The 72089-nt window shown below is 35.7% G+C and overlaps 3 protein-coding genes across 3 annotated transcripts; 2 read left to right on the plus strand and 1 right to left on the minus strand.

The window, feature by feature from the left end:
- Window positions 1–26943: 26943 nt before the first annotated feature.
- Window positions 26944–27567, minus strand: LOC133303000 (21 kDa protein-like). Its single transcript, XM_061502824.1, has one exon. The coding sequence runs from the start codon at window positions 27565–27567 to the stop codon at window positions 26944–26946; it is 624 nt and encodes a 207-aa protein (XP_061358808.1).
- Window positions 27568–44614: 17047 nt separating this feature from the next.
- Window positions 44615–50378, plus strand: LOC133303007 (uncharacterized). The gene is made up of 8 exons (XM_061502833.1): window positions 44615–45088; window positions 45347–45519; window positions 47166–47259; window positions 47544–47654; window positions 47756–47845; window positions 49190–49275; window positions 49442–49506; window positions 49915–50378. The coding sequence occupies exons 1-8, from the start codon at window positions 44615–44617 to the stop codon at window positions 50019–50021; spliced, it is 1200 nt and encodes a 399-aa protein (XP_061358817.1). The 3' UTR covers window positions 50022–50378.
- A 2427-nt stretch (window positions 50379–52805) lies between these two features.
- Window positions 52806–55460, plus strand: LOC133303002 (uncharacterized). Its single transcript, XM_061502826.1, has 3 exons — window positions 52806–53085; window positions 53193–53657; window positions 55117–55460. Exons 1-3 carry the CDS (start codon window positions 52806–52808, stop codon window positions 55458–55460), a joined length of 1089 nt encoding a protein of 362 aa, XP_061358810.1.
- The last annotated feature ends 16629 nt before the right edge of the window (window positions 55461–72089 follow it).

Here is a 72089-nt window from a genome sequence, read left to right on the forward strand (position 1 = left end):
TACCCACACTAGTGCAAGACGCTACTTGCATCCACCCCGGATCACCGTCTTGTATGACGCTACATACTCAGGCTTACCGTCAAGATGGAACAACACATGCATATTAAAAGCCATTACACATAAAGCTCAACAACATTTCAAATATTCAAAGCATGTAACACAACATGCATACAACCATACCCCCATGGGACATGGTGGAACCACAACTTGGCTAAACCGAGGACACGAACGCTTACCTTGTAAACTAGCTATCCAATACCAAGAGTCCGCACAAGCTCAAGACCCACAAACAACACAATCACAATCTGTTTATATGAGAAATATCATCAATAACCATACTTTAAAGGTTCATTTCATTATGACAACATTTCTTTATTCGATTACATCTTTTCTAGATCATAATTATCAAGCATTAAGTCCCACAATTAAAGGTATCATTGTTTCCCAACAGTAACACAAACCTCTTTGCCATCATGCCCAAATGGGGACTTTCCCACGCATTAAAACTGGTTTCTGGTCATTTTTCACAGGTGGTAATCGATTACCCAGACATGGTAATCGATTACTGAACTAGGTAACCGATTACCAAAACATAGGTAATCGATTACTGCACATGGTAATCCATTACCAACCAAAAGTAATCGATTACCACGCGGGCAGAACAGTTTTCTGCATAAACTGAACCTCCATGGCTTCCCCAAGGTCCAAGGTTCATTTTAGCCCAAAACAGATGTTCAATACTACTTATTAAACATAAATTAACAACCTTTAACATGATTAATCAAAGTTATCTCTTTTAATGACCAAAACAAGTCATTTTCATGAAAAATCAAAGGAAAGGTTCAAGGTATACCTATGGGGTCCTTAAACTCAGAAAAAGAAGAGCCTTAGATGCTCAATGAAGTGCCCCAAGCCTCTGCCTTAGTGATGCACGAAAATCACCACACCAAGGTAAGTTCTTTAAGCCAAAAGATCACTCATTGACACCAAAAGACAAGAACAAGGCCTCTATCAAGGTATCTCCCAACTCAGTCCCAAACAAAGCAACTCAGAAGCTTACACTCAGAAACTAAGAACTTTCCTCCCACCCAAGGTTCACCCACACACAACCATGGTGTTTTGATGAAGTAAAAATGGAGAAATGTGGTTACTTTGAGGATTTTCTATGAAGAAATGGAGGTGGAAGAGGATGGCAAGGTGGCTGGCTCCTCTCTTCAGAAAACTCTCACGTAGCAAGGCAAGAAAATGACCTAGGATCATGTGCCAAGCCTATTTATAGCCACTTAACCAATTCACACACAGTATTAACTTAATTGCTACGCTTAGCATTTTAATCCCAAACTTTGGAATCTGAAACTACACATATTTCCAAGAATTATCATATTTTTCTTATAATTTTCTGAGCACCTTTCCGGTACGCGCTTTTCAAAGCCAGTACCGGTTTCTAGCACCAGTTCTCATTATCTGGACTTGAAACTCGTTTTACAAGTCCTACATATTATTCTAGTAATTATCATGCACTTATTATAATTTTCCGGGATACTTTTTTGGTACGCATTTATACCGACTAGCAGAACCGGTATCTGCACTTTTCTTCCGAAAAACGACTTTCAGCATTATTAATCACTTACTATAAATATTAAAGCCTCATAATAATTATTAGGGTCAATTATGGAATCATTTCCTATTTTCTCATAATTTATTAATTAAGTTCCTTAATTAACGGTGCGGGTTCTTAGACTATGGGCGTCAACCTCTCTGCCTCTTGGGGCATTTTGACGCTATGAGCGTGAGACTCACGCTATGAGCATGGGGGTCCTGGGGATTTCAGCATCCATTTTCTTAGAAATTTCATAACTTGGGCTACGGTGCTCCGATTTGAGCGCGGTTTGAACCCACGCGTAGCTAATGACGAATTCTATAACATATTGAAAGATGGAGACCATAAAAGTAGAATAGGAATTTCTTAAATAAATAAAGAGTGGAGATGTTTGGTGTTTAATAACAATAAAAATGAGTTTATAAGCCTTGTTGGTCTAAGGGGACTACTTGGTACACTAGGGTAGCAACGTATGGTTTAAATAGAATTACGTTAGGTGTTCCACACATAGTTTAAGTTATGATTACAACTATTGGAATTGTTTTAATTACGGATTTGAATTTAAATATAAACGTTCACTGATGGAAAAAGGAAAACGTTTATTCGTACTTTAATTCAATTGTTGTGATTGTAACTGCGCCTAATGCCATACGTGATGTTAACAAACCTGTTCTAGAACGGGGTGTTACATTATATTTACAATCTCTTTTTTCTTACAACCTCCTACAATCACTCACTTTTATGGGATTGTTGGATCAAAATCGAATTAATGACTCTCATATTGATTTTTTAATTGTTAGATCAATATCTACAATATCTTCATTCCAAACCATTTAAGAAATTGAAGACCACGGAGTTGACCCGGATCCGCAGTAGAAAGGGTGGGACGCTAACCAATATAGTCCAATACAACAGTACCTTGTATAAGTTACATAATTAACAAAATCTAAGTTACTAGAATAGGGTTGATAAAGATGGGTTTAAATATGGGGATTATTTCTCTCATATAATTGGAAAAAAGTTCTTTTATGTTAAGAAACAAAAAAAGTGGAACCCATCAATTAAAAAAAAGGCACATTTTTCAATGTGAGAGTAACATGAGAGAGCACTTTTATGAAACATGAAAATATCATTTCCCTTTAGATAATTCACAATTCCATTGTAACCATTCTTTAGAAAAGAAAAAAAGAAAAATCATTTATTAGTTTCAGCACTTACTAAACCTTAAAATGATAATAGTTCAGTTGGCATGTGGGAGTTGAGCAGGTGAGGGTGAGAGCATGTGTTTGATCCTCTCCAGTATCATCTTTGGAAGAGGTTTAAAGCTATAATCATTGACTCGCTCCGAATAGAATTACTTCCCATGATGAATAGCTGTGGTTTATTCTAAAAAAAATTAAAATTAAAAGGTTTCACCAGAAACGACGTTGTTTTGAGAATGAAAGAAAAAAAACTATAATTTTAAAGACTAATATAATCTCGGAATAAATTAGAATTATAAAAATACATTTTTCTTAATCTTTAAATGATGTCATTTTGAGCTCTTAAGAGATAAGTTATCTTCGATGACATGAGAAACATTAAACCCTTTAAGTAAGTAAAATACAATAAAAATAACAAAGTAATGGAAAGAACTAAAATTACGAACAAAGTGATATACAGGTGAAAAAATTAAGAGTAAAGAATAAAATTTGAAATAACATGTAAAACATGTAATAAAAAATTTATATTTATTAAGGACAGAAATGACGCCAATGTTCTGACCTAGGGACAGAGATGTCTAGTTAAGCGACTAATGGATTAGTCTTGGATCTAGATGCTCTGTTATATATCTATGGGTGAGATACCTTTGAGTGTAGCAGATTGTAACACCTCGTCTGTAGCCGATGTATTAACATCATAATGGTATTAAGCACAACTTGTTTAATTAAATAAACGCGGAAGCTAATTATTAGATTCACAATTAACCATATAATCATAATGTGAATTAACCTTTTTAATTTTTCCTTATGTATTGCAAAACGCAGAATTAATATCACCTATACTCATTATCATATTTATCGTTAACTATTCTCTTTATGCATCACTTATGTCTGGATTAAATGTCTCACTTGTCCTAATTATCCACAAGATATTTTTGAATTAATAACATCATAACGAATCATGTAATCCGACATGCTTAAAACATAATGCCTAACAATCCATTGCGTAGACCTTTACATACTCATCATGGTGTCAAGTACATACTCATCATGGTGTCAAGTAGTAAACAACATAGTATTCATATCCTTACAACACATACTCAAAAGAAATATCAAATGCTTAACAATATAAACTTATACATATTTTCAAACAGCAGTAAAAAAAACTTATTACGTAATGACATAGACAACCCCTATGCTCTCAACATCATAATATCATGTCTCATACAAGTAGATATATCAAAATGATAGCAATAAAATATATCATGTCATGCCCAAAATCTCTATCCAGGCCTCTTGCCTTAAGATGCACCAAACTCATTGATCTCAGTTCTTGAAATATGGTCCCTACACTGGTGAGATAATAATCTTAGTAAACTAAAGGTAATTAGAATATGTGCTAGTCCACTACATTGATGTTTCAAACTCTTTCCAAAGCCATTAGTGTACTTATTCAATTTATGTTTCAAACTCATTTCATAAGGGTGCATACTAGTTTCTTAAGGTTCCATATCCTTAAATTATTGCTTACTAGCACAGTAGAGTCCACATGTGATTTCCTTGAAGAACAATTAGAAGAAACTGATTTTATTGGAGTAATTGGCATTAAATCATGTCTACCATTTTTAAAATTGGTATTGCAAATCTTTACAATAAATCCTAAGATTTTACTATGTTAAACTAGATATCCCAAGGTTTCTAAAGATATATTATATCTCTCAATTGGATTTATATAACTTAGGTATGTCTTTCGCAAATCGACTATTGCAAACCAGACTTTCAACAATAGGGCAGCGACTTTAAACTCAAACTGGGATTGATCTACTTATGTAAAAATTCTAGAACTTTCCAGAACTAAATATCTTTGAGTTAGATTTACATATATTCAAGCCTCACTCAATTTGGATCTCTCTAGCTCACATTATGACCATTTTACTACAACATATTCCTGCCTAGTGAATATGACAACACAACTATCTTAACTTCATGACCAAATTAATTTGCACAAACATTAAAATCGAATTTTGACTTCTACATAAAAGTTTTATCTTAGAGTCTTATCTTTCCAAAACACTTAAGAATGGGCCAAAATGATGCCTATAACTCCAGATATGGCCGAATTTTTGAAGCAAGTTCGAAATTTGTAATAGCTCTGCCCCAAGGACTTTAGGCACGATTTACAGCCCATTAACCACCAAATCAGATCTCAACCCCTACATTAAATTTGTAGGATACTTCTAAGCTTTTCAAAACACTAAAGTATGTTCAAATCTGAGGTCTACAACTCAAGATGTGAACGAAATACAGACAATGTTCAATCAGAAAAATCATTGTTACAATTATGTTTTCCCTTCTTTTAACACAAACGAAGAACTCCATTTTTCTTTGGAAAAAGGGTTATACAATCATCTCCCAAGATCATTTCAACACTTAACCCATGTTATCTCATATCATAAACATATAAACCATCTCTAGACACAACCTTTAACCTACATCATGCCATTTATCATGAAAATCTAAAGAAAGTTCATGTCTTTCTTACCAAGAAGCTTCAGTCAAGCAAGACAAGTGTCCAAACTTTTAACAATGGAGGAGTGTCACTCTCAACACCAAAACCAGCAATCAAAACACCACAAGATGGGGTTCTTCTCCCTAAAACTCTAGACTTTAGGTTATTTTCATGGTGGGTTGATGAAAGATTAATATTGGTGAGTGTTTTTTTGCTAGTTTCATGGAGAAGAATATAAAACCCTAAGAGAAGAGGCAAGGGGCTGCTGTCGTATTAGGATTAGTATATTGTATTAATACTTTCCTTTAGTTATATCAGTTTCCTCTTTCTATTGCCCATTATTAGGCTTTATATAGTATGAGCCTCTTATATGGGTCCAAAACAATTGTTATGTAAAAAAAAAAATTCCATTATCATTTTGTTTTTTATATAAGTATCAATTTTTTTACCCAGTGAACAGTTAAATGAAGATCAATAATAATGTGAAGAAAGAAAATTAAAAGGAGAGAATAAAGGTATGTTGAGATTGGTAATTTATAGTTAATTTAGTGTGAAAATGTGGTTGCAGGGTGAGGGTTAAATAGAGCAAAAAAGAGCATTGTTGTTAAAAACTAGTATAAAAATAAAAAAAACTTACGTTTTTACTGAAGCGGTCCTTGTTAAAAAGCAAGTAAAACCGTTTCTTAGTAAAAAATGGATAAAAATGCCGCGTAAAAACGTAAAAATGATAAAAATATAAGTTTTTACGTTTTTACTTAAACTAAAAAACTGAACCGGGTCAACTTTTAACCCATGACCCACTTTTATTTAAAAAAAATAATCCTATTTCCCATTTTCCCCAAATCAAAATGCACAACATCTTCTTCTAGCTAGATAAAAAAAAGGCTGAACTATAATAAGTAAGTATTTTATTTTTTAAACTCTTTTGTGTTTTTGAACTTATGTCTTATATAATCATGTCATATGTGACTTATATCTTTTAAATATGAAGTTGTCCATTTAATTTTAAGTAGTGACTTATATGATATTTACCTTTTAACCATCCCTTTCCGTGTTACTGCCATATAGATTTTTTTTTTCAAAAAAGAAAAATACGCTTTTGAAATTTGTTCTGACCGGCCCAATCAACCAGCCTAGTAAGACCCGTTTGGATGGGCTTTAAAAAAAATACTTTTTATGCCTTGCTTATTTTAGAAGTATTTTTTTACAAAAGTTAAAGCTCTTAAGATTTTTAGAAAAAATATTTTGCTTTTGAATTCTGTTTTTTGAGAAGCTAAATTTTTTAGCTTTAAAAAAAAGTAGGTTTTTGACTCTTTTTTTTTATGACTTTTGCTCTTTTTTTAAAAGCATACATCCAAACAAATTTTTTCCGAGAATTGCTTTTCTTTCCCAAAAAAAGATCTTTTGGAGAGAAAAAATGCACATCCAAAAGAGCTCTATGGGCCCAAGCCACCTCAGCCCTAGACAGCCGGTTGTGCTAGCATCATTGTTATTCCTAGCATAGTAGACCGACATCCAAACGTAAGACACCACAGTGTCTTATGTTGGAAGACTCCCTCCTCCCGTATTTCCTCCACAGACGCACAATAAATCATATTGGGATAATTCCTATCACCTTTCCCTTGTATGGCAGCTGCTGCGAAGCGCCCTGCCTCAGCAAGGCTAGACTGCTTTGACTTTTCTCCACATAGTTGACTTGACACACTCTCCCACTAGATTGGGGCCTATAAATACCCCACATTTTCACCACACAAAGGCATCTTCATCTTATGAGTCGTTACCCTATTCACTTGGAGAGTTGTTGTAGCCATTAAACCTCTCCCCCCTTTTTTATACATTGCAACTGGGGTGTCCTCTCATAGTCTTGGTTCTCATCATTGCTGTGCTAGGTACCCCAATAATAATCATCACACTCACCTGGGGTTACATAACGATTCATTGGCGCCGTTTCTGGGAATCCATAAATTTAGATTCCTGTTCTCTTACCGAAAGTTCTGAAAAGAACAAAAACTTCTCTTCTCCTTAGCTTAGCCATTGCATAATGGCCCGCACCAGAAGAGCAAACCAACCTCAAGCAAAAGCCCCTAAAGTCCACGTCCAGACCGTACACTGAGACTCTGCTTCTTTTGTTGATTTAGCGCCAGTGCCTCGGGCGCACTAGCCGCAAACAGACCAACTGCAATCGCTTTTGCTGTAGTAGGTAGGCAACCTGACCGATTCGCGCCGTAACTGGGAATGGACCATAGTACCGACGTTTCAGCTTGGAGTATGTCTGGTTTCTCACCGATTTCTGCCTGTACGGTTGGAGCTTGACCAAGACTTGTCACCGACAGCAAAGTGAACATCCCGGCAGTGCTTATCAGCCTGGTTTTTCATGCGCTGACGGGTACGATGCAAATTATCTCTGAGGTTCCGGATAATTGCATCCCTTTGTATCAGAAGGTTGTCCACAGCTTCAATAGAAGATGTTCCCCCATCGTATGGCTGCAGAGCAGGGGGTAATCGTCCATACAAGACCTGAAATGGTGTTGTTCCAATTGAGGAGTGAAATGAAGAATTATATGAGAACTCAGCCCAAGGTAAGTACTTCGCCCAACTCTTCGGACTCTCCATAGTATAACACCTCAAATATTGTTCCAATCCCCGGTTTGTCACTTCTGTTTGTCCATCGCTCTCAGGATGGTTGGCAGTGCTGAAATGGAGACGGGTTCCACTCAACCGGGAAAGCTCTTGCCAAAATTTGCTGAGGAATACACGGTCTCGGTCAGATACAATGGACCGGGGAACACCATGGTGTCGACAGATGTCAGAGACAAACACTGAGGCTACCTTGGAAGCTGTAAATTCTCCAACCAACGCGGAAAAATGGGCGTATTTTGAAAGACGATCGACAACAACCATAATGGCTGTTTTACCTTCGGATGGGGGAAGGCCCACGATGAAGTCCATGGATAAGTCATCCCAGACCGCGTGTGGAATTGCCAACGGCTGTAGGAGTCCAGCAGGGGATATGGGCTGATATTTAGTGACCTGGCAAATGGGGCAGGTGCGCACAAACTCTTGTACATCGTGCTTCAGGTTTGGCCAATAATAATGGGTGGATAAGCGATGCAGCGTTTTGCGTATGCCACCATGTCCTCCAACTACTGTTGAATGGAAGGTGTGCAACAAGGTGACCTTCATGTCTGAGTTGCTGGCAAGGACTATTCTGCCTTTGTAAAAGATCAATCCTTCTTTCAGATGGTAGTGTTCAAAGCCGTCCATGTGCTCTGCAATGGCTGTGGTTATGCGTGTTAATTCAGGATTACTCTTGACTTCAGCTTTGAGAGACTCCAGCAGGGGATTGATTAGAGTTGACATGGCCAGAAGTAATGGTTGTTCAAGAGTCTTATCCTTCTCCCCTTCATGTACACGGGACAAGGCGTCTGCCACCTTATTGATAGCACCAGGGTAGTATTCTATTGTGTAATCATATCCCAATAGTTTCACCAAAAAACGCTGCTGCTCCGGAGTCTGAATGACCTGGGCCATCAGTTCTCTTATACTGTGCTGGTCAGTTCTGATTGGGAATTTGCTCCCCAACAGGTATTGGCGAAATTTGGCCACCCCTTCAGTTATGGCAAACAGCTCCCGCACGTAGGTGGATGATTGCTGCATCTTGGGAGAGAGCTTGCGGCTGAAGTAGGCAATTGGCCTATTTTCTTGACTGAGAACAGCTCCAACTCCGATCCCAGAAGCATCCGTAGTGAGGACAAAAGGCTTGCTGAAGTCTGGTAAAGCCAGCACCGGTGGGTTTGACAACACCTCCTTCAATTGTTGCATAGCCTGAGCTGCATCTGGGTTCCACCTGAAAGCATCTTTCTGAAGCAAAGTAGTAAGAGGTGCTGCAATATGGGAAAAGCCTTTGACGAATTTCCTGTAATATCCCGCAAGCCCCAAGAATCCTCGCAGCTGTTTCACGGTGGTGGGTGCCTGCCATTCCATGATGGCTCTTATCTTGTTTGCATCTGGCCTCACTCCTGTAGCTCCCACCACATGCCCCAAGTATTCCACTTCCGGTTGGGCAAAGGAACACTTTTCACGTTTTGCAAAGAGTTGGTTTTCTTCCAGGCAGGCTAGGACTTGTTGCAGATGTCTCAGATGGTCCACTAAAGTCCTGCTGTAAACCAAAATATCATCAAAAAAAACAATCACAAATTTTCGGAGGAAGGGTTTTAATACTGATTTCATGATCCCTTGGAAGGTGGCAGGTGCGTTGGTAAGCCCAAATGGCATCACCACAAACTCATAGTGGCCTTCGTGCGTGCAAAATGCAGTTTTATGAATGTCTTGGTCCACCATTCTGATTTGATGGTAGCCTGATCTGAGGTCCATTTTGGAGAATATGGTGGCACCTGCAAGTTCATCCAACATCTCATCAACGGTTGGGATAGGAAACCGGTTAGCAATGGTCACCTAGTTGAGAGCTCTATAGTCCACACAGAACCTCCAAGTCCCGTCTTTCTTCTTAACCAGCAACACAGGTGAGGAAAATGGACTGAGACTCTGTCTTATCACTCCAGATTCAAGCATGTCTTTAACAATCTTTTCAATTTCTGTTTTCTGGAAATGTGGATATCGATAAGGTCTCACATTTATTGCTTTTGTTCCAGGTTCCAGGTAGATGCGATGATCCTCTTTACGCACGGGAGGCAAACTGGTTGGCTTCTCAAATACCTGCAGAAATTCATTCAACACTTCCTGCACATGCCAATCCACCTCACTGGTCATAGTGTCCTGATTGTCAAGACTATGCTCAACAGCTTGTAATTGGTACAAACATGCAACTGAATCGGATGTGGTGAGCTTGCGAAGCTGATTCAATTGGATGGCTTCCATAGTAAGATTGGACCTCCCCTGGATTTCCACTGATTGTCCTTCCCTGTCAAATTTCATGCTCAAGCTCTTGTATTTAATGGTGACATCCCCCCACTCCGAGAGCCATTGCACACCGAGCACAATTTCAGCTCCTTGAATTGGCAGCACATACAAGTCAGGGCTGAATTGATGACCTTGTATCTCCAATCCAACCTTTGCACACATGCTCGAACACTGCATCACCTCCCCATTACCTACCAGTACTTGAAATTTTGGAGTAGTGGTTGTTTCCAAGCCTAGAAATTTCACCAGTCGGTCCTGGATGAAGTTGTGAGTTGATCCACCATCCACCAAGATTTGAACAGTGGTGTGGCCAATGCTTCCTGGCATTCTTAAGGTGCTTGTAGAATGCTGGCCAGCCATGGCATGAAGGCTGATTTCGGGCATGATGACCCCCTCACCCCCTGTTGTCTCATTGCTGACTTCATTCTCCATCTCCAGGGCATCTCTATCCAAGTTATCATCGGATTCCTCAGGTACCAATAACATAAACATTCTATGTTTGCACACATGACTTCTATTGAATTTTTCGTCACAGTAGTAACACAGCCCTTTTTCACGCCTGTCCATCATCTCAGCAGCTGTTAATTTCTTGACAGGAATATTGCTTTTATTGTTTCCTGCATTGAAGCGGTTCGGCCTCTGTGTGGTGGGTGTTGGCAGGAGCCCAGCTGAGTTGTTGTTGGATGAATTCACATTGCTTCTGTTGTAAAAATTCCTCCCAGTACTTTTGTCATTAATCTTATCTTCTACAATCTTGGCTAAGTCAATGGCTTGCTCTAAGGTAGCTGGTAAGTGCATACGTACCTCTTTTCGAATCTCTGACTTCAAGCCAGATTCAAAATAGCTCTGCAGACTTATATCATCTATTCCAATCACTTGATTTGCCAGCTGCTCGAATTGAGCTTGATATTCAGTTACAGTGGTCACTTGGGTTAGGCGTCCAAGCTCACCTCTCAGATCTCTATAACGCGAGGGTCCAAATCGAGCACGCAAAGCTGCCACGAAATGATCCCAAGTTATCAACCGCCCATTACGGTCCATCCAATGATACCATTCCTCTGCGGATCCGTCCATGTGGAAGGACGTGAGGGTGAATTTCTTGACGTCAGTGAGGGAATAAAACCCATAGAACTGCTGAATTTTGTGGATCCAAGGCTCAGGATTGCCTCCTGCAAAACGAGGTATGGTGATTTTCACTGATTTAAAAGCATTGTTGCCAAAAAATACTCCCAATCCTTCACTAGGTAGGCAACCTGACCGATTCGCGCCGTAACTGGGAATGGACCATAGTACCGACGTTTCAGCTTGGAGTATGTCTGGTTTCTCACCGATTTCTGCCTGTACGGTTGGAGCTTGACCAAGACTTGGTCACCGACAGCAAAGTGAACATCCCGGCAGTGCTTATCAGCCTGGTTTTTCATGCGCTGACGGGTACGATGCAAATTATCTCTGAGGTTCCGGATAATTGCATCCCTTTGTATCAGAAGGTTGTCCACAGCTTCAATAGAAGATGTTCCCCCATCGTATGACTGCAGAGCAGGGGGTAATCGTCCATACAAGACCTGAAATGGTGTTGTTCCAATTGAGGAGTGAAATGAAGAATTATATGAGAACTCAGCCCAAGGTAAGTACTTCGCCCAACTCTTCGGACTCTCCATAGTATAACACCTCAAATATTGTTCCAATCCCCGGTTTGTCACTTCTGTTTGTCCATCGCTCTCAGGATGGTTGGCAGTGCTGAAATGGAGACGGGTTCCACTCAACCGGGAAAGCTCTTGCCAAAATTTGCTGAGGAATACACGGTCTCGGTCAGATACAATGGATCGGGGAACACCATGGTGTCGACAGATGTCAGAGACAAACACTGAGGCTACCTTGGAAGCTGTAAATTCTCCAACCAACGCGGAAAAATGGGCGTATTTTGAAAGACGATCGACAACAACCATAATGGCTGTTTTACCTTCGGATGGGGGAAGGCCCACGATGAAGTCCATGGATAAGTCATCCCAGACCGCGTGTGGAATTGCCAACGGCTGTAGGAGTCCAGCAGGGGATAGGGGCTGATATTTAGTGACCTGGCAAATGGGGCAGGTGCGCACAAACTCTTATACATCGTGCTTCAGGTTTGGCCAATAATAATGGGTGGATAAGCGATGCAGCGTTTTGCGTATGCCACCATGTCCTCCAACTACTGTTGAATTGAAGGTGTGCAACAAGGTGACCTTCATGTCTGAGTTGCTGGCAAGGACTATTCTGCCTTTGTAAAAGATCAATCCTTCTTTCAGATGGTAGTGTTCAAAGCCGTCCATGTGCTCTGCAATGGCTGTGGTTATGCGTGTTAATTCAGGATTACTCTTGACTTCAGCTTTGAGAGACTCCAGCAGGGGATTGATTAGAGTTGACATGGCCAGAAGTAATGGTTGTTCAAGAGTCTTATCCTTCTCCCCTTCATGTACACGGGACAAGGCGTCTGCCACCTTATTGATAACACCAGGGTAGTATTCTATTGTGTAATCATATCCCAATAGTTTCACCAAAAAATGCTGCTGCTCCGTAGTCTGAATGACCTGGGCCATCAGTTCTCTTATACTGTGCTGGTCAGTTCTGATTGTGAATTTGCTCCCCAACAGGTATTGGCGAAATTTGGCCACCCCTTCAGTTATGGCAAACAGCTCCCGCACGTAGGTGGATGATTGCTGCATCTTGGGAGAGAGCTTGCGGCTGAAGTAGGCAATTGGCCTATTTTCTTGACTGAGAACAGCTCCAACTCCGATCCCAGAAGCATCCGTAGTGAGGACAAAAGGCTTGCTGAAGTCTGGTAAAGCCAGCACCGGTGGGTTTGACAACACCTCCTTCAATTGTTGCATAGCCTGAGCTGCATCTGGGTTCCACCTGAAAGCATCTTTCTGAAGCAAAGTAGTAAGAGGTGCTGCAATATGGGAAAAGCCTTTGACGAATTTCCTGTAATATCCCGCAAGCCCCAAGAATCCTCGCAGCTGCTTCACGGTGGTGGGTGCCTGCCATTCCATGATGGCTCTTATCTTGTTTGCATCTGGCCTCACTCCTGTAGCTCCCACCACATGCCCCAAGTATTCCACTTCCGGTTGGGCAAAGGAACACTTTTCACGTTTTGCAAAGAGTTGGTTTTCTTCCAGGCAGGCTAGGACTTGTTGCAGATGTCTCAGATGGTCCACTAAAGTCCTGCTGTAAACCAAAATATCATCAAAAAAAACAATCACAAATTTTCGGAGGAAGGGTTTTAATACTGATTTCATGATCCCTTGGAAGGTGGCAGGTGCGTTGGTAAGCCCAAATGGCATCACCACAAACTCATAGTGGCCTTTGTGCGTGCGAAAGGCAGTTTTATGAATGTCTTGGTCCACCATTCTGATTTGATGGTAGCCTGATCTGAGGTCCATTTTGGAGAATATGGTGGCTCCTGCAAGTTCATCCAACATCTCATCAACGGTTGGGATAGGAAACCGGTTAGCAATGGTCACCTGGTTGAGAGCTCTATAGTCCACACAGAACCTCCAAGTCCCGTCTTTCTTCTTAACCAGCAACACGGGTGAGGAAAATGGACTGAGACTCTGTCTTATCACTTCAGATTCAAGCATGTCTTTAACCATCTTTTCAATTTCTGTTTTCTGGAAATGTGGATATCGATAAGGTCTCACATTTATTGCTTTTGTTCCAGGTTCCAGGTAGATGCGGTGATCCTCTTTACGCACGGGAGGCAAACTGGTTGGCTTCTCAAATACCTGCAGAAATTCATTCAACACTTCATGCACACGCCAATCCACCTCACTGGTCATAGTGTCCTGATTGTCAAGACTATGCTCAACAGCTTGTAATTGGTACAAACATGCAACTGAATCGGATGTGGTGAGCTTGCGAAGCTGATTCAATTGGATGGATTCCATAGTAAGATCGGACCTCCCCTGGAATTCCACTGATTGTCCTTCCCTGTCAAATTTCATGCTCAAGCTCTTGTATTTAATGGTGACATCCCCCCACTCCGAGAGCCATTGCACACCGAGCACAATTTCAGCTCCTTGAATTGGCAGCACATACAAGTCAGGGCTGAATTGATGACCTTGTATCTCCAATCCAACCTTTGCACACATGCTCGAACACTGCATCACCTCCCCATTACCTACAAGTACTTGAAATTTTGGAGTAGTGGTTGTTTCCAGGCCTAGAAATTTCACCAGTCGGTCCTGGATGAAGTTGTGAGTTGATCCACCATCCACCAAGATTTGAACAGTGGTGTGGCCAATGCTTCCTGGAATTCTTAAGGTGCTTGTAGAATGCTGGCCAGCCATGGCATGAAGGCTGATTTTGGGCATGATGACCCCCTCACCCCCTGTTGTCTCATTGCTGACTTCATTCTCCATCTCCAGGGCATCTCTATCCAAGTTATCATCGGATTCCTCAGGTACCAATAACATAAACATTCTATGTTTGCACACATGACTTCTATTGAATTTTTCGTCACAGTAGTAACACAGCCCTTTTTCACGCCTGTCCATCATCTCAGCAGCTGTTAATTTCTTGACAGGAATATTGCTTTTATTGTTTCCTGCATTGAAGTGGTTCGGCCTCTGTGTGGTGGGTGTTGGCAGGAGCCCAGCTGAGTTGTTGTTGGATGAATTCACATTGCTTCTGTTGTAAAAATTCCTCCCAGTACTTTTGTCATTAATCTTATCTTCTACAATCTTGGCTAAGTCAATGGCTTGCTCTAAGGTAGCTGGTAAGTGCATACGTACCTCTTTTCGAATCTCTGACTTCAAGCCAGATTCAAAATAGCTCTGCAGACTTATATCATCTATTCCAATCACTTGATTTGCCAGCTGCTCGAATTGAGCTTGATATTCAGTTACGGTGGTCACTTGGGTTAGGTCCAAGCTCACCTCTCAGATCTCTATAACGCGAGGGTCCAAATCGAGCACGCAAAGCTGCCACGAAATGATCCCAAGTTATCAACCGCCCATTACGGTCCATCCAATGATACCCTTCCTCTGCGGATACGTCCATGTGGAAGGACGTGAGGGTGAATTTCTCGACGTCAGTGAGGGAATAAAACCCATAGAACTGCTGAACTTTGTGGATCCAAGGCTCAGGATTGCCTCCTGCAAAACGAGGTATGGTGATTTTCACTGATTTAAAAGCATTGTTGCCAAAAATTACTCCCAATCCTTCACTAGATGTGGTTTCTGTTTTGGTTTTGTGTTTCTGATTTTGGTCCAATTTGGCTTCCATTAAAGCGAGTTTCATGTTCATCTCTTTCAATAGATCACCCAGCGAGTTAAATTGCTCTTCATGACGTGTCAGTCGGTTTATACATTCTTCCATTGCTGTTTGCTTCACATTACTACGAGTTCCTTCTGCCATGGTTTCGTCAGAAGTTGCCTCTTAATGAAAGCACCAAAATGATAAGCACCAAATACAATTTAGAAAAATACTGAAAGAAATTGTATTAAGCAAGAAACAACGGCAATTCGAGGTTGCCGGCAACTCCCGAAATTACGAAGGAAAGAAGAGAATTCGGTTATCAGTCATTGAACACCTACACCATATTCCTCTCCAGCTATTTAAAGCAATTACAAATTGATAGTTGGTGATTGGGCTGATAAAGGATCAAGGCCCATTACCATATTAGAACTACTACTAACATAATTTGGTATGGCTGTAGCCCAAGGACCCTGGCCGTAGCCCAAAGACCCTAATGACACTAAGGTGAGTCATTCTCTCTCCATTTGCCACTTCCCTACCCACGTGTCTCCATGACAAAGTCTCTTGTCCAACTAGCTTTCCTTACCCTCTTTCCCCTTATTATGACTTGGTCTCCTTCTTCTCTCCCAACGGTGCCATCGTCCCCTACCACGTCTCCTTGTTCTTCTCCGAGATTCCCTCCACCGCCTGCATGATTGAGGGTCATATCACCTTGCCACTCAACACATGATCGATGAAATGAGTAGAGAAATCATTTACCTCCGTCAAGCCACTCGCCAGAACCCTCAGCCCATACTACAGGAGCTACAAGCAGAAAACTTAGAACCACAATAGCCGGCAGCACCCTACCCCCACTACGGAAAGCCCCAGCAAATCAACAGTGCCCTAGGGGAGATACTAGTCGTCCATATTCCACCAACAGAAGTCCCACCAAGTCGCCATGTTGTCATTCAAGAACCCCACACACCACTCATGGCCACCATCTACCTGCCACGCACTCTTGCACCGCAGATAGCCTGTCCCACACCACAACTTCATATCCGATTTGCGCTCTCACCGCCTCCTGAGAACTCTTACATAGTTCCAGTCGGTTAGAGACAGCTGAACAATCATGCTGCCATACCAGCAAACTCCTACTCGGTACACAATGACACAGGTCAATAATCGCAAGTCCTGCAACAGGACGGTCACCAGCGATAAATCGCTAGACAGCTAGCTATTCAGAACATATCTTCTAACCCCTTCGGGCGTAACAAACCCCTTATCGACGTGCTACAGCTCACACCTATATCGCTCGACTTCAGAGGACCCTCCAACATTCCACTAATATAAAGGTTTTGACATATTCTACGAAAGGATAGAAAGAAGAAGACAAACTTTCTTATGAAATTTTTATTTCTAAATTAAGCATCATTTATATCAATTGGCAGTAACATTCTAATATTCCAAAAAAATAATAGTAATTTATAATAATAATAAATTATAAATTAGTAGTAATAATATTCGGGCACTGAATGTTGCTGCCTTTGCAGTTTCTGGATATGCATCATCTGAAGGTCGTCATTGTAAACCCTTTAATCCTTTGTTAGGGGAAACTTACGAAGCTGATTATCCTGACAAAGGAATTCGCTTCTTTTCTGAGAAGGTTTGTACCGTATGATTCAATGTTGCAGAGTTTTGGCTGGGATATAGGCTGTTTTGCAGCAGTGTATTTAACTTGGGCTAAGAAGTGCTACCATGAATAGCTTGTGTTCAGTTTTGGTTTGGATATCTATTAGGACTAGTGATAAATTATGATTAATTGAAATATTAATTGATTGGTCATTTATTCATTAATGTTTGGTTGGTAATTTGATTAGATATGATGAGTCAATAATAAGTCAGTCATAAGTCGGCGATATTCTGAGCCACGAGAAAACTAAGAAGAAAAGGAAATAATTGTACGAAGCTCATATTTGAGCCCAGAACTTCAACTATAAATAGAAGTCTAGCCTAACCAAACCAAATCACTTTTAATCCTCAACAATTCTCTTCTTCTCCTCTGCTACTCTCTTCTTACCTCAATTTTTTTTTATTTGGTTACAACCGCTTCTCTTCTCTAATTGTTTTTCCTCCCATAAGTTATCAAACACAGAGACCAGGTAATCCTAATTCCTAAAGAGTCATATGGTAGCTTGACATGAGTTTGATGTAATCCTAATCCTTAGGAAATCGTAAGTTGTCTTTTAAATAAAATTTATTGCGTGTAGTTCTTATCTTTAGGTAGTTATATATTTGGTATATGTAACCCTAATCCCTAGGTATTTGTAGGTTATCTTTTGTATGAATTTTTGTTTGTAATCCTAATACTTAGAGCATTATAGTTTTGTTTTATATAAAATTTTATCATAATCCCTAATCTTTAATTATTTGTAAATTTTTATATTATTTGGGAACTTTATTGGGTTTTGACCCCTATTAAATAATAGGGTTATTTATAAATTTATTATATTATTTTGAAACTTATTGGGTTTTATTTTTAGGTTAATTATATTATTAGGAACTTTATTGGTTCTAAACAATAGAAAATAATGGGATTAGTTATATAATTATTTTTGGGGATTAATTCAAATTTTTGAAAATTATGATTATGGTATCTTTTGGAAGATTAATTATGTGTCATATATGTTTGATATGGATCCTATTGAATAATTGTGGAAATTATGATTTTGATACCTTGGAAAATTATGATAATTGATATGATGAGTGGATTTGGGCTTTCTGTGATAGATGTTGGATATTTGAGTTATGATATTTTTGAATAAATTAGAAAAACTATGATGAAGTATAATTGATATGATAGATGTTGGAAAATTATGATGATGGATAATTAATATGATTTAGACCTTAGTTTTGATAGATGTTGGAAAATTATAGATAATTGAACAACTATGATGCCCTTGAGCAATTGATATAGAAAATATAATATTCAAAGAAGAAGTTTCAAATATGATAATTGTGACATGATTGAATTTTGATGATTGTGTGTGATTGTAATTAATTAATTAGTGGGAGGATAGTTTTGGGGTGGTACCTCCTAAAGTGATGAACACAATTTTTGGGCTTTATGCCTTTGATATTACATGATGTGACAATGATGTTTTCGTTATTCTCAAAGTGGTAACTGCCAACAAGGTTTTTCGGGGTACTAGTAGTAATTTTGGGAAGAGATGTGCACACAAGGATTTGACATTTTGATGATGGCAAATTTTGATTATGCATGGCTGGCAACAGGTTTTCCGGGTTTACCATTATTCTCTTCCCACTAAATACACTAAATGAACTTAATAAAGATTAAGAATAATATTTTATTTGATACGAATATATATTGAAGTTGATAATTTGATGCGATTATGATGGGAATATATTATATATATGATGAAGTTGATATTTGATTCGATTATTATGTAATTATGTATTTAATTTGATTACTATATTTTAGTTCTATAAATTGTGTTTTGATTAGGATTACTAGTTTTGCTGACTGTTTATCTTTGTGTTTGTTTAGCTGCAATGATCCTTCAGGTGAACAAATTTTCAGTGATACAGGTTGCAAAAGATGGGGCTAATAGTGGGCAGTGAGGATAACTACTCAGAGATTTTTAGCTAATCCTAAATTTTATATAGGGAAAACTTCAAAAAAACCTCTGTAAATTTCCTCAAAATCACTTAACCCCCTCCCCGAAATTTTTAATCATTTACCCCCTTACTTAAAATTTCTTTATCACTTACTCCCTAATTTGATTTTTCATCCAAAATTTTGTTAGCAGAGTTAAATTTTTTAAAATGGTACCAAAATTACCCTTAATAAAAAAAAAAACATTATTTCTTCACCAATGCAGTTTTAGACACACTCACGTAAGCAAGACATGAATGTAAATCAACGATTGAATTCTCCCTCTACTCTCAACGACACAGAAAACAACGAAATAGCACCTTCTGCATGTTTGCTTGGTAATATCATATGATTAAGGGGAAAACAAGGCATATATGAAACACAGAACGTAAAGCTTTTCAGTTGCTGAGCAAGCAAAATAAAGTGCGGCTCTGAATAAATTTATAAAGTCAGATTTGTTGATCATATAATAGCAGAAAAGCTTATAACAGAAAAGAAAAGATCTAAACCTGCTGAGATGATGCCTCTTTAATCATTTTATTTGAACAACGACACCAACAATTGTGAGTTCGGTGTTTAATAACAATGGGATTTGCAGGAAACAATTTTAATAATTACTAATTCTAACAAGGCTACCTTAAAAGAAAACATTCCGTGAGTTCGTCTAAAACTGCGTTTGTGAAGAAATCATGTTTTTCTTTTTACTATTAAGGGTAATTTTGGTACTTTTTTTAAAAAATTAACTCTGTTAACAAAATTTTGGATGGAAAATCAAATTATGGGGGTAAGTGATAAAGAATTTTAAGTAAGAAGGTAAATGATTAAAAATTTCAGGGAGGGGATTAAGTGATTTTGAGAAAACTTGTATGGGATTTTTTGAAGTTTTCCCTTTTATGTATAAGACATAGTCTCTGATTTTATTGTAATATTTGTGAATGTAAAAAGAGCCTTGCACTTATCCCTGTTACAGGTGCAGCAGTAACATTTCTCCAAATTAATTTTAGATTAGCTTTCGCAACATATATTAGATTCAAATAAAATATTAAAATGTGAATTTTGGAAAATTCTTTATTTTAAAAATTGTTAGAAATTTGCGGGTGTTACAAACATAGTAACATACTAACCAACATCTTTCATTCTACCCTCTTTCCCTTTTTTTTTAATCTTTACAAGTTGCTAATGATACTCTTCAAGTTCTTTCTCCAACTTTTGAATGAATTGATGACTTGTATGCTCAAGGGACTTCTCATAGCTATATTTCTCCAAGGCCTGGAAATTTTAGGTTTTCAGGGTAAGTTAGAAACCATAAGATCCCACTGTTTTCTCAACAAAATATATTCCAGTTTAAAATTATGAATCAACACTTTGTGGTTTTTAAATCATCCACTCCCTCAAAGCACGGATCCTTTCATTTCTCAATGAAAAAGAAAAGAAAAGAAAGGAGGGCTAACTACTACATCTTTATATAAAAGAGAATTAGTCCCTAAATAGAAAACATAAATTATAGCTTTAATTAGTAGCATGAATGAGGACAACCAGAGGGTAGTCCTCTAACATGCAACATGTCAAGGCATAAACCCAGAGCAGTTTGTATACTATCATAGCTAACCATATTAATCAAATATGGTGAATATTTAACAAAACAAGCATTATGTATATAATGATGTAAATCATTCCTATCAACGTAGTTGAAGCTCATCAAGAAAAAGGATTTTTTTAACATGCACCCAGTGCATGTTTTATTGGATGCTCCTTCACCAAAGAAAGAAAATTTCTCTTCCATTTATGCCCTTATCTTTTGTTTAAATTCCTTCCCAGTCCTTTTTTGTTTCCATTTTTGGGCAAGTCCCACCAAGGTCGGGACCGCCAAAAATGAGCTCCAAGAAAAGATGATTGCTGTTATAACTTAAAAATCTATATATTCTCAATGTGTTATTAGGAAGTCAAAGTTAGGTAGTTAGGTAAAAAATAATTGTGAGTGCCTTAATTTTAAATTTAACATATTAAGAAAAAAAATGGGTAAATGCATCCTCCCCAAATACCCGGCTGCAAATTCAAAGCACAACATCTTCCAAAAGCTGATCGTTCAAACATACACCTGGCCAAGACGGGTAAATGCTATGAAATTCGCGACTCTAAAAATATTATTAGTCAGTAGTGAATTACATGTTGCTCTTTTTCTGCGCAAAAATATAACAGGAGAAACAAGTGAGTAGTAGAAGTAAAACATTATCATTGTTTATTTTAGCGAATTGTCACAGAGATATTGTACTAAACACAAATAGAGCAAAATCATTCAGTTCTGGACATACTTCGAACAGATTGTATTCGTCCAAGTAACCCAATTAGTAAAATACCCAAACACAAATGTCGTTTTACACGAACTCATGGAAGCAGGATATGAATGTAAATCAACGATTGAATCCTCCCTAACTCTACTCTCAGCGACACAGGAAGACAACAAAATATCACCTTCTGCATGTTTGCTCGGCAATACAACCTTGTCCCTTGGCATCCACAGTTCCTAATGAACCGAATCCTTGAAGTTGTCCAAGTATATGTCAACCCAAGCCATGTTGAGTTGACTAAATTCATTCAAGTTAGTGAATTAAATAAGTTGGTCCATCTAAATTTAAAAGTTAAGAAAAAAAAGAGATATATTGTCACATTTTTAATGATTTGATATTTTATCCAATTATTATCAATGTAGTCAATTTTATTATATATAGTGTCCTGTTCATACAAGATTGAATGATAATAATAATATAATAAAAAAATACATTAACATTGTAGCAAAATTAAATGTTAAAAATGTTGGCCTTGCCAGTTTTGTCCTCAAGGCCCATGCTAGCCTTGCCAGTTTGAGTTTGGGAAAATCAGTTCATGGGTTTGTGTTCAAGTTTGGATTAGAGGATGATCTCCATGTTCAGAACACCATGATTCACATATATTGTTGTTGCGAGAAAGGGGTTGAGTTTGCTAGCTACGAAGGTGTTTAATGAAAATCCCAAGAAGATTCGGTGACATGGAGTGCCATGATTGGAGGGTATGCAGCTTTAGGATGTTCTGCATTCGCCATTGGATTGTTTAGGGAAATGCAGGTTATGAGAATTTTCCCTGATGAGATAACCATGGTTTCTGTTGTTGGGAAAACGGTTCCCTCAAGCTCGGCTCAGGGGCCTTTGTGCGGAAGTCAATCAACAAGATCCTGATCTCGGATCTCGGTAATACCTCGACCTGAACTTCACCAGGTCAGGCAGCGCAGCGGAAAAATCAAAACGAAAAATCACAAAACGGGAGAGAGAGAAGAAGAACACAACCAGATTTAACGTGGGAAAACCTTCTTCAATGAAGAAGTAAAAACCCACGGGACCTAGTCCAGATCAAAAATCCACTATGAAAATAATGGTTACAAAATAATCAGAATATACCAATGTGGTGGTTAACTCAACCTCTCCAACAATGGTGATAATCAAATTACCCTAGAGATGTTTCACTCAAACTCTCTCTAGAGATCTCTCAAATGCAAAGCATAAAGCTTTGCTCAAACAATTTTCACTCAAATATCTGTCAAATAAAATTCTCTCATATGACCTAGCCCCCACCCACAACTAATGAGTATATATAGAGGAGGTGGAAATTAGGGTTAGGGTTTTTAGGAAACCCCTCAAATGGGCATGGGCTTAGCATTGAAGAAGGAAGCCCAACAAATCTCCCCCTCTGACTTCAATGCGTCGGCTTCAGCATCAACCCGGCTCCTTCACAGCAGTTTTCAAATTTTCTTGCTGAAACCGGCTTCGTCATCATGTCGGACCAATTTTGGTCAGTGTGCACCTTGACGAGTTCGAGCTCTCCACCTTCCACCACATCTCGGGTCTAGTGATACCTCACATCAATATGCTTAGTGCGGGAGTGATAGGTCGAATTCTTCGCAAGATGGATTGCGCTTTGATTGTCATAACCCAGCTCGTACTTGTCTTGATCATGGCCGAATTCCATGAGGAATTTCTTCTTCCACAACATCTATTTGCTTGCCTCAGTAGCGGCAATGTACCTAGCCTCAGTTGTCGATAGTGCAACATATTTCTGAAGTCTTGATTGCCAAGAGACAGCTCCTCCGGCAAATCTCATCAAATATCCTGTAGTTGACTTCCTCGAGACGGCGTCTCCCTCTAAATCAGAATCCGAGTAGCCTTGCAACTCGGCTTTGCCTTCTCCAGATCGGAGACATAAGTCGGTCGTACCTCGGAGGTACTTAAAGATTCACTTCACTGTTTCCCAGTGCTCTTTGTTGGGGTTTGACAAATACCGGCTTACCATTCCAACAACATATGCCAAGTCGGGTCTAGTGCAGACCATTGCATACATCAAGCTTCCGACGGCGGATTGGTACGGGACCTTCATCATCTCATCTTTGTCTTCATCAGATCTCGGACATTGCTTCTGGTTTAGCTTTATGTGTCCGGCAAGGGGGGTGCTCACTGTTTTGGCTTTGTCCATGCTGAATCTCTTCAAAATCTTCTCAATATATTTCTCTTGACTCAGCCACAGTAGCTTCTTCTGTCTATCTCGGATGATCTTGATCCCGAGAATCTGCTTTGCAGGGCCGAGGTCCTTCATTGCGAAGGACGAGCTCAACGCCTTTTTCAGGGCGGCTATCCTTGATTTGTCTTTCCCTACAATAAGCATGTCGTCAACATATAACAACAAGATCAAAAAATCTCTGACCTCATACCTCTTCACAAATACGCAGTGGTCAGCTTCTGTCTTCTCAAACTTATGATCAGTCATGAATGATTCAAACTTCTTGTACCACTGCCGAGGTGCTTGCTTCAAGCCATAGACACTCTTCTTCAACCGACATACCAAGTCTTCTTGGTCTGGAGCTTGGAATCCTTCAGGTTGCTCCAAATATATTTCTTCTTCTAAATCACCGTGAAGAAATGTCGTCTTCACATCCATTTGTTCTACCTCGAGGTTCATTGAAGCCGCCATGGCTAAAAAGGTTCGGACCGAGGTCATTTTCACCACAGGAGAAAAAATCTCCTCAAAGTCTACTCATTTCTTCTGATTGCAGCCTTTCACTACAATCCGGGATTTGTATCTCGGCTTTTGCCCGTTCTCTTCTTCTGACTTCTTCGCTCAGGAGGCTGTCTGTCATGACATCCATCTTCAACATTCCTTCTGGAGCTGAATTACTCAAAGTCACCACCAGAGAATCCCAGCTTTCTGGCAGCGAGCTCAACAGCAGCAAAGCCTGCATTTCATCATCAATTTTCATCTCAGCTTTTGACAGCTGATTCACAATACCTTTATAGGTGTTGAGGTGTTTAATCATGCTCATGCTGTCCTTGTATTCAAGCTTCACAAGTCGGCGAACCAGGTATGCTTTATTCCCGAGAGTCTTCTTCTGAATCATGGACTCCAGCTTCGTCCACAACTCATACGCGTTCGTGAACTCGGACACGTGCTCAAAGAGGCTTTTATCAATATATTTCCTGATCGTGGCTACCGCCTTCTGACTCAGGATCTCCCACTCTTTATCAGTTTTGCCTGCCGGTCTCTCATCAAGGATAATGGGCTAATGTAATCTTTGCAGTAGAGATGATCTTCCATCATCGGTCTCCAATGGGTGAAATTATCTACGGTCATCTTGAACATGTCTCCATCATTGGTTATGCCACTGGTCTCCATCTCGTCTCCTTCAGAACCCGTTGAACTCGAGCTCTGATACCACTGTTGGGAAAACGGTTCCCTCAAGCTCGGCTCAGGGGCCTTTGTGCGAAAGTCAATCAACAAGATCCTGATCTCGGCAATACCTCAGCCTGAACTTCACCAGGTCAGGCAGCGCAGCGGAAAAATCAAAACGAAAAATCACAAAACAGGAGAGAGAGAAGAAGAACACAACCAGATTTAACGTGGGAAAACCTTCTTCAATGAAGAAGTAAAAACCCACGGGACCTAGTCCAGATCAAAAATCCACTATGAAAATAATGGTTACAAAATAATCAGAATATACCAATATGGTGGTTAACTCAACCTCTCCAACAATGGTGATAATCAAACTACCCTAGAGATGTTTCACTCAAACTCTCTCTAGAGATCTCTCAAATGCAAAGCATAAAGCTTTGCTCAAACAATTTTCTCTCAAATATCTGTCAAATAAAATTCTCTCATATGACCTAGCCTTCACCCACAACTAATGAGTATATAAAGAGGAGGTGGAAATTAGGGTTAGGGTTTTTAGGAAACCCCTCAAATGGGCTTGGGCTTAGCATTGAAGGAGGAAGCCCAACATCTGTTTCATCTACTTATGCTGATTTGGGGGCACTTGACCAAGGTAAGTAGTTGGAATCTTATGTTGAGAGGAAAAACATACTAAATTCTGTGGTTCTATGAAATGTGCTAATAGACACATTCCCCTACAGACTGTGTAACTAATGTACGAAACCAGATATACGAAACGATAGTAGTTTAGTTAGCGCATCAGAGCTGAGCAGATGGGGTGAGAGCATGTGTTTGATCCTCTCCAGTACCACCTTTGAGAGGGGTTAAAGCCTTAATCCTGAGTTTGCCTCGATTCGGACTAGTCGCGAAATGATGAACCGATTACAATATTTCAAAAAAAAAAAGAAATCAAACCAGATAAGGAGGAAGTAGAACAAGTAATATTTATTAAGTCCCAACAATACATGTATAATGACATAACATCTATAAAAAGCCCCATTAAAAAAAACGAAAAGCAAATGTTGTTCTTCATGTGTTTTTCTTTTTTCCTTAGATAATAAGATATTCTGGTAAAAAAAAAAAAATCAAAATTCTAAAAAAAAGCATATCAAGTGAGGAATGATTTCAAAATCTATCAAGATATCCAACAAAGAAACCCGACTAATATAACCTCTAGACAAACAACACCGAAGAATCTATATATTTTCAATGTGTGATTAGGAAGTCAAAGGCAAGTAGTTCGGTAAAAAATAATTGTGAGTGCGATAATTTTAGATTTTTAATTTAACATATTACGGGGCAAAAACAAGAAACTGTATTTGTGAGTAATGAATGCATATAATATCGAGTTAAATAAAATAAATCCTCCCCAAATGCCCAGCTACAAATTAAATTCAAAGCAAAACATGTAGTAACCAGAAGCGGATCATTATCATTCAAACATTCAAAGCCAAGATGGTAAATAATATGAAATTCGTGACTCTAAAAATGTTAATAGTTATTAATGAATAACATACAGTTATTTTTCTGCAAAAAAATATAAACGAAGAAACAAGTGAGAAATAGAAGTGAAACATGATAATTTACAGAGATATTGTGCTAAACATAAAGAGAGCAAAATCATTTAGTTCAGGATATACTTCGAACAGGTTGTACTCGTCCATGCAATCCGATTGGTAAATTACCCAAACACAAACTTCATTTTAGACGAACTCATGGAAGCAAGACATAAATGCAAATCAAATCAACGATGCAATCCTTCCTCTACTATCACATACACATTCGAGTTGGTGAATTTAATAAGTTATATTGTCACATTTTTAATGATTTTATATTTTATGTGATTATTAATGTAGTCAATTTTATTATATATATAGTTTCAATGCAATATTCAATGATTATAATAAGAAAAACACAATAACATTGTAGCAAAATTAAATGCTGAAAATGTTGCATTAATTCAATCAATCAATGAGTTTGGTGCATTGTTTGAAAAACAAATGTTAATCAGTTAGTTAGTTTGATGATCCCTACAAATGGGTTTTGCATTGAAGGCCTCTCAACATGACAATATGAAAATCATAAATGTCAAAGTTCAAGGCATTCCCTTGTTGCTATAGCTATTCGCAAGCGCCAAAGCATTGCTTGTTATCTTCTTCACCTTCGTCACCCGACGGGATACATCCGTCTTCACCGGACCCTCCGATACGTCGTTGAATCCTTCCATACACGTCCCCTCGTTGGTGAGCGCCGCGCTCATCCACGTCAGCACGTTGCTCATCTGGAATCGGAACGAGCCAGTGCCGTCTCCGGCCCCGGAGGATCCTATCTGCCGCATCTGCTCTAGTGAGTCGCGGATTTGGTCGACGGCGTCGTCTAATTTCGAGAAGCAGTCATGGACCTCCTTGGCAGCAGGCGAGTTGTCGGCTTCGCGCGTGAGGTTGGAGAGGTAGGAGGCCGCGCTTTGGACCTTCAAGAGGCTAACGGCTATGGCGACGCGAGCCAACTGGCCAGGGTCTTGTTGGACAGCATTGGCGTGCCGAGAGAGGGAACTGTAGCAGACTTTCGGGTAGAGCGTGGTGTTGCAACTCGTCCGGATGAAATCAGTGTTGCCGTCACTTCCGGTGGTTCCTCTGTTTTCTACGGCGGTGGCCGCTGAGAATGTGGCTGCCAGGAAGACGAGGGATAGTAGGAGATGGAGAGGCCGTTGGGTTCTCATTTTTTGGTTTGGTTTGGTTTGGTTCTGTTGTGTTACGATTTGTCTGTTTGTGCAAGTGAGAGCGGTTTATGTAGGCAACAGATTCGCATGAATTTACAAGATGTATGCTATCTTTGGCAGTAACAACGAGAATGCCATCCTACCTTTTCTGTTTGAATTCAAAGATTATCGGTTATTTTTAGAAAAATATCATGCAGTTTAAAATTTAACAACATGAATTTCTTTGCCTAGTCTAAATTTAGCCTCCAGTACAAATGCAGAAAATTCTCACGGTTTTAGAAGATTGAGTTGTAATACGCCGTAAATATTGAAAATTTATTACATGATTTGTTACAAACAATACTCTGTTAAGTGCAATGAGCTGTAGGTTTGTTAAAACCATCTAGATCTTTCTATTAATGTATATTATTATTATATAATAGTGATAAAAAAAATCATATTTTATTTCTCCTTTTTTATTGTTGAGTATATTCTTGTTTCATTTTAGGAACACAGACCTCATTTGTAAGTATATAAGATATTTTATACAATTTGCTTCAATATTCTGATATTGTGCCATGAGTTGTATGTTAGCCATATAGATTTTGTTTAAAAAAAATAAAGAAACTCTTTATAAATTAAAGGGAGATTTTATTGTATTTTAATTTATCTGTATATTTTTTAATAGTTAGATCAATATCTACAATATCTTCATTCCAAACCATTTGAGAAATTGAAGACCACGGAGTTGACCGGGACCCGCAGTAGAAAGGGTGGGACGCTAACCAATACAACAGTACCTTGTCTAAGTTACATAATTAACAAAATCTAAGTTACTAGAATAGGGTTGATAAAGATGGATTTAAATATGGGGATTATTTCTCTATGTAATTGGAAAAGATTTCTTTTATGTTAAGAAACAAAAAAAGTGGAATCCATCAATTAAAAAAAAAAAGGCACATTTTTCAATGTGAGAATAACATGAGAGAGTACTTTTATGAAACATGAGAATATAATTTCACTTTAGATAATTCACAATTCCATTGTAACCATTCTTTTAAAAAGAAAAAAAGAAAAATCATTTATTAGTTTCAGCACTTACTAAACCTTAAGATGATGATAGTTCAGTTGGCGAGTGAGAGTTGATCAGGTAGAGGTGAGAGCATGTGTTCGATCCTCTCCAGTATAATCTTTGGAAAGGGTTTAAAGTCGTAATCCTTGACTTGCTCCGAATAGAATTACTTCTCATGAAGAATAGCTGTGGTTTATCCTAAAAAATAAAAAAAATTAAAAGGTTTCACCAGAAACGATGTTGTTTTGAGAATGAGAGAAAAAAATTATAATTGTAAAGATTAATATAATCTCGGAATAATTAGAATTATAAAAATACATTTTTCTTAATCTTAAAATGATGTTGTTTTGAGCTCATAAGAGATAAGTTATATTTGATGATATGAGAAATATTAAACCCTTTAATAAATAAGTAAAATACAATAAAAATAACAAAGTAATGGAAAGAACTAAAATTACGAACAAAGTGATATACAGGTGAAAAAAAATTTAGAGTAAAGAATAAAATTTGAAATAACGTGTAAAACATGTAATAAAAAAATTATATTTATTAAGGACATAGATGACGCCAATGTTCTGCCCTAAGGACAGAGATCTCTAGTTAAGCGACTAATGGATTAGTCTTGGATCTAGATGCTCTGTTATATATCTATGGGTGAGATACATTTGAGTGTAGCAGATTGTAACACCTCTTATGTAGTCGATATATTAACATCATAATGGTATTAAGCACAACTTGTTTAATTAAATAAACGCGAAAGCTAATTATTAGATTCACAATTAACCATATAATCATAATCTGTTAACATTTTTAATTTTTCCTTATGTATTGCAAAACGCGAAATTAATATCACCTATACTCATTATCATATTTATCGTCAACTATTCTTTTTATGCATCACTTATGTTTGGATTAAATGTCTCACTTGTCCTAATTATCCACGAGATATTTTTCAATTAATAACTTCATAATGAATCATGTAATCTGACATGCTTAAAACATAATGCCTAACAATCCATTGCGTAGACCTTTACCTACTGATCATGGTGTCAAGTAGTAAACAACATAGTATTCATATCCTTACAACACATACTCAAAAGAAATATCAAATGCTTAACAGTATAAGCTTATACATATTTTCAAACAGCAGTAAACAAAACTTATTACGTAATAACATAGACAACCCATATACTCTCAACATCATAATATCATGTCTCATACAAGTAGATATATCAAAATGATAGCAGTAAATATATCATGTCATGCCCAAAATCTTTATCCAGGCCTCTTGCCTTAAGATGCACCCACCTCATTGATCTCAGTGCCTAAAATATGATCCCCACACAAGGTGAGATAATAATCTTAGTAAACTAAAGGTCCTTGAAGGATTCCTCCACCCCTAAGTTCACTTCAGGTGTAAAAGCAGTAAAGCATACATAATGCACATAAATCCAAGCATATTGTTCCCCAGGCTATCAGTCGTCAGCGGAACTCTTAATCCTTCCCCAAGCCCTCGATCGTCACAGGAATATACACTGATCAAGCAATTCTCTAGGACATGGAATGTCACAAGAATGCTCAGATTGATTCGTTCCCCAAGCCCTCAGCCATCACAGAAACTAAGATCAATCACCTGGCTAGGGATCATATCAAGTATGTAACATTCACAAAGTATTTCATTATACCATACTTCATGCAATTACATACACCGCATATAAACCAATACCCCCTAAGAGCACGGTGAAACAAACATGAAATCAACTCCAAGGACCGAAAGCTTACCTTTCACCACAATGTCCTCCAATAAGATCTAGTGTCCAAGAGATCACAATCACAAGCTCTAACAATATTGATGGGACAAAAATTCGTTCCTATCTAAGCCTATTTTGATGGCAAAATACCATCCGTTCCCTCATCTGATGAGCAACTTTAGCACTAAAAGCACATGTTTTATGTCTTTATCACAAAAACACAGTGGGGAACGGAAGGTGACATAATCTTTTGGGAAAATATATAAAAAAGGGAAAGGATTTGGAACATTAATTACACCTGCTTCACTTACTCAATCTCTCTGACCACTTTTCAGGAAACGGTGAAAAGAAGTTTCCAACTTAACACAAGTGGGCAGCACTCAACCAAGGAGAAATGTGCGCAGCAGAGAATAACCAGTTCCTATTGGCCGAAAAGGAAAGCTAGGCATAGGGTGGTCAGAAGGAAAGACAAATCTCAACAAAAACTGTCCTATTCAGCCACGTGCGCCCCTTAAAGCACTGTTCACACCGCCCCTTTCATGCAGTCAAGAAACCAACTCGCAAAGATTTACCAGCTTTCCATTCACTCTTCTACCTATAAATAGGACGTCCCAACACGAAGACAAGCATCTAATTCCTTAAGAAGAGATAACTTAGTTTATTTTATAGTTTTCTTTGTATTTTTTGTACAGTTTTAACTTTAGTTAAGTGACAACACTTCTTCTTCATTCTGTATCACCCACTTGAGACTCCTCACGAGCAACAACCATATTCTCCACTTTTCATTTTGTTGTAATCAAGTTATTTTCATTTAAATACAAGTTATTTCTCTCATTTCCATTCGTTATCTCTGAACTGAATCTCGGGTCTATGGGACTTCAGTTTGAAATAATTATGTTTAAATTAGTAGCCATAGGCTAATCTATCTGTGGAACGGAAAAACTGCAAAGTTCTTAAAGACTTATTTTCGAAACTTTTGTATTTAATCTTTTGAATTTCTCTGGTTAAGTGAGCTATCTTCATTGTGTATCAATGGAAATTGAACACATACTGAGAAAGGAACTTCCATAAGGAAGGAATTTCAGACAGCTTAACCAGAGGAGGAAGGAAGTGTTGTGGAAACAACACTGCTGGTTGCCTTAGGAATAAGGGGCCACCTCGTTCATTTTAAGGTCCTGTACCAAGTACCTGTTGGAGTCAAGGGAGCCATGGGAATATGGAAACTTGTGAGCCATCCAGTCCATAAGCTGAGGAATCAGACGTTGGCATTAAAGAGACTGGAACAAAGACAAAAGTGTTAACTCTTGAGTAGAAATAATAATTATTTAAGAATGGAACAGTGGATCTGTTCCTTTTGTTAAAACTGTTTTACACCATCCATCTTGTTGTCCCTTAATTACTGTTATTACTATTGTTATATTTTTCTGTTATTTATTTAATCTTGTATCTATAAACCTCTCATGAATATTGTTGTTCCTTCCCTCAACGAGAAGGATAACATACATAACGAAGCGATGAGCTGTTTGTTGTCAGGTTGCACCTACTGTTCTTGAGGAACGTTGTCAAGACAGTAGGGAACGTTTGACCAGATAGGTCAATTACTAACTTTTCTTTTCATTTTCATTCTTTGTAAAATAGTATAAGGCATAATTAGAGTTCTATCCTTGTGGGAACGATAATCTGGGCATTAACACTCCCATTTTTTACTTCATGCATGCACTTGCGCACTTGGGTTGAAACTAAGAGAGCAATTGTGTTCTTTCTTAGTGAACTGAGGAACGTCTTCATCATAACATATTTTTCACCCAACAGCTTTTGACCCAACAAGTTTTTGTAACAATATCACAACCTATTTTAGAATTATAAAGATAATTAGAATATGTGCTAGTCCACTACATTGATGTCAACATTATCTTGCATATTCTAATCCACTACATTGATGTCAACATTATCTTTTGCAAGTTATGACGCTTAAGGCTTTTTCCAAAGCCATTAGTATACTTATTCAATTTATGCCTTAAACTCATTTCATAAGGGTCCATACTGGTTTCTTGAGGTTCCATATCCTTAAAATATTGCTGACTAGCACAGTAGAGTCCACAGGTCATCTCCTTGAAGAACAATTAGAAGAAACTGAATTTATTGGCGTAATTGGCATTAAATCATGTCTACCATTTTTAAAATTGGTATTGCAAATCTTTACGATAAATCCTAATATTTTACTATGCTAGACTAGACATCCTAAGCTTTCTAAAGATATATTATATGTCTCAATTGGATTTATATAACTTAGGTATGTCTTTCGCAAATCGACTATTGCAAACCAGACTTTCAACAATAGGACAACGACTTTAAACTCAAACTGGGATTGATCTACCTATGTAAAAATCCTAGAACTTTCCAGAACTAAATATCTTTGAGTTAGATTTAAGTATATTCAAGCCTCACTTGTAATAACCGAATAAAAATAAAATAATAGTAATAATAATCAAAGTAATAATATATAAAATAATAATAATGATAATAATAATATTGATAATAATGATAATAATAGATAAATAAATTATTATTATTATTATTATTATTATATTTTCTATAAATAAATAAATTATTATTATTAAAAATAAGTAAATAAATAAATTTTATTTATGTTACATGTGTGACTACATAAAATTATAAGGGCAACATTAAATGTAGTATATGATAAGTCTTCTGATAATACTATTAGCTTATAAAATTTAAATAACATATGGTAAATATAATATTTAAATCTTAACCTATAAATATAAGAATACATTATAAATATATATTATATCACTAACTATAAATAATAACTAATATGACTATTAATATGAGACATTGATTAGTTAATAAAATATTTAACTGAATGATAGATAAATTATAATAGATATGTACTATTTTATTTTGTTAATTTAATATTATAACAACTGTTAATAAAACCATATGTGTTTAAAATCATAAGGGAAATAAACTATACCAGTGAAAAATATTAATAATAATCAATACATATATATTAAATTATTTTCTTAAAATTTTTAATCACAATAAATTATTTCCAATTAAATATTTACTAAACATCCTAAATTATTACTTAAAAATAATAACAATACTATAATTATTTTATAAGAATTAAATGAATATTATTTATTACTAAAATGAATTAATATATAAAATAATATTATATTAAATATATATATATATATAGGGGCAGGATATTCTTACACCGGTGTAAGAGTTAGAAGTCTTACACTCAATCTTGACCATTGATCCACTTGTATCCAATGGTTCAAGTTATTAAAAAATTTGAGCCCATAGATATAAGTGGGATCAACGGATAAGATTAAGAGTGTAACTTACACTGGTGTAAAATGATCCTAACCCATATATATATATATATATATATATATATATATATATATGAGGTATGATCCTTTGACACTGGTGACAAATATAAAGTTTGACACCTCATCTGAGAGCCGTTAGATCGGAAAAGATCAACGACTCTGATTTGTAAACATGTGATACCATTGATCTTTTTTGATCTAACGGCTCTCAGATGAGGTGTCAAATTTCAAATTTGACACCGGTGTCAAAGGATCCTATCTATATATATATATATATATATATATATATATATATATATATATTGCAAGGAGGGGGCCATGTGGAACACCCCTCCAAAGCCACAATTGCCATGTTTTAATTAATGTGATGTAAGGTAAATGATGTAGTTAGAGTGATGTAAAAAAAAGGAAAGAAAGAAAAACGAAAAAGAAAGAAAGGGGGGATTGAGCACCTAGACATCTATATATATGTTACTTCAAATTTCATTTGCATAAGGAGTGTTAGAAAATTTACGGAGAAGAACGTAATACGTAGGCAAAGAAGACGAATAGATAATAGAAAAAAGAAAAAGGTAATATTGAGAGAGTAAAACTTTCTCTCTATTTTCTTCCTTCCAGTTATATTCTTTTCATTTATTTGTAAAAATTTGTAATGCTGTTATTCTGTCAAAATATTTTTTTAATTTCTTCTCTTATTTAATATTATTTGCATCTATAGTCCTATCTTAATCTTTCTTTTAATTTTATTCTAGCTCTCATGTTATTGTGATTTTCATCAAATTTTAAATTTTCCTTAGCAGTAAGATACAATAAATTATTTGGTACCAAATAAATATTAAAAGGATGTGTAAATTTTAACTCTATGTTACTACTGTGAACTGACCCTCAAAAATTTGGGATCAGATAGTTAGGGTAAGGGACGCCTTATCATGGTTTGAGCTCCGCCATATCATAACTTTTCACAAGTAGAAGACCCACAAAATTGGGAATTAAATTGGCTTCAGTTAAATATTACACAATTTGTTATTATTATTTATTATTTATGTTATTATTTCAGTTATGAAATAAACTTGGGAGATTGATATTTTTCATTATTATGGCTGGAAATAGTTATAGTTTAAACATCTCAATATTACTGAGAATTATCGCACATTTGTTTATTTTGTGCTAACCTTTCCAAAAAACCATAATGCCTAACTTATCTTTTTATAGAGAAGGATGGACTGTGAATATTTATTTTTATGACGATCGTTGAGAATTTTACATAATAGTTGAAAACCAAGGAGTAGCAGCCATATTTCATGCAGGCAGTGTGGAGTCATACACCTATAGGCTAAACTAGAATGAGAAGTATGTAGAATAAATATTGTAACCTGATGTAGTTAGGAATGTAATATATGTGTGGAACTGATGTAAAATATTTAGAGTGTAAAATATTTGTACTGACTTCCATCCATGTATAAACAACGAAGGATGTTAGTATTCCTAGTTGATCTTTCTAGATTTATTTTCTCATCTATTTTTATTTGTTTATTATTATTTCTAAATATATTTAAATATTAGAGGATATTACATTTTATGGTATCAGAGCAGCGGTTCAGGTAAGTAAAAAACCTAAACTATTATAATTGCTTGGTATTTTGTCATAGATCATGCATATTTTAAGTTATTTTAATGAGCCTGATCAACTCACTATCATAAAACAATATATGTAGATCTATGACAGATACAAGGCAGACATCTTCCCCTTTTGAACTAGAAGTTAAGCCAATAACTGATGCGTTTACCCGGGTGGCAGAAGCTCTTAGAGAACAAACTGTAACTAATCAGCAAATTATTCAGGAGTTGAGGGAGGACCGTGCGACCAAAAATCACACCCATAACTCTGAAAGTGAGAGTGGACCTAGAACTGCAAATACTCAAGGAGTACTTTTGAACCTGAAGTTAAGCCAATAACTGATGCGTTTACCCGGGTGGCAGAAGCTCTTAGAGAACAAACTGTAACTAATCAGCAAATTATTCAGGAGTTGAGGGAGGACCGTGCGACCAAAAATCACACCCATAACTCTGAAAGTGAGAGTGGACCTAGAACTGCAAATACTCAAGGAGTACTTAATTCTGATTATAAAGGACTCACTGAATTCCGTAAACATAAACCTTCCACTTTTCGTGGAGATTATAACCCTGAGGCAGCTATAGAATGGGTAAAAGAACTTGAAAAAATATTTCTGGTAATGGATTGTCCTAATACTCATCGTGTAAACTTTGCCACATATTTGTTGATTGGAGAAGCAGAGCATTGGTGGACAAATACCAAAAGATATTTTCAAAACCAAGAACAGAGATTACTTGGACAATCTTTAAAGATGCCTTTTTGGAAAAATATTTTCCTCAGAGTGTAAGAAACAGAAAATAAATAGAATTCCTTCAATTGAAACAAGGAAACATGACTGTAGGAGAATATGTTGCAAAATTTGAGGAATTATCTAGATATTCTAATTATATACAAAATCAACCTAATGAAGAATGGCTGACAACTAAATTTGAATCTGGACTAAAATCTGAACTAAAAAGTATGATAATAGGACACCAAATCAGGAATTTCTCATCATTAATAAACAGGTGTAGAGACATTAAAGCAAGCATGAAGGAAGCTGAGGAGGGAAGAGAGAAAGACAGAGTTTCAAGTCAGAGAAAGAATGATGAAAACAACAAAGGGAGGTTTTCACGGGCACAAAACTTAGGAAATAACTTTGCTAACAACAGAGGAAGGAAGAATACAGGTCAGATGAATCCTCAAATTCAGGTATGTCCAAAATGTAAAAAAAATCATGCTGGAGAATGCCTAGCTGGAAAAGGCGTATGCTTTAAGTGTGGAAAGTCTGGACATATGTTGAGGCAATGTCCTCAGAATCAAGGTCATATTTCATCAACTCAACCTGCAACAAGAGGAACAGTTTTCACTCTTAATGGTCAGGAAGCGGCTCAAGCTTCAAATTTGGTTCAAGGTACTAGTCTAATACATGATTCTCTTATAATTGTACTGTTTGATTCTGGGGCTACTCATTCTTTCATATCCTTATCTTCTACTCAAAAGTTAAAGTTACCAATATCCATTCTATCTTCTTATCTTGAAATCTTTCTTCCTACTGGAGAGAAAATTACCACATTTCAAGTCTGTAAAAATTGTGCTCTTCAAGTCAGAGGGAAAGAGTTTAGAATAGATTTAGTTTGTTTTCCTATGATTGACATTGATGTAGTCCTTGGCATGAATTGGTTGTCTGCAAACTATGTGGTCATTGATTGTCATAACAAAAAGATAATTTTCACAAAAGAGTTAGAACTTCCAAATGAATCTTTATTCTTGTCAACTTCCTAACTTAGGAAAAATTTGTTAGATGGAACACAAGGATATGTTCTCTTTACTCTTTCAGAAGAAAAGGCTAAACCTGATGCAACCAGTATCCTTATTGTCTCTGAATACTCAGAGGTTTTTTTGGATGAAATTCCAGGTTTACCCCCAAACAGAGAAATTGAATTTTCCATTGACCTAATACCTGGAGTAGGGCCAATTTCCATTGCACCTTATAGAATGTCACATGTAGAGCTTGTTGAACTAAAGAAACAATTAGAGGAACTTCTATCAAAACAGTTCATCAGACCAAGTGTGTCACCTTGGGGAGCACTAGCGCTCTTTGTCAAGAAAAAAGATGGAAGTATGAGGTTGTGTGTGGATTATAGGCAACTAAACAAAGTCACCATTAAAAATAAATATCCTTTGCCTCGGATAGATGACCTTTTAGATCAGTTGAGAGGAGCCACAATATTTTCTAAAATAGATATAAGGTCAAGATATCACCAGATCAAAATTAAGACTGAAGATATTCCAACGACAGCCTTTAGGACTAGGTATGGACATTATGAATATCTAGTGATGCCTTTTGGATTAACAAATACTCCAGCAGTATTTATGGATTATATGAATAGAATTTTTAGACCTTACTTATATCAATTTGTAGTGGTATTTATAGATGATATTTTAATATATTCTAGAAATAAAGAGCATAAGGAGCATTTAAGGACAATATTACAAATTTTGAACGATAAGCAATTGTATGCCAAACTTTCAAAGTGTGAATTCTGGATGGAAGAAGTTAAGTTCTTAGGGCATGTTATTTCAAAAGAAGGAGTGACAGTTGATCCTAGTAAAATTGAGGCTGTAATACACTGGGAAAAACCTAAGACTATCACTGAAATCAGAAGTTTTCTAGGATTGACAGGATATTACAGAAGATTTATTAAGGGATTTTCACTATTAGTGTTACCTTTAACTAGATTAACTAGAAAAGGAGTTCCTTTTGTTTGGACACAAGAATTTGAAGATTGTTTTCAAGATTTGAAGAATAAATTGACATCTGCACCAATTTTAATAATCCCTGATCCTATAGGAAAATTTAAAATTTATAGTGATGCATCTAGAAATGGATTAGGATGTGTCTTAATGCAAGAAGGAAAAGTTGTAACTTATGCATCAAGACAATTGAGACCTTTTGAGGAAAATTATCCAACTCATGATTTAGAATTGGCAGCAATAGTTTTTGCTCTTAAGATTTGAAGGTATTATTTGTATGGAGTCAAGTTTGAGGTTTTTAGTGGTCATAAGAGTCTTAAATATTTATTTGACCAAAAAGAATTGAATATGAGGCAAAGAAGGTGGATGGAATTTTTGAAAGACTATGATTTTGAACTTAAATACCATCTAGGAAACGCTGATGTAGTAGCTGATGCTTTAAGCAGAAATTCTCTTCATATGTCACAGTTAATGGTCAAAGAAATGGAGTTGTTGGAAAAACTTAGAGATATGAAATTATATGTGACTGTATTGCCTCGAAGTTTAGGTATTAGTGAAATAAAAATAGATAATGAGTTGATAGATAAAATTAGAAAAGCTCAACAAGAAGATTCTGGTTTAGAAAAATCTGTGAAACAGGAAGGATTTACCAAAGGGGAAGATGGTTTGGTGAAATTTCAAAGAAGAATTATTGTACCTAAGAAGGAAGAATTGATGAAAGAAGTTTTAAATGAGGCGCATAGCAGTAAATTCGCAGTTCATCCTGGTTCCACCAAAATGTATCAAGATTTGAAAATGACATTTTGGTGGCCAGGAATGAAAAAGGATATTGCTGAGTATGTTTCAAAATGTTTAATTTGTCAAAAAGTGAAAATTGAACATCAAAAGCCTTCAGGATTACTTTAATCACTAGACATACCAGAGTGGAAGTGGGAAAGTATAGCTACTGATTTTGTGATGGGTTTACCAAGAACCCAAGATGGGTATGATGCAATTTGGGTAATCATTGATCGATTAACCAAATATGCTCATTTTCTACCAATTAGGACTCAATATTCCATTGAGAGATTAGCCCAACTATATATAAAAGAAATTGTCAAACTTCATGGGGTACCTCTAAGTATTGTGTCAGATAGACACCCTAGATTTACTTATAGATTTTGGGGATATTTACAGCAAGCCTTTGGAACTAAGTTGAGACTTAGTACATCATATCATCCTCAAACTGATGGTCAAATTGAGAGAACCATTCAAACTTTAGAGGATATGCTGAGAGCTTGCATCCTTGAACAAGGAGGTAGTTGGGATATATATCTGCCATTAATAGAATTTGCTTATAATAATAGTTACCACTCTAGTATTGGAATGGCTCCATATGAAGTACTCTATGGAAGAAAGTGTAGATCTCTAATGTGTTGGTATGAAAAAGGGGAAAACAATTATTGGGGCCGGAATTAGTCCAAGAAACCTCGAGACAAATTCAGATGATAAAGGAAAACCTTGAAAAGGCACAAAGCAGACCGAAAAATTATGCTGATAACAGGTGAAAACCTTTGTCTTTTGAAGAAGGAGAACATGTCTTTCTTAAAATTTCTCCTACCACAGGTGTAGGCAAAACCCTCAAAGTTAAAAAATTGAGTCCTAGGTATATTGGTCCTTTTCAAATACTCCGAAAACAAGGCCAATTGCTTACCAACTTGCCTTTCTGCCTCATCTTTCCAATCTCCAAAGTGTTTTTCATGTTTCTCAACTTAGAAAGTATGTCCCAGATCCTTCTCACATTCTCGATATAGACTCAGTACAAGTTAAAGAGAATCTGACTATTAGTACAAGGCCAGCTCAAATTCTTGACAAAAATTCTGAAGTAACTGAGAAATAGGGTGATTCCGTTAATTAAAGTATGTTGGGAAGGACTTTCACCACAGGAAGCCACATGGGAAAAAGAATAAGAGTTACGACAGAGTTATCCAAAATATTTTTTAGAAGGTATGTCTAAATTTTGAGAGCAAAATTTTATTTAGGAGAAGCGAAATGTAATAACCGAATAAAATAAAATAAAATGATAGTAATAATAATCAAAGTAATAATATATAAAATAATAATAATGATAATAATAATATTGATAATAATGATAATAATAGATAAATAAATTATTACTATTATTATTATATTTACTATAAATAAATAAATTATATAAATAAATAAATTATAATTATTAATAAATAAGTAAATAAATAGATTTTATTTATGTTACATGTGTGACTACATAAAATTATAAGGGCAACATTAAATATAGTATATGATAAGTCTTACGATGAATACTGTTAACTTATAAATTTAAATAACATATGGTAAATATAATATTTAAATCTTAACCTGTAAATATAAAAATACATTATAAATATATATTATATCACTAAGTGTAAATAATAACTAATATGACTATTAATATGAGACATTGATTAGTTAATACAATATTTAACTGAATGATAGATAAATTATAATAGATATGTGTTGTTTTATTTAATAATTTAATATTATAACAACAGTTAATAAAATCATATGTGCTTAAAATCATAACGGAAATAAACTATACCAGTGAAAAATATTAATAATGATCAATAAATATATATTAAATTATTTTCTTAAATTTTTTAATCACAGTAAATTATTTCTAATTAAATATTTACAAAACACCCAAAACTATTAATTAAAAATAATAACAATACTATAATTATTTTATAAGAATTAAATGAATATTATTTATTATTATAATGAATTAATATATAAAATAACACACACGCACACACATATATATATATATATATATTTATATGGCAAGGAGGGGGCCACATGGAACACCCCTCCAAAGTCGCAATTGCCATGTTTTAATTAATGTGATGTAAGGTAAATGATGTAGTTACAGTGATGTAAAAAAAAGGAAAGAAAGAAAAATGAAAAAGAAAGAAAGGGGTGATTCAACACCTAGACAAATTTCATTTGCATAAGGAGTATTAGAAAATTTACGGAGAAGAACGTAATACGTAGGCGAAGAAGACGAAGAGATAATAGAAAAAAGAAGAAGGTAATATTGAGATAGTAAAACTTTCTCTCTTTTTTCCTCCTTCCAGTTATATTCTTTTCATTTATTTGTAAAAATTTGTAATGCTGTTATTCTGTCAAAATATTTTTTTAATTTCTTCTCTTATTTAATATTATTTGCATCTATAGTCCTACCTTAATCTTTCTTTTAATTTTATTCTACCTCTCATGTTATTGTGATTTTCATGAAATTTTAAATTTTCCTTAGCAGTAAGATACAATAAATTATTTGGTACCAAATAAATATTAAGAGGATGTGTAAATTTTAACTGTATGTTACTACTGTGAACTGACCCTCAAAAGTTTGAGATCAGATAGTTAGGGCAAGTGACGTCTTATCATGGCTTGAGCTCTGCCATATCATAACTTTTCACAAGTAGGAGACCCACAAAAATGGGAATTAAATTGGCTTCAGTTAAATATTACACAATTTGTTATTATTATTTATTATTTATTTTATTATTTCAGTTATGAAATAAACTTGGGAGATTGATATTTTCCATTATTATGGCTGGAAATGGTTATAGTTTAAACATCTCAATATTACTGAGAATTATCACATGTGTTTATTTTGTGCTAACCTTTCCAAAAAATCATCATGCCTAACTTATCTTTTTATGGAGAAGGATGGACTGTGAATATTTATTTTTATGACGATTGTTGAGAATTTTACATAATAGTTGGAAACCAAGGAGTAGCAGCCATATTCCATGCAGGCAGTGTGGAGTCCTACACCTATAGCTAGACTAGAATGAGAAGTATGTAGAGTAAACATTGTAACCTGATGTAGTTAGGAATTTAATATATGTGTGGAACTGATGTAAAATATTTAAAGTGTAAAATATTTGTACTGACTTCCATCTATGTATAAACAATGAAGGATGTTAGTATTCCGAGTTGTTCTTTCTAGATTTATTTTCTCATCTATTTTTATTTGTTTATTATTATTTATAAATATATTTAAATATTTAAAGGATATTACATCACTCAATTTGGATCTCTCTAGCTCATATTATGACCATTTTACTACAACATATTCCTGCCTAATGAATATGACAACACAACTATCTTAACTTCATGACCAAATTAATTTGCACAAACATTAAAATTGAATTTTGACTTCTACATAAAAGTTTTATCTTAGAGTCTTATCTTTTCAAAATACTTAAGAATGAGCCAAACTGATATCTATAACTCCAGATATGGCCGAATTTTTGAAGCAGGTTCAAAATTTGTAATAGCACTGCCCCAAGGACTTTAGGCACGATTTACAGCCCATTAACAACCAAATCAGATCTCAACCATTACATGAAAGTTGTAGGATACTTCTAAGCTTTTCAAAACACTAAAGTATGTTCAAATCCAAGGTCTACAACTCAAGATGTTATAGACAATGTTCAATAAAAAAAATCACTGTTACAATTCTGCTTTCCCTTCTTTTAACACAAACGAAGAACTCCATTTTTCTTTGCAAAAAAGATTATACAATCATCTCCCAAGATCATTTCAACACTTAACCCATGTTTCCTCATATCATAAACATATAAACCATCGCTAGACTCAACCTTTAACCTACATCATGCCATTTATCATGAAAATCTAAAGAAAGTTCTTGTCTTTCTTACCTAGAAGCTTCAGTCAAGCAAGACAAGTATCCAAGCTTTTAACAATGGAGGAGTGTCACTCTCAACACCAAAACCAGCAATGAAAACACCCCAAGATGGGGTTCTTCTCCCTAAAACTCTAGACTTTAGGTTGTTTTCATGGTGGGTTGATGAAAGATTAATATTGGTGACTGTTTTTTTGCTAGTTTCATGGAGAAAATATAAAACCTTAAGAGAAGAGGCAAGAGACTGCTGTCGTATTAGGATTAATATTTTGTATTAATACTTTCCTTTAGTTATATTAGTTTCCTCTTTCTATTGCCCATTATTAGGCTTTATATAGTATGAGCCTCTTATATGGGTCCATAACAATTGTTATGCAAAGAAAAAAAATCCATTATCAATTTGTTTTTTATATAAGTATCAATTTTTTTACCTAGTGAACAGTTAAATGAAGATCAATAATAATGTGAAGAAAGAAAATTAAAAGGAGAGAATAAAGGTACGTTGAGATTGGTAATTTATAGTTAATTTAGTGTGAAAATGTTGTTGCAGGGTGAGGGTGAAATAGAGCAAAAAGGAGCATTGTTGTTAAAAACTAGTATAAAAATGTAAAAACTTACGTTTTTACTGAAGTCCGTGTTAAAAAGCAAGTAAAACCGTTTCTTAGTAAAAATGGATAAAAATGCCGCGTAAACACATAAAAATGATAAAAATATAAGTTTTTATGTTTTTACTTAAACTAAAAAATTGAACCGGGTCAACTTTTAACCCGTGACCCAGTTTTATTTTTAAAAAAATAATCCTATTTCCCATTTTCCCCTAATGAAAATGCACAACATCTTCTTCTAGCTATCTAAAAAAAAGGCTGAACTATAATAATTAAGTATTTTTAAACTCTTTTGTGTTTTTGAACTTATATCTTATATAATCATGTCATATGTGACTTATATCTTTTAAATATGAAATTGTCCCTTTAATTTTAAGTAATGACTTATGTGATATTTACCTTTTGACCACCCCTTTCTGTGTTTATGTAGAAATTCAATTTTGACAATATTAAAAGGTAGAGTTAATGAAAGGAGGTTGGGGCTAAGGAATTAAACTTTCAAATGGTTGGGATTGGAGTATTTTTAATGCGGGAGGGGTGAATAGGGAAGGAGGATTTTGTCTTTTTCAATCTTATCTATTTGATGCATACTTTATCTTGAACAATTAATGCACCAAAATCTTAATGGTAAAACTCAATCAATAAAATAACCTAAATTAAAAGAGAAAATATATATGGAATTAAAAAAAATATACATTATTAGATGAAGAAATAAATTTTAAATTAGAAAAACACGTGTAAAATTTTTAAAGAACAAAGCAATGTGCTAATTAAAGAAGGATAATAATAAAAGAATTAAATTACTATTAAATAAATTGACTCAAATTTAAGAGGTGAAGTGAATTAAATATAACTTCTAGTGGCAAGTGGAATTGGTCTGATTTAAATATTTTGTGTTATGTATTCAATTCGCATAGTTATATATATATAAAAAAAAAACTTCCAACCTTTTGAAAAATATAGATGACTTAAATCATGTTACTATTGACACTAATGATACAATTAAGAATGATGTTACTAATATACAATTATCTCTTATATATGATTTCATTACTCCTTTATTTATGTTATAATCTTATATATTAACATTTTTTGTATTAGATATACCGAAGGAGAATAAGAATTTTTCCTCATATATCTTCTCTATTTTGTTGTCTTCATGTATCTCCCGCATCTCTCCTCTTAATTTTATAACACAGCCTAATTATTGTACATGATTGGTTGTGTCTACAGAAGTAACTACACAGACACTCTCTTCTATTCTATGCAATGTGGTGTGGGCATTTCAATGCAAAATAGTCACAAACACAAAGACAGCGAGACCAACTCAACCAAATCTTCTAGTTCCAGACCAGAGATCCTTACTATGGGAACTACCTGTTTCACAGCTACAAATGTTGTTCCCAAACCTCAAAAGTTTTCTGGGAATTTCTCTAACCTCTGTGATAACGCTCTGTGTCTGGGGTTCCTCAATTTTAGTTCCCCCTTCTCTCACTCCAACTTGGGTAGCAGAGTAAAGTTGACATCTTTTTCAATGTCTAGGGTAACCCATTTGCAGGTTTCGCAAGATGCACTCACACCCACTGAAGAATCAGTGTCTTCCTCTTCTCGTGTAATCGGAGAACATGACTTGCTCATTGTGGGTCCCGGGGTTCTTGGTCGTTTGGTAGCTCAAAAATGGCGAGAGGTATTGTTTCATTTTCTTTCTTTCTTTATTTGTGTATCTATTAATTATGTAATGTTAGCTCATGCTAATTTTTATTTGTAAACATAGCATTAGGACAATTGTGTAACATCAACATCAACATCAAAAACACCTTTATCCCAAATTGTGTAACGTTGAGAGTTTTTTTTTTTTAACTTTTTTCTTCTTTACATTTGTTATGATTTATTGGCATTGTTATTATAAGTATTCAGTAGCTTCTACCTCTATGTATGCAAGCAGGAAATTCCAGGTTGTCAAGTTTATGGACAGACTATGACCACTAATCATCACAATGAGTTGATTCAAATGGGTATTAATCCGTCTTTGAACTGGACAGAAGCTACTCACAAATTTCCAAATGTCATTTATTGTGCTCCACCTTCCCGGACCCCTGACTATGCTGGTAACGTTAGGTGAGAAATGTTAAGAGTTAATTCCATCATTTTGTATATGTTAGTGAAAGGACAAAAGGGCATGACAAAATGCTAATGAATTTGTTCCAGGACTTGGTTATGTGTAATGTGTTAGTTTGGTTATTTCTAGTCTTTTAGTCGTCCAAGTTATGCTAATGAACACCTTTGTACTGACTAACCTCTTGAGGTGTATACTTCACTCTGCAAACCACTCCCCATTAAACCCTGACTAGCGAGGGTAAGGGTGAGACCAATCCTTGTATACAGCTTTACTTTTACATATTTACAAAGAAACTAATATCCAGAGTTGAAGTCATGATCTTTCAGTCACAAAGGAGCAGCTTGACCACTGCTCCAGGCTTGCCCTCTCACACTTCACTCTACAAACAGTTTCTAAAATCCAACAAGTAAGTTGAATTTGCATTGATATTTGTTATGGGGTTTTGATGTTTCCATGTTGGTTAAATATCATGGATAAGGTTTTAAGAACACCAATATGTATTTTCATTGCAAATCTTTTTAATATGATGGTTGTACTATATCTTAAAATTACATGAATAAACACTATATCATTTATAGAAGATTGTGAACATTATCGTGTAACATAGCTTCAAAAGATATCATTCATGCTAGAAACTTTTTTACCCAGAATGCTCCTGAATTCTGCTTAATGAACCCCTGAAACTTGATAATTCTGGCATTGCACATATGTTAAATCTATATTTTTGTTCTAAATTATTTTTTTTTTCTTTTGTGCTATGTGCTTCATTATGTCAATTGAACTATTGGGTTTTGACCCAAATTCCTCTTTTGATAAATAGAGATTGTTTCCCATTTACTAAAATAATCATATTTTGAATTGTTGTTAATGTTAAGATTATGGAAGATGTAAGAGATTTGATCTAATAGGAAGCTAAGAAAATTCTTATCTTGATAAGGATAGAGAGTGAGAGTGATCGATTGCCATGTAAATTGTAGTGGGATATAAATACTTGTTTTGTAGTGATCATGTCAAATTTGTTCATGATTTGTTTATGATGATTTTCCCTAATTATTATTATTTATCAATGAATGTGAAGAAGGGGATGGGGTTTTCCCAAACACTGACAAACCCTAAAAAAAGTACACATTGAATTGAATATTGCTAGATAAAGAACAATCATGAATATTATTGTAGTATTTCTCTGATTACTTAAGTGACTCACTCACATATAGAATTTTGGTATTCATCATAGATAATTATCTATCAACATCTTATCAGTTTTTAAGTTTAAAAGGTGTACCCAAGGAATAAGATATACTAAAACAAAAACATGATGTGGGAAGGATGTACTATTAATTGCATGCCATCCCAGAATCTTCAATCTTTATGAAGAAGTTGATCGATTGGTTGCATGCTTACTTAAATCTTGTTCAGAGGACGGACAAGGGCATCCAATTTAATGTATACCATTTAAACGTTTTGCTTTTGATGGTTTACATCATCTTCGTATAATAATATTGTACTGGTTGTTCAGATCAACTAGGATGGTCTAAGACTGCTTCATTCATACAAAGAAAATGATATTTACTTGTTGAAAGGAAAATATGAGTAGTATAGTAGTTGTATTATTAACACATGTTCATATGGATCGTCAACCAATCAGGCTAGCTGCGTTAAGCTGGAATGGTGAAGGTTCTTTCTTATTTACATCAAGCAGTGCTCCATATGATTGTAATGATAATGGACCATGTGATGAGGTGAGTCATAAATCCAAACTGTCATATTGTTTTGCTCTTAGTCACCTTTTTTTCTTTGTTTTGATGTTAATTGAGGAGATAATTCCAGTCTACATGATACAAGCTTCTTATTTCAAATAATAGTATAATGCACAAAATTGTTTTAATTGCTTAACTTATGCAGTTGCATTACTTCTATTCCTATGTATCTTGATCACATTTATGAACTTGAAGGGTCAGATTTTCCCTTTCTGTGGAGCATAGATGTATGTTGATTTATCCTAATGGGATATACTTTATTTTAGGATACTCCAGTTGTGCCAATTGGGAGGAACCCCAGGATTGATGTCCTTCTAAAAGCTGAAAATGTGGTACTGGAGTTTGGTGGTTGTGTTCAAAGATTGGCAGGACTTTATATATCCTTTATGGGATTTAAATTATTAGATGCAAGAATTTTTTAATCTGAGTGATAATTGCTGTTATGCTTTTATCTCATGGCAACCTTGACGAATTCCACAAAGCAGATAGAGGCGCCCACAATTATTACTTAGAAAAGGGCATTGTTGATAGCCGTCCTGATCACATCCTGAATCTGATACATTATGATGTAAGAATGCCATTTCATCTTATTATTTCTGTATTTACTTTACTTAATTTTCCTATAATTTCTTTATAATACTATTGACCTATTGAAGTTTATTCTGTTGGTAAGAAATAAAGATAGCTCGATAATGAGAAAAAGGGGAGGATAGCTAATGAGCTTCAATTAATAAACTTAGTCAGCCAATTTAACTGATTTTTTCAAGAAATGTGGACTTTGCAACTAGAAACAGATTATATCCATTTAAAACTGTTAGTGGTTTAAATATATTTAAATGAACGAAACAGAAAACAGAACATGGAATGTGCTGAACTGGAGGAAACTGAGCAAGCACAAAAAACCAGTATGATGCAGAGGCAAACTGAAAATAAGTCAAAAGCTTAGTTCGTCGTTGGATTAGCTTATTTTGTGTTTAGAAAAGCTTATAATAAAAATGTTGCAAAGAGAACTTTTAGCTGAAAAGGTTTTTTTTTTTAGGGTTATCAAGCATGGGCATAAAGAATAAAGTTATCAAGCTAAAATGTAAGCATTTGGAATTTAAGTAGCAATATAATAGTAACATTCTGTACTAGTTTGACCCTGAAATTAGGACCTCCGTCATTCCACTTATCTATTGGGATTTTTACTGGTTAATTAATGTTCTCTTAATCCACCATAGCCTCTCCAATAGTGTTTGGATACGGTTTCAGGGCAGTGTGATGTTCTCAATATTTGATGCTTTAAGTTGTCTGAACTTAGCTCTTGAGCTTGCTCATCTCATGCTTCAAGGAATTTCTAGAAAAGTGTTACTTTGACTGCCCCTTAGCATTCTTACCACCCAACAAGAGCATTGGAGCTTGTCAAATTTCTGTATTTTGGAGCTTCTTGAGATTACCCAACTTATAGTACGAGGTCACTTGTGTTATTTACAGATATACTTGAATGCTTCTAGCTTTGGTTTGTGAAATTTGAGTTTTTTTGTTTTTGTTTTTTTAAATTATAAAAATTAGCCTTCTTGGCTTTGAGCATGCATAGTGCAAGGCTCAATTAAACACTAGTAAACGCTTTCGGAAAATGAAAACAATGTTTATGGTCACCACATTATTTAAAAACTAGGTTCTGTAGAAACCTTGGGCTACCATATTCTAGTTGAGGTTGTCCCCTCTGTTTGCTTTCTCAATTTTAATCCTGCCAATTCTTTATGAAGTCTGTATTTCATGCTGAGACATATATTACTTCCTTTCAATACTCCTTTGATATTTTCTCCTATACTTTGCATTCTTTAGCCTATTTCAGTATTTCTACTCATTTAGTAGTGGTGATTATGATAAGGTTAAAAATGGTGCTCATTTTGACATACTTCCACACCAGGATGCAGCTTCCCTCTCAGTTGCAATCTTGAAGGAAAAATTCCGTGGACAGATTTTCTTGGGTTGTGATAATCATCCTTTGTCTAGGTTAGGTGCTTTTTCTTTAACTTGTCAAATGGCATTCTTATCCTCTGATTATTCTTGTAGTATTTCTATTTAAAGTTCTGATGCCAATCTAACAGATTGTTCTGATCTCTCTTTTTTTTTTTTTTTTTTGGTAAAGAACAATCTTACACTCCTCGCATGTTTGCAGGCAAGAAATGATGGATCTAGTTAATAAAAGTGGGAAATTCAGCAAGATTTTTGATAAATTTACTGGTGAGTTTTATGTATCATAGTGAAACTTGATGTTGGGCCACACACCTGATGGGAGGATGTTGGAAATATTCAAGTGTGAGTGGTGTGAAACATTGGTTAGACATAGACCAAATGAGGATCATATAAGTGCAAAAGATCCATTGATCTATAGCCAATGAGTTTTGGGTTGAGATTTGATGTCAATCCTGTGATTTTTATTTTGGCCAATTTGTCAAGGTATCCTTTGCTATGGTTTTTGGAAGCCCTCACACCATTCCAACAAAACTTAATATCTAATGGACTGAGGGTCTACTGTCATTACTTTATTATGAATTGAGTTGATCTCTGATGTTATCATGTTCACTTGTCTTGTTTATGTATTACTTTTGATTTTAAAAGAATAATTATTTTTTATCTTTACCTTTATAGGAACTGATGGGCCTCTAGGTAAGAGATTAAACAACACAAGAACCCGCCAGGTAGCTGGCTGGGAGCCTAAGTACCCTAGCTTTGCTAGTTTTCTGGAGAGCATCTGACAGATTCCTGAGTGTATCTTTGCTGTTGACTCTGATTTATGCGGAAAATGCAATACAGTGGTGCCTTAGGGAATGTTTGCTGTAGATGGAAGAGCTCATACACGCCTGAACTCTGAAGTGTGTACATTTTCCTATTTCTTCATATTTGACGTTGTTTAGAAGGGTGATCACTTATTGAATTGTCTTAAAATTTGGTGATTTAACCACTTTCATGTTGCATGCGTACTATAGATGTAACAAGTTAGCACTTAGCACTCATTTTTTTGTGAATGACAGATTCTTGCGTAGGAACTTCCTACATGAGGCATTCAAATCAGAATTTGAGATGTGTAATGTTACATGGGACATGTTAGAAAATATTGGTCTTAGAATACAAATGTTGATTTGAATGCTTAAGAAGTTCTTACCAAAGAATTTCTCTATGGGAAACATCATCGAGTGAAAATTATTTGTTGGTTGATTAATGCATTAATTCTGAAGTAATCGAATGACGTATTTTAATAATATTATAATTCCCCAATCTGTAGAAGAGAAAGCAGTAAGTCAGGGATATTTACAATAAAACCGACTCCCATAGGGCTATAGAGAGAGAAACTGTTAACCCAACCTGCTATGCCACACATTCATATCTAGCATGTGGACAGTCCCACTATTGTTCATTCACGCCACCATGGAGAGAAAAATGCATTGCAAGTTTAACTGGGCATCCAACTTATGCTATCATTCTTATTGATATTCTAGTAACATTGATTGCAACAAATTCCAAGCAATATGAAATGATAAAAAGAACCGTAAATTAGAACCATTCGCCAAAAATTATATCCTGATTGCAGGAAACGTGTACATCTCAATACAGAAGCAAATACACTCCTTCATTTGCCTTAATAGAAATTGTTTCTTTCACCCTATCCTAAAATGAATATGATCAACTCCCGAGGGTAGTTCAGTTGGCAACTTAGCTTTCAAGGGTTTGCTTGAGTTAGGGGTTCAAACTCTGTCTTAAGTAAATTCTTGAAAAATCTTTGGGGGCCAGAGGATGTGTTTCCATCCTCAAATGGAGGATTAGTCTCATCCTTCCTCCGGTAGCGAATCTCAATACACTCGTTGTTCCAATGAGGAGTTAGCCTACAGGACCGTATCCCGAGGGCAAAGTGACCGGAGGAGGTTGAATGAAGATACTTCCAGATTATACCAAAAAAAATATATATATATATATGATCACCTACTATAAAAAGGTCACTGCCATGTTGCCCGTGCTGCTCATGCCACTTTAAAGCTCACTGACAATTGCTGATAGTACTTATTTTGCTGCTTAAAAAATACGAAATAAATTTCATTGCAAAATTTTAAAACTAATTTATCTACAGTAAGAACATGTGTAAAAGAAATACAACAAAACGAGTCATACCATGTCTGACACACACAGAGAGAGACTTTACTCGGTGCTACCTCAAAATGACTTGTCTTATAGTAAATGTATCACTAGTTTGTTTTAGTTGAGGTCAATTTCTTTGAAGAGCGGCCATTGCTGCTTAGATCGTCTGTATAGTCATTGAAAACAAGCAAAAAGTTCCTTAAATTTAGTCCCCATTTTTTCTTATAATCCTATTCAGTGTCCACATTTTGGTGAAAGTTAAATTGTGAAAGTTTCTTCATGAAGAAATTCTGTTCAGACTGGGGTTATATGAACCCAGCATCTAATTTGATGCGTTATCTAGTAGCAGTTTTAAGTCTCAAGTTTTTATTTGAGATTATGTGATTAGTCTCACCGCCCTTAACTCACTAACATCAATTTCTTTGTGTAGATTACAATAAATTTAAACTTTTTTCTTTAAATTATATTATAATTATGGTTACGGAATAAAAATTTACAATGTTGCTATTTAATGTGTTTTGCTTTATTTAATTTACAATGTTCTCTTCATAGTTGCATGTAGCTAGGTTGATTCTTACTTGCATCCACTTCATCCCAGATGACACGCACGCGTGAATAGTAGGTGACCTCGCTGCTTAACCGTTGAGAGGCTCAATTTGAGATGATAAATTCGCTATATAATTCCACTCAATACCGATCCTTAATTTCCTCCCACAAGTTCTTTGCATTGTCAAAGTAATGAACGAAAGGTTCTGTTGGCGCACGAGAAATCTCTACTATGATTGTACCAGCGAAAGTGTGTTAATAAATAAACTTGATTTTCTTCACAAAAATAAAAAATAAAAAATAAAAAAAATAAACTTGATTTAGTTTGTGGTCTATTGGGCTTAGTATACATTTAGCTCAACATCTAGAAATATTCAAGAGTTATCTAGCCCAAATTCTAGAATAATCAACTCTAGATGTCTCCGTCAAAATATCTAGAGAATAGTTGTATCTAGAAACCACCATCATAAATATTTAGGCTAGGAGATTATAGAAAATTCTAGAGAATAATTTGTAGTCCTTAGATGAGAATTGTGTTGGCACAATCCTAGCCATTGGTTAAGGAGATGCCACTAGTATAAATAGGTGTGTCCTCCATCATTTTGTAACAAGCCAAAACAAGCCAAAAAGAAAAAGAGTTGTGTAGTAATAAAAGTGTTCTCTTCCTCCATATCTTTCTATAACCTTTACTTTTCTCAAATATCCTCCTCCCAACAAAGTGATATTAGAGCCTTAAGATCCTTTCTAGAGAAATGGCAAGTAGCAACATGGTTCCTTTCCAAGTCCCTATGCTCACCAAGAGCAACTATGATAATTGGAGCATCAAGATGAAGGCCCTCCTTGGATCACAAGATGTGTGAGAAATGGTAGAGAAAGGCTACGATGAGCCACAAGAAGGAGTTACTCTATCCCAAGCTCAAAGGGATAGCTTGAAGGATTCAAGAAAGAGAGACAAGAAAGCTCTCTATCTCATCTATCAAGGATTGGATGAAGATGCTTTTGAGAAGATTTCGGAGGCAGCCATCGCAAAAAAAGCATGGGAGAAGCTACAAACATCTTACAAGGGTACTGAGCCGGTCAAGAAGGTACGTCTTCAAACTCTAAGAAGTGAGTTTGAAACTTTACACATGAAAGATGCCGAAAGTATCTCCGATTATTTTTCTAGAGTCTTGACGGTGACTATTCAATTAAAAAGAAATGGTGAAAAGATAGATGATGTAAAATTATGGAGAAAAGTTTGCGATCTTTAGATTCGAAATTCGATCATATTGTCACTGTCAAAGAAGAAACAAAAGATTTGGAAGCCATGACAATAGAGAAACTTTTGGGCTCTTTACAAGCATATGAGGAGAAGCAAAAGAAGAAGCAAGGGGTTGGTGAACAATTACTCAAAACACAACTCAACTTCAAAGAAAAGGAAGAAGACTTTGGCAACACAAGAGGACGAGGAGGATATCCTGGTCGAGGAAGAGATCGTGGACGTGAAAGAGTAGGCTTCAACAACTATGCCAATGAAGATCGAAGAGAGAGCTCAACAAGAGGTCGTGGAAAAGGTGGCTCGCAACCAAGACGTGACAAGTCTCAAATCAAATGCTACAGCTGTCAAAGGTTCGACCATTATGCTTATGAATGTAGAGCTCCTACAAGAAAATTTGAGAAGAAGGCGAACTATGTGGAGGAAAGGAGTCAAGAAGATGGCATGATGCGTAAAATCGGCAAGTGCACCGATCGTACCAAGTAATAAAGAGTGAGTAGAGTATCGTCTGCACGAGGATTGAGGCACCTAAGTTGTTATAACTATTCCTCTCTTGTTGGATTAATCAAAATAGGTTGAGAGCAATTGTGGTTTATAAAATAAACTAAAAAAATTAAAGGAAAAATGTAAATGATTCCAAAAGTGCTTTCAGAAAACAAAAGATTAAGGATGGAGAAAATATTTGAGAAAATATTGCGGTAAAGAGAAACAAACACCTTTCTGATCCCCACCTTGCAACTTAGATTACGTTTACATTTACCTATTCAATCGATCGAACAATTCATCATCTTTTATATGATTAGTTAAGCCCTAATCCCTTAGTGATCTTAACCTTGTCAACTCTATTAGAATCCTAATCCCTTAGAAATCCCTTTTCGAGTTAACCCTTAGAATCAATGAACCTTTAACGTTCGCTGTTCATGTAGCCTATCCCTAGTGCATACATGAACAGTTATCTTATTCTTTGTCAGGAATTAGAATTCCAACATCCCTATCGAAAACCCTAACCCTCGCAATCCTACTAGATTGATAAGTTCCAATAGAATTATAAAATGAAGAACAAGAAAAGATAAACTCAATTAAAATAGATAAACATAAATTTCAGCCAAGGTACAAGGGGTTCACATCAAGGGTTGTGACCCTTACCAGAATGATAAAACTAGCCAGACATGTTCATGTCTGACAAAATAATAGTAAAAGAAAATAGCATTTAAAACCTAGAAGAGAAAAGAAAGATGAAGCTCTTCCGTCTTGATGATCGAATCCTTGAATCTCCAAGAAGCTCCAAGGAATCTCCACTCTCTTTGTTGTTTTTCTCTTCTTGATTGTCCAAAAGTTCCTTCTTCTTCTGTTTCTGATCCTTTTATTAGGTTTTGGGAAAATCTGTTTTCACTTGCACTCCAATTGGGCCTTATTTTGGCTGATTCGCAGTAAAAATTATATCGCCCACGCACGGGGCGCCAAGCCCGGCGCCCCAAACTTGGGAGAAACAGAAGCTGAATCCGTCAACGGCGCCCCGGGCGCCAACTCTGGAGTGTCGTGCGCCACCTCCTGCGCTCCGGGCGCCAGGTTGGCGCGCCGTGCTCCACCTCCTGCGCGACGTGCCCGGCCGAAACAGAAGCAAATAGTCGCTTTGGCGCCCCGTGCTCCAGGTACCGCGCCCCGTGCGCCAACCTCCGCGCGTCGTGCGCCAGCGAGAAATTTGGTTTCTCCGTTTTTGCTCCTTTTTGCAGCGTTTCCTGCTATTTAACATATAACTTGAGTGAGAGCATGATTGAGAAGGAATAATCAATATTTCTTGCATTTAATGACTATTTTCACACATTTATGATTAATTCCTTGCTTCTTTTAAGTTAGAAAACATTATCTGCTAGACTCACATCATGGCACTCTGTTGATGGTACACAATGACAATGTAGGAGAACAAGAGAATACATGGTATCTAGACACAGAATCAAGCAATTCAGAATTAGAATTCGACATTCAAAATGAATTGGAGTCAGAGAAATCAGAGACTAAGGAAGAAGAAGAAGAACATCAAGAAGAAACTGAAGTTGAAACTGAAGTTGAAACTGAAGTTGATAATATTGATGATATGGAAAAAGATACAGAAGCTGCTGAGTGGATAAATAAATTCGATTTGATGAAAAAACATGAAGAAAAAAAGGAGGAGAAGGTGACAACGAGCGTAGTGGTGATCCTGACGACGTCGATGATGATGATGAGGAACGTGGGGAAGAAGAGGAGAATGAAGCAGTACTAACACTGCCAGAATCAAAGGCAGAACCCCAAAGAAATTTTATATTGGATGAAACAATGACAACCAAGAAAAAGCATACAGCAACTGAAGAAATGAAAGTTGAAGGAATATTCTTTAGAAATGTTGATGACTCAGAAGGGCAGACAGTTCAATATGGAAATGATCAAACTCCTCCACCAAGTGCTACTCCAACAACTCTTACATCTACACCATCAACAGGAAGAAGCAACATCAACAAAGAAATTAAACAGAAAGTGAAGCCAAGGAGCAGTAGCAACAAGTCAAGGGGAGTACCAACAAAGAAGACAAACAAAGGAGGAATGATTCCAATAAAAGAAAAACAAACTCTCATTGATGTGCCAGAAAAGCAAAAGAAAGAAGATATTTTGGAGAATGAGCAAAGGGAAAAACCAAGGATTACTTGGTCAAATTTAGCAGAGATCGTGTATGTACCGGAGACGCCACAAACACCGATAAAAATTGTTTGTCTTTCACCAATCCCAAAGCCACCGGACAAATGTGTTTTAAAAATATGATTGGTTTACAAAATCAAGTTTAGGGGGGGTGTTGAATAAATAAACTTGATTTAGTTTTTGGTCCATTGGGCTTAGTATATATCTAGCCCAACATCTAGAAATATCCAAGAGTTATCTAGCCCAAATTCTAGAATAATCAACTCTAGATGTCTCCATCAAAATATCTAGAGAATAGTTGTATCTAGAAACCACCATCATAAATATCTAGGCCAGGAGATTATAAAAAATTCTAGAGAATAATTTGTAGCCCTTAGATGAGAATTGTGTTGGCACAATCCTAGCCATTGGTTAAGGAGGTGCCACTAGTATAAATAGGTGTGTCCTCCATCATTTTGTAACAAGCCAAAAAAAGCCAAAAAGAAAAAGAGTTGTGTAGTAATAAAAGTGTTCTCTTCCTCCATATCTTTCTATAACCTTTACTTTTCTCAAATATCCTCCTCCAACAAAGGGCACATGTCCAAGAAATAAATGAGTGTGTTATATCTAGAATTATTGCTCCCACGGATCAAGTATTGCTGTCTTAAATTAAATGAATTATAATTAAACTTAAGCAGTAAACAAAGGATGTCAACAACAATGTTAGAAAAGAATGAAAATTATAAAGGCTCATTTGTTCCTCCTCAATCACATATCTGTTTAGTATAACTAATAATAAAACTTGAAATAAACTAAATTGTCTTCTACTAATCACTCTTCACATCCATGAAGCTAAGTCTAAGTTTCCCAGGTGTGACTAGCTCCTTCGCCATTTGAACCTACAATATGTTCCCAAAGGGATGAGATACGATCTAAATAATTCAAAAGATTTTGAGGACCTATCCTCACCTTGATTCACTTTCATACATAAAAGGTTAGACATTCTACAAAATAATAATCATCATGCATACATACATAATCGAACATAAGCATCTCATAATATTTATAACAATATAATAACAACTATCACCACTCAAGAGTGTCTCAATCATCTCAGATTACTCCTTGAGCTGACCTCTTAAAGAATTTGTATCTGATCTCGATACTTCCAAGAGTCGTTGCTCTTAGACTTAATTCCCCTAAGCAAACCCCGTGCTTTGCCAAATCTTTTAGCAATAACAAACACAAACAATTCAAAACATATGATAATTGCTCATAAAACTCGTAGCATGAATTATTATATTCTTCTTTATCTAGTATAAGGCATTACTTATTATTATAGTAGTTACGACTGCAAATTTTTCCAGAACTGATGAGGACTTTCCTTTCTATAATTTCTAACGCCTTCTCTATCATAGTTCTTGTGGTTTTGGGTATGTAGGCAGTGGTTAATTTAGAGACCTTAGTTTTAAATGTATCTTGAGGGACCATTGTTTGAGTCACAATCGATGCTCACTCTCCCCTTTCTTATCGATGAATTGTGCAGTCTGACCACTTATGTCAATAATAACCACTTGATATATATATATAGAGGTAGGATCCTTTGATATCAGTGTCAAATTTTAAATTTGACACCTCATCTGAGAGTCGTTAGATCCAAAAAGATCAACGACTCTGATTTGTAAGCATATAACACCATTGATTTTTTTAGATCTAACGGCTCTCAGATGAGGCGTCAAATTTCAACACCAGTGTTAAAGGATCCTACCTCATATATATATATATATATGATGGTACATGAGAATTGAACATATAATAACCTAATAAAAATTAGAACACGTAACCTAATACAAACTATCTAAACCCATCACTATTAGACCAATGCTAATGACTTAGCCACTTGATATTTCCATGCTAGCGTCTGTGATTCAATGAATGCAAAATAATAGAGTAATAAATGTGTGTGTCGTTTTCTTTTTCTTTTTCCTTTTTGTATAAAAACATGTACAAATGTATAAGACAACTAACGTGTCCTATTAGTTCATTGTTTGGTTCATCACTCAGCACATGGACCCGAGTTCCATTATGCATGTATATATGTTCTTTCATGACAACATGAAAGTAATAGGGTGTTACCTTTCTTCCGTCCTTAAAAATGAATTCCTCGAATTCAAAAAGCTAACAATACCTTACACAGATATGGATACTTCATACGTTAGAACTCGTTCAATTCACATGTGGCTGCTTCCTTGCCCATATTAATTTTGCCAATAATTAACTTCAATATATTTTAATTTCAATCATATCTTTAAAGGCTTTAAATCCCCGAAATTCCAAGAAAGATGATATAGCATAGTTGAAAAGTCTAGATGTAAAACAACTGTCTAAATTTGAGAAAAATATTAAACTTCCACACCAAAAATTATTTTACGTAAGTTCTTGATCTTAGTAACTTAAAGTTTTTATTAAGAAGCTAAACACAATTCAGGCTCGTCACAATTTTGTATATATATCAAGAGCTAAGGTTCACTCTTTACTCAACAATCATATATGATAATGAACACGAAGTTACCGTCAAGGAACAAAACAAAATGAGAGATATGAATCCCTTTGATCAAGGTAAAGAAAATTACAATCTCAGATTAGTACCTGATTCTTCCTTTTTCCTTTTGTCTCTAGGATACTGGACCACTTGGCTCATTGGTAAATTACGTTCTAGTACAAGACCTTGCAGTTGATCAAAGTTGATCAATAAGTTGATCAACATTAGAAGCAGGTATCATAAGACGACGTGTCATGACTTGAGGTGAAAATCCTTGTTCCACCGCTCGATCCAGGAAAGAAAGTAGGACATCAAAGAAACCATTAACATTTTGTTTCTGGTGAAAGTTAGTATTTGCCAAAGACACAATAACAGCTTCTAGAGTTTCCAGTCCACCAGGCATAGCAATAAAAGCATCGATATTTTGAAGAATGTGTACTATATGCTTGTGTGTGCTCCATACCTTTAACTCCATACCAAGGGTAAAATTGGGCTTATTGTAGTTAATCTTCTTCCTGAGAAAGACTTTGATTGTAACATCATCATCAATAATCCGGACATCAACCTCATTGTCTTTGGATTTTCTCTGGAGCCATGAGGTCCTTATGCACCTATCTGGGTCACCAAAAGGCTTTATGTTACAGCTCTTTGCATATCTTTTCTTCTCCACCAATAATTTGAGCTTATTGACTGTTCTAATCAGCTCTCTTATATAATCAATGACATCACCCACCACAGAAGCTCTATCAATCTGTGTTAAACCAAACTCAGACAACCTATTAGCTTGATTCATAAACAAATATATAATAACATATTAGTTAGAAATTTCATAGATGCAGTGTACCTTGGTGGGGTTTGGTATAAGACTCCTCAAGATTTTGTATTTTTCATTCAATTGCTCTCTTCTTTGTTTCTCAGCTGCAAAAAGTGTGGTAGCTTTTCCTTCCCTTCCTTTGCCAACAGAAGCTGTGACCCTGATGAATTCAAGTACTCCCATGTCAAGATAGGACAGCTCCTCCACAGAAAGCCTGAGATTCTCTTCAAGGCTATTATTATTGCTGTTTGTGGTGTTGTTGCCTGCAACCATAAGTGGTGGGGGTGATGGTTCTGGCAGAGTTTGAGGAAAGCTGTCTTTTAGAGAGCTGACACCTTCTGCCATTGTGTTGGGATCAAAGCAACCAGTTTGCTCATCCATATTTGGCCTGTCTCCAGCATTCATTGGTTTTTGTCTGCAGTAGTTGACACAAATCAACAGAATCAAAATTTTGAAATAAATAAATAGAACATACCATGTGAGTGAATGCAAAAATATCACATAGGAAAATACCCTAAGAAAGGAAAAGCAAACAAAAGAAAGAAAGAAGGGAAAGGAAAAGACAGAATAAAATGGTTAAACGCCACAAATCAACCACCAGAAGCAGCCCTTCATTTTGAACATTCACTCAATAATATATTTGAAATTTGATCTTTTGAATCTTGTTTTGCTGAGGTTTTTCTAATGAACAATTTAGAAATTTGATGCCCTTAAATCAAGGAGAAAGTAATTGCTGTTATTGTAGTTGTAAGTTACCTACACTTTAAGGGGAAAAAAGAAAGAAAGAAAGAAAGAAAATACTAGATAATATGCAGACTAACACTTCAATATGGACAATGTGGGAGAGAGGGATTTGGAAATTTTCCCTCTTCTTTTGAGTGTGATTCCAAAGAGAGAGTTTGTGGTAAGAAAGGATGAGACAAGGTAGAGAGATGTTGAATAAACGTTAAATGTGGAGTTATGTGTAAGTTTAATTTTTAATGGGTTTAATTCAGCAATCAATTTAGTTTTTAATGAGTTTAATTCAGCAAACGTTAAATGTCAGTTTTATGTTTTTAAGTTTCTGAAATTATGTGAGTTTATTGTGATGTTAAGTGTCTTTATTGTAGAGTTACAAGTTTTGTAATTTAAATCTATTGTTTGAATGAAAAAGTTAAGACTTCTGCCTTAGTAAAAATCATTTGTTTTACTCTTCTCCTAACAAATTGGTATCAGAGCTATGGAAAGGGGGAGTGATATGGCACTACCTAAGTTGACGAAGGAGAACTACGAGAATTGGAGCATCCAGATGAAGGCTCTTCTCGGATCCCAGGACGCTTGGGAGAATGTTCAAGCAGGTTTTGTAGAACCACAGGATACTGGAGGCTATTCGGCGGCTCAAACTAAAGCGTTGAAAGAGACGCGTGCAAAAGACAAGCTGGCGTTATTCATGCTCTTCCGAGCTGTAGACGAATCCGGGTTCGAGAAGATAGCAAATTGTGAGACCTCAAAGGCAGCCTGGGACATCTTGGCAAATGTCTATAGAGGAGCTAACCGGGTTAAACAAGTCCGGCTTCAAACCCTTCGTGCCGAGTTGGAGGGAATGAAGATGAAGGACACAGAAGGAGTATCCTGGTTCGTTGCCCGGGTTCAAGGAATTGTGAACCAGTTGAAACGGAATGGAGAAGATATACCTGACACCAGAGTGGTGGAGAAAATCTTGAGATCTTTGACAAACCAGTTCGAAAACGTGGTTTGTGCGATAGAGGAGTCCAAGGATCTGTCTACACTCACCATTGACGAGTTGGCGGGTTCCCTTGAAGCGCATGAACAAAGAAAGAAGAAGAAGGAGGAAACTCTTGAGCAGGTACTTCAGACCAAAACAACAATTAAAGATGAGAAGATGCTCTATTCTCAAAGTTTCCGAGGTAGAGGACGTGGCTGCAGTGGACGAGGTACTAGCCGTGGTGGTAGAGGTCGAGGCCGAAGTCAAGAAGTGTATGGTGATGAGGTAGGACAGTCAAATCAACAAAACTGGAGAGGACGAGGACGAGGTCGACGAGGAGGTCGGTCACATTATTCAAACATCGAGTGTCACAAATGTGGAAAGTTTGGTCACTATGCGAAAGATTGTAACTCGGACAAGTGTTACAACTGTGGCAAAGTCGGACATTTCGCAAGAGAATGCAGAGAGGAGAAAAAGGTGGAGGAGACGTCCAACCTAGCCACAGAAGGTGAGATGAAGGATGGTGTCTTGTTAATGACACACAGTGAAGGAAGTCCTGACGATGACATGGAGTGGTATCTTGACACGGGTGCGAGCAACCACATGTGCGGACATAAACACTTCTTCAAGGAGATGATAAAAGTGGAAACCGGACATGTTTCGTTCGGGGATGCCTCAAAGGTTGAGGTAAAAGGCCGAGGTACGATCTGTTTCCTACAAAAGGACGGGTTAATTGGCTCAATTCGAGATGTGTACTATGTACCCGACCTAAAAAGCAATATTTTAAGCATGGGTCAACTGATGGAGAAAGGTTACTCGGTTATTATGAAAGATCGGGTATTGTATTTGAAAGATGAGCAAGGTCGGATGATAGTCCGAGTTCAAATGGGTAAGAATCGTATGTATAAACTGAATTTGAAATGTGTACAGGTTGAATGTTTACAAGCCGAGGTAGAAGATAAGGCGTCACTTTGGCATCTCCGGTTTGGTCACCTACATTATGGTGGTCTAACCAAGTTGGCAGAGAAAAAGATGGTGGACGGGTTACCTGACATAAACTTTGAAGGAAAGTTTTGTGAGAGTTGTGTACTTGGCAAGCATGCCAGGACCACGTTTCAGAAGATGGCAAGATTCCGGGCTAAGCAACCTCTGGAACTAATACATACCGACTTGTGTGGACCCATCAATCCGGGTTCCTTCAGCGGTAAGAAGTATTTTATTTCCTTTATTGATGATTTCTCACGGAAAACTTGGGTTTACTTTCTGAAGGAGAAGTCCGAGGTGTTTGATGTGTTCAAAAAGTTCAAGGTGATGATTGAGAAAGCAACATGAAGCTATATCAAATCGGTGCGGTCTGGCAGAGGTGGGGAATATACCTCAACAGCGTTTATGTCGTTTTGTGAGGAACAGGGGATAAGGAGGTTTCTAACAGCACCATACTCACCACAACAGAATGACGTGGCTGAAAGGAAGAACCGGACTATTCTTGACATGGTTCGGTCAATGCTGAAGAACAAAAGGATGCCGAAGGAATTTTGGGCGGAAGTTGTGCAGTGTGCTGTGTATGTGCAGAACCGATGTCCACATTCAAGCTTGGATGACAAAACACCACAGGAAGCATGGAGCGGTCAAAAGCCTTCAGTGGCTCATCTCAGAGTTTTTGGTAGTGTGGCCTATGCACACATACCGGACCAGCTTAGAACCAAGCTCGAGGATAAAAGCAAGAAATATGTTTTTATTGGATATGATGAAAAAACAAAGGGGTATAAGCTGTTTGACCCCATCAACAAGAAAGTCATAGTGAGCAGAGATGTAAAGCTCAATGAAGCAAATGAGTGGGACTGGAGCAATTCATCTGAGATAAACTTTGAAGACAGAATCACAACACAAATTATCAACCCGGCAAGTCCTGAAGCTTCTGATGATGAAGACGAGGTACGACAACCCAGGATGCGGAGCATACAAGACATATATGAGTCAACAAGTGAGGTACATTTTGTTTGTCTTCTTGCAGATTCTGAAAATATAAGCTTTGAAGAAGCCATCCGAGATAAGAAATGGCAAGACGCCATGGATGAGGAGATAGAAGCCATTGACCGAAATAACACATGGGAGTTAGCCGAGCTACCAAAAGGAAGTCGGCCCATTGGAGTGAAGTGGGTGTTCAAGAAGAAGATGAATGCTCAAGGGGAGATAGAACGATATAAAGCTCGGCTAGTTGCAAAAGGTTATAAGCAGAAGGCTGGAATTGACTATGACGAGGTGTTTGCCCCTGTTACAAGGATGGAGACAATTCGGCTACTCATCTCACAGGCTGCTCAATACAGATGGCCAATACATCAAATGGATGTAAAGTCGGCATTCCTGAATGGTGTTCTTGAAGAAGAAGTTTATGTGGAACAACCGCCGGGCTACATGAAGGCAGGAGAAGAGAAGAAGGTGCTGAGATTGAAGAAAGCACTTTACGGGTTGCAGCAAGCACCACGAGCATGGAATGCTCGTATTGACAAATATTTCAAGGAGAATGGACTTGAACAGTGTCCATATGAACATGCTGTTTATGTCAAGAAAAATGGAGGAGACTTGTTAATTGTGGCTCTTTATGTTGACGACCTCATTTTTATGGGAAACAATGTCAAGATGATACAAGAGTTCAAGAGCACAATGACAAGAGAGTTCGAAATGACAGATCTCAGTTTTATGAAGTTCTTTCTCGGTTTGGAAGTAAAACAAAATGAGAAGGGAATCTTCGTGTCACAGGAGGCTTATGCAAAAAAGATTTTGAAAAAGTACAAGATGGAAGATTGCAACCCGGTTTCAACACCAATGGAACCCGGTTCAAAACTTTCTAAGTTTGATGGAGGAGACCGTGTTGATGCAAGCAAGTACAGAAGTTTGGTGGGAAGCCTACGCTATCTCACATGCACGAGGCCGGATATCTCGTAGAGTGTCGGCATAGTAAGTCGATTCATGGAGGAGCCAAGATACACACATTGGAAGGCGGTAAAGAGAATTCTGAGGTATGTTCAAGGTACAGTTTCACACGGGTTACACTACTCGACCTCGACAAAATACAAGTTGATTGGATATTCTGACAGTGATTGGTGTGGAGACGTAGATGATCGAAAGAGCACGGCTGGTTATGTGTTTTTCATGGGCAACACGGCATTCACTTGGATTTCGAAGAAGCAACCTATTGTGACACTGTCGACATGTGAAGCTGAATATGTAGCTGCATCTTGGTGTGTTTGTCATGCAATGTGGCTCAGGAATTTGCTAAGCAAGCTGGAGGAAAAACAAGTCGGCCAAACTGTGATCCGAATTGACAATAAGTCGGCTATAGAGCTAGCCAAGAACCCGGTAAATCATGAAAGAAGCAAGCATATTGACGTCCGATTTCACTTCATCCGGGATCAAGTAAAGGAAGGAAATGTGGAGCTAACACATGTGACCAGTCAAGAGCAAGTCGCGGATATCTTCACGAAACCGCTACCGACGGTACTCCTTGACAACTACAAGAAATTGATCGGCATGAAGGATGGCAGAAGCATTTAAGTTTACGGGGGAGTTTTGTTGAATAAACGTTAAATGTGGAGTTATGTGTCAGTTTAATTTTTAATGGGTTTAATTCAGCAATCAATTTAGTTTTTAATGGGTTTAATTCAGCAAACGTTAAATGTCAGTTTTATGTTTTTAAGTTTCTGAAATTATGTGAGTTTATTGTGATGTTAAGTGTCTTTATTGTAGAGTTACAAGTTTTGTAATTTAAATCTATTGTTTGAATGAAAAAGTTACGACTTCTGCCTTAGTAAAAATCATTTGTTTTACTCTTCTCCTAACAAGAGAGAGGTGGGAACGATGGCGGTACTAAAAATGGAAAATATCTCATGAGTTAGAGGTAGGAACGATGGTGGTACTAGAAATTTGAAGAAACTGGGGTTGTTCGGCTTTTTTACCACTATAGCTTTTTTTTAATAATTAATTATCAAATTGACTCTATTTATAAACTATTTCAAAAATTTAACCTCTCCAGAAAATATAACACCAATCTGCCCCTGTTTGACCATTGACCATGAAGCCTACCCGGGTACACCCCTCCCTACTCGAATATATTTCTTGAATCTGGAAAAATGTTTGAATTATTTACCCGGGTAGAGAGGGGTGTACCCGGGTAAATAATCCAATAGGTAGTGCCAAGGAAAACCAATTACAAATAAGCTTCCCATTTTTTAAAGAAACAAAAAAACTAAGATTCTTGAAGACAAAACAGAAGCAATCAAAGCACAAAGTTCCAAAGTAGGAACGAGTATACAACAGAATATGAATCAAATACAAGGAAGCAGTGACCAATGAATAAGACCCTAACATGTCAATCATATCTTGGAAATAAATCAACCTCAGAAACAGAATCTAATATGAATATGAATTTCGTATGAGATCACCATGTATGGTTCCCGATAAAGTACAAGCATCAAAAGCAAACGTATAACCATAAAATATTTAATTATAGTTGATTCGGGAATTGGGAAGAACAAAATTTTCACACAAATTTTTTTTTTTTTTTTTTGATAACAAATTTTCACACAAAATTTTCAGTCCCATCCCAGTTTACCTTTTTCGCCAAGCTCACAAAATCATTGAGAAAGTAAAGAGTACACGCGTAGAACAGCTACATACACACAAACAAGATGAAATAAGTGAAAATATTCTACTAGCTTTCTTGGAATTTCTCATAAACCAAACTAAGGCACGATACATGTAGAAAGTAGAAACTGCAAAAAAAAGTATGATTATTTACCCGGGTACACCCCTCTCTACCCGGGTAAATAATTCAAACATTTTCCCAGATTCAAGAAATATACCCGGGTAGGTAAAAAATTTCAAAATATACCCGGGTAGATAGGGGTGTACCCGGGTAGGCTTCATGGTCAACGGTCAAACAGGGACAGATTGATGTTATGTTTTCTGGAGAGGTTAAATTTTTAAAATAGTTTATAAATAGGGTCAATTTGATAATTAATTATTAAAAAAAAATTATAATGGTCAAAAAGCCGGGGTTGTTCAGTTACAAGCATTTCAGTCAGATTCTCCCTTCCAGGGTCCCACATGCTTAGGTTCATGAGAAATTTTGTACAATTGATAAGAGTAATTAAGAAAACTACTATAAATATATGAGATTTTGACATTCTTAATTTATACATAACGGTTATATTTACTATCTATTTTTTGTTTATAATCTCTTACAATTATATTTTAATCGTTGATTTTTGTCATAAATAATAACTATTAATTGATAAAAATCAACAGTTAAGATACAATAAAAAGTTCTAAACTAAAATAAGTTCTAACTATATCGTTCCTCTAATTCCTATATAAAAAGAGATTGTTATCAAAATAAAATTATAAGATACTGTCTATGTATAATTTTAGTTTCTTATATTTCACGACCCTCTGCGATTTTTAATACACCTCTATTAATTAATGTTTCAATCTACCTATTCTCATGCATCCGAATTTCTCAATACTCATATTAATTTATGTTATACAAGAACTTATCACAGGCAATTACTTTTTTTACAATTGTTTACTATTAAAAGCAAATATTTTTTACATTTTTTCAATCTAATATATAACTTTACAGAATCATGATATTAATTTAAAATGTGAATTTATTAATAAAATAAAAAACTATTACAATCTGTACGTTCCATCCTCTTCCTATTCTGTGGTCTAGTGATCTACCACCTGCTTGGTATTGTTGGATCAGTATCCGAGTCATTTAAATAGAAAATCTGAATTAAATCTAAAAATACCCAAATCATACATTTCATTGAATTGACGATAAAATTTAGATACATTTTTTGTAGTATTATTGTGCATGTACCTAGGAACTTTTAAGTCTTACTTCTCATCTCATTCGTTTATAGACGAAAATCAACAGTTGTCATTTGTAGTGTAATTGATAATTTATTAATTAATATGACTTCCTAAATTATAACCGTTAGATGGGCGAAAATCAATGATTAAGATGGAGAGTAAGACTTGTAAGTCTTACTTTAAAGTCAAAATATCTCTCTCGTGTATATATATATATATATATATATATATATATATATATATATATATATATATAGGGGCAGGGGTAAGAATTAGAAGTCTTACACTCAATCTTGTCCATTGATCCATTTGTATCCAATGGCTCACATTACTTAAAAATTTGAGCCCTTAGATATAAGTGGGATCAACGGATAAGATTGAGAGTGTAACTTACACTGGTGTAAGATGATCCTGCCCACACACACACACACACACATATATATATATATATGCGAAATCGACAAGTATACCGTTCATTTCAAGTAATAAAGTGATAAGTAGAGTATCATTCTCACGAGGATTAATGCACCAAGTACTAGTTTAACTATTCCCCTTAAGTTGAAAAATAAAAATTGATTTTGGTTGTGAAGTAATTGAGTGTTTATAATTTAAAAACAGAATTTAAAATAAAATAATATTTAAAAACAGAATTTAAAAACAATTAATTTCTAACGCTTCCAAGAAAAGATCAAGAACGCAAGAAGTATTGATGAAAAATTTATAAAACGGATGTATCCAGGATACACTTCATCTCTGATCCTCCCTTATATTCCTATATTGTATTTTATAATTAATTAATTCGTTTGTTCAGAAAATTCATTATTTCCCTATAAAATAGTTGAACTCTAATGTCTTAGTAATTTCAACCCTTTAACCCAATCAGAATTCTAATGTCTTAGTAATTCTTCTTGAGTTAAGCATTAAACAAATGAATTATGAGTCTGCAATTTATGTAAGCCTATGTATAGATCATACACAAATTGTTATTCTACCCTTTTTCAGATTTAAACCTCAATATGTCTATTGTGAATTCTAATCCTCAAAGCCTTATAATTTAGAGTGGCCAATTCTAAACAGGATATGAAAAAATTAACACAGGTAGAATAAAACAAACTAACTAATTAAATTATAAAAACAATATAGAAAAATATAAAGAATTCACATTGGGTCCGTGATCCCAACTACAAAAAGAAATTAGCCAGACATAGCTGGCTTAAACAATAAAAAGAATTCATAAAAGTAATAAAGAAGAAGAAGAAGAATCAATGATCTCCGGTCTTCAACTCCGTCGGAATCTTGATCTCCAGCTTGAGCCTCCAAGAATTCTTTCCATCCAAAGATTCCTTGTCTCTTGCGTGAGGGAGTGTGTTAGATAATAATATAAACCATTAAAAATGCCCTTCACTCAACACCTTAAGGTTTTGGGTTTTGGGTTGAAGGTAAGAATAGTAAGTCTTACATCAAATCTTAACCATTGATTTTCTGCATCTAACCATTAAGATTTATTAGGTCTCTCTCATTAATTAATTTTTAATTCCCAATAAATCTCAACCGTTTGATGCACGGAAATCAAAGATTAAGATTTGATGTAAGATTTATTATTCTTATACCGGTGTAAGTTGATCATATCCCATATATATATATATATATATATTTGAATATTTAAAAAAGAGAGCGGTAATGCTATATATATACAAAAACATTTTTCTCACGGACCTGAATACTTGGAAACTAAAATCATAGTCGTTTGTTTCCAAAAAATAAAATAAAAATTATAGTAGTTCAAATCATTATATCTATGTTTAATATTTTAAATAGCATATCCGGGAGAAAAGAAAAAAGGGTTTAATAAAGAATTAGTAGGAGTAATAGTGAATCAATTGGTAGTTGAGATTATATATGCACAAGCTTGCTAGAAACGGGGGCATAGCTACTATTAAACCGTGTAGAGAAAAGTTGCCATTGTGCTATATAGTTAAAAATTTAAACGTAATTTTGCAAGGAACAATGATACATGCATGTTATCAAATTGATTGTTGATTGCCTTTCTTTCTTTTTTTTATTGTCCTTTTGAGAACAGTTGTTGTATGAATGTAATGTAACTATAACCTTGTTGATGTTACTGTTGACAAACTCGGCAAGTGCACCGGTCGTACAAGTAATAAAGTGATAAGAAAGTTGTCGATCCCACGAGGACTAATGACCAAGCAATAATATATTTATTTAACTAAAGTTGGATCGATCATTAAAGGTTTTCTTGAGGATATTATGATTAAATTAAAAGCAGAATTTATAAAACTATTTTTGGGTTTTTAATAATTTAGAAATTAAATTCAGAATTAATTAAAGCTTAGAAATTGAGTTTAGATTTTTAATAAAAAGACGTAGTTAGGATTCAACTTCCCCAATGATTTCTTAACGAGTTTGCCTACTCTTACGATTACATTCAAGATTAAATTATTAACAGCTCTTTCTATAATTAACTAAATCTCAATCCCTTGGTAATTTAATTTTTTATTCTAATCCAAAGCCTAATCCCTTAGTACTTTTTCATAAAACAAGCATTAACGCAAGAACTCACAGTTATAAAATTCACAAGTCTATCCCTAGATCATGCAAATTCCAGCAATCAACCAATCAGAATCACATACCAACATTCCTATTGTCATATATGACTCATGTGTTTATCTACGAGTGATCAAGTCATAAATAAAACTAAGCATAAATATCAGATTGATTGCATAATTTAGAAACAAGAATGTAATTCATAAGAATAAACAAACATCAACTAAGAACCCATTGGTTCTGTATCTTCCTAACCACTAAAAGTAAATTAGCTAGACATAATTATAAATGCAGAATTGAAATAAACAGTAAAAGAAATAAGGTTCATCGTAAAACTTGATTAATGGAGACTATCAATGATGCAAATTGCATTCATTCCTTTTCCTCTGCAACGCTCCATCATTCCTTTTCACTCCTGCCTTTGTTTGTCTCTGACTTCGTCTTTCTTCGCGTTCCAGAATGATCATCAGTGTTTCCTTCGCGTTGCATTTAAAGGGAAAATATGGGCTTTAATTTCCTGGATCCGCTCGCTCCATCGATCGCCTATGCTAAGACCTTAGCGAGCTGCTGGCCATTTTGTTGGCTCTAGCTAGTGACTTTGCTAGCTGCTGGCCATTTTGTTGGCTCTATCTAGTGACTTTGCTAGCTGCTCGCCCACTTGCTCGCTTTAGCGAGCAGTGGAGCTAGCGTTACAATTTTTATTTTATTATTTAATTTCTGATTTTCCCATTGCTCTGCGGATTTGTTGCCTCGTCTTGGTACTTTGTTACTCCAGTATTCCAGTCTCAACAACCTGAAACAACAACAAATATTTAGAATTTGTTTATTTGTTGGCAATTCATTCTGTTTTACTATTTTATTGTTTTAACACTATATTTTTAACTATTTTATTAATTATTTGAACTCTTTTTAGCCATAAAAACATAGTGTCTTAGACACTTATCAAAACATTCCCAGATTTACTCATTGAAGTCCTCAGCAATGAATTGAATTAAAAACATGGAATAATATAAGCATGCTTAATATAAAACTAGGCAATACATCAATTTATGAATGATCAGACTTAGACAAAAAAATAATAGGATTTTTAAGAACAAACAATTAACTAAGCAGACTTGAAAGTAAGCAAGTTATAAAATCAAAGTATAAGTTCATTCAATCAAGCATAAACACTGAGTTTTAACACATCCCTCACTAGATATATCCAGTCACTCATCACTCATCTGTCTAAGGGTAAGTGTTTCACTCAAATTTTCACTGTATCAATATTTTCATAAGCTTGATAATATTCTTAATTTCCATAATTAATTCACATGCACAAAGATCAAGAGGTCTTTATTCAGGTTGTAATGGGACTGGGCTGAAGGTAAGATAAATAAGGAAAAACTAGGTAAAACAATTAAATACAGAAAGATCATGGTAAAGTGTAAACACTCAAACAATAATCCTTTTTCTCCTTTCCTTCCTCCTTTTTCTTTTTCAACACTTTTATTTCTTTTTCTGTGTTTTTCTTTTCTTTTTCCAACCTCCAATACTTTTCTCTTTTTCATTTTCATTTTTCAACACTTTTATTTGCATAGAAACAATAAATAAATTTTTTATTTTTCACCATTTTCCAACCTTTGCTTTTGCTCCATTCACCTAACCTCCTTTTTCACCACTTTTGAATTACATGATAAAGTATTCATGTTTACACCCTACCATTAAATTTCTATAATTCAATCTTATTTAAGGTAGATGTGTATGTTGAGTGGCTAATTATGATAACAGGTATTAAGAACAGAAAAGGCTTAGGCTCAAAGGGCTAAACAAAGGAAATCCTAATGGTTGGCTTTTTTGGCTAACTAGCTAAAACAATAAAATTCCTCAATCATTTCAAACATGCATGCAAACAATTACTTCAAGGAGAAACAAAGCAAGTTCTGGTAATATTTTCAACAGTGAAATGCACACTGAAAAGAATTTTTCTGTTTAGGCTCAAACCTCACGGTTATATGTGTGCAATTCAGTAATTTATGCTCTTTCTCAATCACTCATACTGTAATTTTATTATTCTTACTGACTCTTAGACTAACTCAATCAATGCTTATTCTTAAAATAAAAAATATATTCTAAGTCATCACATCATAAATTAATTTTTTTACTGAACAATTCTAACTTAGCATGATTTAATAATCCAGACAGAAAGAAGAAACAATAAAATAAAGAGGAATAAGGAAAAGAATTTTCCCTGTTTTTTTGAAAAATTTTGCGGCTCTTCTCATCACAGGGATCATAGTTGTACCAACTGCTACTATATATATATATATGGTGCAGTGCGTCTCCATTCCCAGATTTAGGAATTTGCTGTCCTCAGCAATTAATAAATCAAAAAGAAAGAACTGCACACATCATCTCAAAAATATCATCAGATAAAGTCAGTAGTAGCAATCATGCTCACAACAGAGTGAGAAAATAAAATCTGTACATCACCAGAGTCATCACTAATCAAAACAGATAAACAAAAGAAAAATAAAACTAAAATAATTAACTTAAAAGCGATAAATTCTTAGGCTGCCTCCTAAGAGCGCTTGTTTAACGTCATTAGCTTGACGTTACATCTCCATTAATCATGGCGGCTTGTAGCCGGAATTCAAAGATGATGCCATTCCTTTTATCATAAATATTGCTTTGCCATAATAGTACTCTCGTGCATATGGGCGAGAAGGTTTGGCCTCAAGAACTCTATACTTAGTCT

The sequence above is a fragment of the Gastrolobium bilobum genome, unplaced genomic scaffold (genome assembly GCF_033153095.1).
Source record: "Gastrolobium bilobum isolate Gb01-03AN ecotype WA unplaced genomic scaffold, APGP_CSIRO_Gbil_v1 utg19175, whole genome shotgun sequence".
Classification (NCBI taxonomy): Eukaryota; Viridiplantae; Streptophyta; class Magnoliopsida; order Fabales; family Fabaceae; genus Gastrolobium; species Gastrolobium bilobum.

Excerpts from the sequence above, each read along its gene's own strand:
- LOC133303007 (XM_061502833.1), top strand. The coding sequence starts at position 44,615 with ATGATTGGTTGTGTCTACAGAAGTAACTACACAGACACTCTCTTCTAT. Across the intron at positions 47,655-47,755 it reads AAAGATTGGCAGGACTTTAT|AAAGCAGATAGAGGCGCCCA; the intron begins ATATCCTTTATG and ends GACGAATTCCAC. Across the intron at positions 49,276-49,441 it reads GATAATCATCCTTTGTCTAG|GCAAGAAATGATGGATCTAG; the intron begins GTTAGGTGCTTT and ends GCATGTTTGCAG.
- LOC133303000 (XM_061502824.1), bottom strand. The coding sequence starts at position 27,567 with ATGAGAACCCAACGGCCTCTCCATCTCCTACTATCCCTCGTCTTCCTG.
- LOC133303002 (XM_061502826.1), top strand. The coding sequence starts at position 52,806 with ATGGTAGAGAAAGGCTACGATGAGCCACAAGAAGGAGTTACTCTATCC. Across the intron at positions 53,086-53,192 it reads ACACATGAAAGATGCCGAAA|ATTCGAAATTCGATCATATT; the intron begins GTATCTCCGATT and ends TGCGATCTTTAG. Across the intron at positions 53,658-55,116 it reads TGGCATGATGCGTAAAATCG|GAGAACAAGAGAATACATGG; the intron begins GCAAGTGCACCG and ends ATGACAATGTAG.